This window comes from Trachemys scripta, chromosome 2 (assembly GCF_013100865.1).
Source record: "Trachemys scripta elegans isolate TJP31775 chromosome 2, CAS_Tse_1.0, whole genome shotgun sequence".
Lineage (NCBI taxonomy): Eukaryota > Metazoa > Chordata > Testudines > Emydidae > Trachemys > Trachemys scripta.
In genome coordinates, this window is record NC_048299.1 from 162,853,949 (window position 1) to 162,926,037 (window position 72,089).

General features: G+C 41.9%; 1 protein-coding gene across 1 annotated transcript; it reads right to left on the reverse strand.

Annotated features, from left to right (window-relative positions):
- Positions 1-5,470: 5,470 nt before the first annotated feature.
- Positions 5,471-49,225, reverse strand: VPS4B (vacuolar protein sorting 4 homolog B). The gene is made up of 11 exons (XM_034762105.1): positions 49,048-49,225; positions 43,338-43,449; positions 39,379-39,529; positions 37,101-37,168; positions 31,571-31,690; positions 30,847-31,003; positions 28,817-28,965; positions 28,545-28,626; positions 25,659-25,878; positions 16,201-16,341; positions 5,471-6,952 (listed from the first exon to the last, which is right to left on the reverse strand). Exons 1-11 carry the CDS (start codon positions 49,069-49,071, stop codon positions 6,851-6,853), a joined length of 1,326 nt encoding a protein of 441 aa, XP_034617996.1. The 5' UTR covers positions 49,072-49,225; the 3' UTR covers positions 5,471-6,850.
- Positions 49,226-72,089: the final 22,864 nt, after the last annotated feature.

The window sequence follows — 72,089 nt, forward strand, 5'->3', positions numbered from 1 at the left end:
TATTAGGAAAAACTTCCTAGCTATAAGGGTGCTTAAGCTCTGGAATAATCTGTTAATGGAGGTTGAGGAATCCCCACCATTGGAGGCTTTTAAGAATAGGTTGGACACCTGTCAGGGATGGTCTACTTTTACTTTATCCTGCCTCAGTGCAGGGGGCTGGACTAGATGACCACTTGAGGTCCCTTCCATTCTTACACTGCTATGATTCCATGAAGCTGCCATGACTCTGAGGGAGCAAGCTCTGATATTGGAAGATGGAGTTACGCTTTTTGATTTGTTTACTTTTGAGATCCAATATCTCAGCTACCTGGAAATGGAGTATTTCAAAACCTTGTTTCCCTTTGATGCTGGATAATAAAGCACAAACAAAGCATTTGTTCTTGTGATCTGTGTTAATTATATACTTTGAGTGCATTGCAGCCATCCAAAACATGCCACAATTTCTCTCTGGAGTTTGATGGAGCTGGACAGAAGGATGGAAAACACATTTCCTGTGCTCTTTGGAGCCTGGAGTTATTCTTTAGTATGAATAGAGGATTGGTTCTAACTACCACATTAGCCTTAGGGAACATACAGTACTGAAGTTCCAGGAAAAGAGCTCCTAAGTCAAACACCCTGTGAACAGACATGATTGTCATTTAAAAAAAATAATGTTGAGCAATTAGAGAAAGATTTTCATTAATGGTTCAACTGGAGGGCCTGTAATGGCACATTGGCACTAAAAACTAAGGCCCATAAAGGAACTTCATGCATGTCAGGATAATGCAGAAGCAATGCTTCTCTTGTAAGAAAAACACTGGACATCTGGGTGAGACTAAATTCTCTATTTGTTTACTGCACAAAAGATGCTAGACAAAGCAGCAACTTGATCTTTGAGAGTCTGAACTGCCAGGTCATTTTGAAGAAATTTGAGAATCAGTGGTACCAATGCACATGGGGAGTGGAGGAGGAAGGTGAAACCCTTGTCCTGGTACCAATGGTTAAAACTTGATCAGGCCCTTGAGTATGCTTAGGACATTTATTTCTAGGAAGCTAAAATTGTGGATATTAGCTCCCTGAATAACCTCTTTGCTTAAGAGACTATTCAAGAACCAGGCAGCTAGGCTCAGACTGTCCGGATTTTGATGCATGACTGGCTTTTGTATTATCATTAGAGCTCTACCAAATTCACCGCCATGAAAAATGCATCACGGACCATGAAATCTGGTCTCCCCCTGTGAAATCTGGTCTTTTGTGTGCTTTACCCTATCCTATACAGATTTCCTGGGGAAGACCAGCGTTTCTCAAATTGAGGGGCCTGACCCAAAAGGGAGTTGCCGCGGGGGGATGGGGGGTGTGTGTGTCTCACACTATGGCCACCCTTACTTCTCCGTGGCCTTCCGATCTGGGCAGCGGGAGAACAATGGCTGTTAGCAAGGCACCCTGCTCTGAAGATGGAGCCAGCAGCAGCGCAGAAGTAAGGGTAGCAATACCATACTGACACATTGCATTCCATGTGATTTTATGAAAATATGCTAATGAGTGTGAATATAATGTAACTGGAATATGCTTCATGCAAAAGGTCTCTTGCAAGGTATCATTACAAAGCTTATAATCTACTGAGTGTGTTGATCCTATTTGTATGAATGTATCATTCTTGTATCTGAAACTAGGAATATAAAATATAACTCTGAGGTCCTATTGTAGTTATCCAAAATGTGGGCCATTATTGGTGGTTTAGAATCTTGATGGCTCCCATCAACTAGGACAACTGACTGTAGATGGCTCTATTTACTTGCAAGCCTTCCTGTGAGTCAGGCCAGGAAGAATGAAGGCTTGGGGGTCTCACTGGACATGTGACCATGTCATCTGGTACTGGAATCCATCTTAAACCTGGTGCTTTTCCATTTGGAAGGAGGAGTGGGGACCTCAAGAGACAAAAGATTCCCGCCTTATGCCAAAGGTATATAAGGAGGTGGAACAGAACAAAGGGGCTGCAGTCATGAGAAATCCCCTAGCTACCACCTGAGCTGGAACAAGGACTGTACCGGGTAAAGGATTGGGCCCACACTAGAAAGGAGTCTAGTCTGTGAAAGAAACCTACTGGAACATCTCTGAGGGTGATGTTTCATCTGTAATCAGTTTCTTACTGTATTAGGCTTAGACTTGTATGTTTTTGGTTTATTTTGCTTGGTAATTTACTTTGTTCTCTCTGTTATTACTTGGAACCACTTAAATCCTAATTTTTATATTTAATAAAATCATTTTTGCTTATAAATTAACCCAATGTAATTAATTCCTGGGGGAGCAAACAGCTGTGTATATCTATCAGTGTTAGAGAGGGCAGATAATTTATGAGTTTACCCCGTATAAGCTTTATACAGAGTAAAACGGATTTATTTGGGGCTTGGATCCCATTGGGAGCTGGGTGCTAGAGACAGAGCACTTCTTAAGCTGTTTTCAGTTAAATCTGCAGCTTTTGGGGGACGTGGTTCAGACCCTGGGTCTGTGTTTGCAGCAGGCTAGCGTGTCTGTCTCAACAAGACAGGGTACTGAAGTCCCAAGCTGGCAGGGAAAATGGGTTTAGAGGTAATCTCAGCACATCAGGTAGTAGTCCCAAGGGGTTTCTGTGACCCAACCCATCACATATACCATGCCACCCTTATTTCTGTGCTGCCACTTTCAGAGTTGGGTGGCTGGATAGTGGCAGCTGCTCAGGGTCCAGCTTGGCAGGCAACAGAAGTAAGGGTGGCAATACCATACCATACTTCTGCACTGCTGCTGGCAGCGGCTCTGCCTTCAGAGCTGGGGTCCCAGCCAGCAGCTGCCACTCTCTGGCCACCCTGCTGTTGCTAAACCAAAGGGCAAGGACCTGTATTGGAAATGTTTTGCTGCAAAATCAAAGCTTAGGAAATATCTGGGAGACTGTTGAATTGGTGTATGGAGATTGGCATCATTCACATCTACTGATGTCCTGCAGTCCCTTTGATTGATGGCAGCTAGTGTGGATTTTAGTGTTTCCAGCTTGAATTTTGATTTTTCTTTTCAATGGATCTGTTCATTTCCTTGATGTCAAGAAGCGCTCTGGAGCTTGGACTGTTTTTGGGGGTGGGGAATGGGAAAGGAGGAATAATATACAGCAAGGCCTGTTTTTCTTCTGAAGAGGTGGGACAGGTTCAGTTGCTCCCATTTATAGGAGATTTAGGAGGCTGTCTGCATGACCCGATTCCTCCTCAGGCAGAAGCGCTTAAGCTGTGCAGTTTAAAAAAAAAAAAAAAAAAAAATAGGTTGAGCAAGACCATACTTGCAATACTGTCCGCCCACCTTAGCACTGCTTGTGAAAGCATGTGGGGGCACTTAGGGTGTCAAATGCCAATTCTCTCTTATTTACTTATTCTTGCTGGCTTGATGCCCTCAACAGTTTTCATGCCCAAAGGAGGGGGCTGCGCTTATGCCTACCTGGAGTTGACTACCTCTGAAAGGCCTTTATAGAGAGGAGGCCACTCTTTCAGGTAAAAAAAAAAATATTTCTCAGTTAGAAATAAGTCCTTGACCAGTAGGGAAAAAGGCCTGTTTATCTTCAGTGGAGCCACCTGGATGAATTTTGATTGGTGCACACTAAGGAACCTTCTGGTCTCATAGAATGGGATAGAAGAAAGAAGTGGCAGGCTAAGAGGTCCATCAGTGCCTGCCAGTTCTTCCACGTCTGGACTGATGTCCGCCTTATTTCTCCATAGCTATCTGCTGTGGGAAGGATGTAGTAATGAAGCATGGCAACCTGCAACAGAAGCTAAGAGCAATAACCAGGACATTAGGGCCAAGTGACCCACAGCGAGAGCTGGGAATGACAGCCCATTACCACATGGCAACCTGCTGCAGCAACTGAGGACAACAGCCCACTGCTTTCCCAATCTTTAGGTGTGGCACAATGTCCCAACCCCACTATTACAGGGTACATTGGGGATTATCTGCCCTGTTACATTCTATGAAGGTAAGAGGAGTCTCCTGAATCAGACTCTTCAGAAGATGAATGGTGCTATGTTGGGGTGACTAGTGGGGTCTGAACATCTGTGAAACCTTTTTTATGCCTCATCTTGGTTCCTCCTCCTCAGGAGAAACATTTCAGACAGATGGTTCCCTGGAGGAAGGGGGATAGGGCCCTTGTGGTTTCTCTTTCCAGCAGCACTCTTTCCAGCATAAACCCCCTTTTTCTCAGGGCAAGGTCCCATGCTTTGTGTAAAGGAGATCCCTGGACGTGGCCTGGAGCGAGGCTGACGCCACCTCAGGGACACCAAGCTGAGCCACTGCAGGGCTGGGCAAGGGACCTGCTATGCAATGGAGGAAGAGGGTGGCCTGCTCTCTTTGCTCTTTTTCTAGATCCCCAGTAGTAACTCCCAGCCCATGAAGCCATGCGGCAACAGATCTGTGGTCAACAGACATGGCTATGGGCAAGAGCTACAGGGGCTGGGCAGGAAGTTTCCCTGACCCTTTGCTACTGTGCTTCAACCTACCCTCCCCCCTCACAATGGGCAGGGGAGAGGGAAAGGAGGGATCAATTGCTTGCTGGTCCCAGGAGGGTTGCTGTCGTCTGTGCCAGGCACAGGGGATTTTTCTTACAACAGACCTGCCAATTAAGCCATTTTCTCCCTTCTTTTTCTTTAAAATTTGCTTTGAAGTGGGTATGGGGGGGACTGGTCTGTCTTCCTGCAGCTGGAGAAACGGATGAAATTTGGCAATTTCTCAGAGATGGAGCCACACTTTCCCTGCCTCTGACTGACAAGTTTGGTCTGCCTCCAAGGCTACATAGAGCACGCTACCCAACGTCATGGATCTGTGGACCTCATTATAAATAAGAAATGCAATTTGATAACACTATAGCAAAAGTATTGGACACAGAACACTTCCCACAACTAAATGAAGTTATTGATTCACATTTGAAATATGTCCAGCAGAACACAATTAATGAAGAGATTACAGAAAGGTGAATTGATGGTAACCCACAGTATGCTTAACACAGGTCTCTGTACTTCCAAGATACATCTCTGAGAATCATAAGATTGCACTAAAGTCTCTAGTTTGAATTTTGTCAGGTTTGTAAATATTTGGAATTATTCACAGAGACTGCAATGTGAGACAAAGGCACAACTATTGCATTTACGTGAATGATGTAAAAAGGAATTTGGGTGTATACTATACAGTGAAAGATTACTGGAAAGGAAATGAAGTTTCAGTACTATGTGGATTATAAGAAATATCTGAAGATTGCTTCTGTGTAATAGTGCAAACTGTACCCATGAACTTCAGTAGAAAGTTTGTCCAGGACTCCCTTGAAAATACTGAAGGAATAAACTGAGTATAGTTGTTGTACTATGACATTTTACTTCATTTAAGTACAGCAAATTTCACCAGTGCTATGATTTATACAGTACACAAAATATGTACATAAAAGAAAACCAAACCCATCAAAAGGTGACCATATAATATATCTACGAAATGTGCAAATTTCTTTTTTAATGCAAGTTAGTTTAAACAAAGCATATGCAGGGATAGAATTTTACAGTAATAATGGAATGTACTGTATTCTAAATACCTCAATGATCTTTCATATCTACTGTACAGTGCAAACTTACAAGGCACAAACTCAATGCTGACACTATAGTGTTGTAAGTTACATTCAGGCACATCTTAGAACCCATACTCCTTTAGAAAAAAATCACAGGAAGTAACATGATACTACTATTGTATTTTGTTTAGAGAGGTATTTTCAAAATCTTTAAGCATTAAATTGATACATGCTATGCACTGTACTAAAGGAGGTACTTAGGACAATTTAGCCCATCATCTCAAAGTTGTAGCCTTTTACTATTTCCTCCCTAAATTTCCCAGGTTCTGAAAATAAGATCACAAGTTAGTTCCAGAAGTACCTCACTCACAATATTCAAAGACTGGTTATACCTTGCAGGCCTTCAATTCTGTAATCTTATGCAAGTACTCTAAAACATTCTATATGTTTGGTCAAAATTCCTGCTGAAAGTAAATCTGGATTAAAAAAAACAAACAAACAAAAAAACCCAAACCAATCAGTGAAGAACTTTCTTCCAAGATTCTTAAATTTAGTGAGTCTTTGCTAGATTGCACAGTGACAGATGTCTATCAGCTAACAGAATTAAAAAACAAAAGTTTGCTGTTTAAGGCAATAATTAAACACAGCATACCAGAAAAAGAGCCAAGTACCAGTTCAATATCCATATTTCTCATAAGTACTGGCCATTACATAAGTTCAAAATATTAGCCTCCATCACAGTGTTCTTTGCTTACCTATTTTACAGGACATATACATCTACAAAATCTGATTTATTAGCAAATTTTTATGTATTTATCTAACTGAAAAGAAAGCAATTAATGTGCAGGCTAACTGACTGACATTCAGAACACTTGACAGATACACACGTCCTCTCCCACCCCCAAAAAGGTCATTTATTGTTGGGCTCAATGGGACTTCATAAATAATTTATAGCCAGGCCTACTAGATATAGCCTAAAATTTAACATTTAGTAAAACTTAACTAATCTTTTAAGAGATTTCTAATATTTAAATACAAATTTACCACATCACTTTTGCTTTGCCATATGATCCTAAAATTATACTCTTAGTATTACCTCTCAGTAGAAGACATTTAATAGACATTTGAGGAAAACAATACAATACAAAAGCTCAAAGGGTCTTTGCAAAGATATCTTCTATTCCATGTGCAAAGTAAGAAGGAAGTGATTTTTTTTCCATTGGCAATTATTTGAAATGCCATCAATAAGGAGGCAAAAATACCTATGAAAGAGAAAACAAGATGGAGTGTTCCATGACTGTCTTTGGTTTAGCCTTCCTGACCAAAGTCTTTTGTAAACTTCGTTAATTTTTCCAGATCCTGTTCATTTACTGTTGGTTTTGTGCTAGCTAGTGACCTTAGCATATCAGCCTGTCAGAGAAAAAAAATAGTACAGATGAATATATTAAGAACATCAGAAGTATTTTCATAAACAACATTAGCAACAGTATCACATCCAATAATCTTGCTGCCAATATGCACACTGGAAAAAAATCATCAACTGGATCAGCCATGAAACATGGAAGTAACAAGTTACATTTATAAAGTATAAATGACCAAAACATTTACGTGCATACTTTCCATAATATAAAATATATGTGGTCAATGAATATAGAGAGAGGTATATCAGTGACATTTCTAACAGTGAAACCTTGGCGATTAAAATTTTTAGGTTTAACCTGCTCCAGTAACCAGAACACAATTTGGTTCGTCATTGCTTAGTGGAAGTGAAGAATAAGAGCGACACTGTTGCTCACTATCATAAGTTTAAACTACAGTAATTTAATATAAGGGGGGGAAAAAAGCAGATGTTCTCAAATACATGCCATGGTACAATACAATAAAAGTTGAGTTGGTATATAAAGCTAATATTTTATAACTGATATTTAGCAAAGTTTAGCTATTCATGACTGACAGGCAAACCCTCTCCAATTACCAAAAATAGTTTTTACAAGTCTCAAAAGGCTAATATCCGTGTCATTTCAATTCAGCCAACCACCACTATAACTCACTAGCTTTCCTAAACTTTTGCCCGTTTTTAGCAGCCTATATCTATGAAGCCAGAACCCTAGAAATAAAAACTAACAACTAATATTCAGGACAAAAAATTGTAGTTTCAATCCTACGTAGTACTGAATGACTGGAGTAGGTACATTACAAAACCATACTATTAAAAAAAAACAAAAAACCTGCCAAACACATGAAACATGAACAGAGCTATTTTTTAGACAATGATCACAAATGAACTGACAACAGATACTACTCTTTAAAAGGAATCAACGCCTGATCTGATTAACAAGAGCTGATTTCTAACACTGAAAGACAGAAACATTGGATTGCTGCCAGTGAAGAACTTGGGTTCCTTAAATATGTCCAGCAATACCAGCTGTAACAATCTGGGTCCAGAAAGGCCAAGGGGAGAAGAGGAGGTTACTCATCCTGTGCAGTAACTGATAGCACAGTCGGATACACTCAGAAATCCAGTTTGAAAGTCTCTGGGTAGAAATAGGTGTCCCTTTGGAGCGCTCCGCAATGGAGACAGAGTCTAGAAGAGTTCTTGAAGGGCTTGGTTCTATCCAAATAGAAGGACAAAGCCCTGCGTACATCTAACGTATGCATTGTGGATTCAAAAGAGTTTGCATGTGGTTTAGGAAAGAAGGTTGGTAGGTGTTACGGCTCATTGATGTGGAATGATGAATGCACCTTTGGAAGAAATTTGGGGTGTAGTCGGAGGGTAACCTTGTCCTTAAAAAAGTGTATAAGGTGGGTCTGCCATGAGAGCCGCTATTTCTCCTGCCCGTCTGGCGGAGGTGATTGCCACTAAGAATGCTGTTTTCATAGAGAGGTGTAAGAGGGAGCAAGTGACTAGAGTCTCAAATGGTTGTTGAGTTAAGCAGGCTAATACTAAGTGAAGGTCCCACAGAGGGGTAGGAGGTTTAATGTCCGGGTATAGGGATTGGAGCCCTTTGAGAAAACGTTTGGTGATTGGATGAGCAAAAACTGAGGTATCGTCGATCTTTTCATGAAAAGTTGTAATAGCAGCTAAGTGGACTTTGATGGAGCTGAAAGAAAGGCCAGATTGCTTAAGATCTAATAAGTAGTCAAGTATGGGCGGAAGAGGTGCAGAAGTAGGAGAAAGTTGTTTAGTTGAGCACCATTGTGTAAATCGCTTCCACTTTTGGAGATATGTGGTGCGAGTAGATTGTGTTCTGCTATGTAGGAGCACCCTCTGAACCTGCTCAAAGCATGCTAGATGGTTTTGGGAGAACCATGTAGGAACCAAGCTTTGAGATAAAGCATGGACAGAGGCTGGGGTGAAGAAATCAGCCATGTTGCTGCGATACGAGGTTCAGAGTGAGGGGCAATGAAATCGGTGGGCGAACTGACATTCTGGTGAGGAATGGAAACCACAGTTGTCTGGGCCACAACGGGGCAATGAGAATTACCGTGGCACGATCTGTCCATATCTTTGTCAGAACTCTGTGGAGAACTGGTACTGGGGGGAAGCACACATTAAGTGTTGAGCCCATGAGATCAGGAATGCATCTCCTAGGGAATGGTTGCCCAATCCCGCTCTGGAGCAAAATTCAGGACATTTCTTGGTCTTCACAGTTGCGAAGAGGCCCAGGGTTGGATAGCCCCAAACGCGGAATATATTGTGTATGATCGTGTCGTTTATCTCCCATTCGTGATTCCAGGGAAAATATCTGCTTAGTTTGTCCGCGGTGGTATTCAGGGCCCCGGGAAGATAGGCAGCTGATATCCAGATGTTGTTCGTGAGGCACGCCAGAGCTTCATGGCTTCTGTGCAAAGTGAGTGAGATTGAGCCCCTCTCTGCCTGTTGACACAGAACATGCATGCGATGTTGTCTGTCATTATCTGAACATGTTAGTTCTGAATGAATGGGAAGAAGCGACAGCAGACATTGCATATGGCTCGCAGTTCTAGGACGTTTATGTGTAGGGAGGCTTCGGTGGAAGACTATAGCCCCTGGGCTGTATGGTGGGACATGTGTGCTCCCCATCCCATGAGGGATACATCAGTAGTCATTATGAGTGATAGGGAGTCCTGGAGAAAAGGGACTCCTGAGCAGAGGTTGGAGGGAACTGTCCACCATTGGAGGGAGTCTTTGACTCTGAAGGATATGGACAGAGGCTTGTTTAGAGCATGTACGTTCAGTCTGTAAACCGTGGCCAACCAAGCTTGGAAGGCACCTCATGTATAGGTGTGCATTTTTGACCATGAAAGTACATGAGGCCATGTGGCATAATAGTTTCAGGCAGTCTTGTGCAGTGATATGGGGACTGTTGCGAAGTTTTGTAACCAGGAGTTTTATGGTGTTGAAATGATCAAGCAGGAGAGTCACTATTCCAGTTCTGGAATCGAGATGCGCTCTTATGAACTCCAGTTGTTGGGTAGGAGAGAAGGTGGATTTGTTTTTATTTGTAGGCCAAGGGAAAGGAAGCCAGCGACTGTAAGCTGCGTGGATCGAAGAGCTTCATCAAGTGTTGAGGCTTTGAGGAGACAATCGTCGAGGTAAGGAAATATTATAACCCTGTTTCCTGTGGTGGGCAGTAACCATGGCTAGGAGTTTGGAGAAAACTCGGGGGGCGGTAGATAGGCCGAAGGGCAACACTCTGTATTGAAAATGTGTCAAACCAAGAGTAAAACGAAGAAAACGTCTGTGGGAATAGTCACATGAAAATAGGCGGCCTGTAGGTCGAGGCTGAAAACCAATCACCCTACTCCAGTGCTGGGATTATGGTGGTGAGGGTAACCATTTTGAACTTTTGCTTTTTGATAAATTTGTTTAGCCACCTGAGGTTGAGGATCGGTCGCCATCCCCTGGTTTTCTTTTCTGTTAAGAAGTAATGGGAGTAGAAAACTTTCCCTCTGTGTTGTTCGGGCACGATTTCCACTGCCCCCAGTTGAAGGAGATGTTGCTCTTGAGAAGAGTCCCTGAACAGGGACAGGGAGGGTGGGTGGGAGGGAGGCAGGAAGAGGAAAGGGATGGAATAGCCAATTGTGACGACCTCTAAAGCCCACTTGTCAGTGGTAATATTTCACCATTGACGGGAGAATTGGCGTAGGCAATGACCAAAAATAGGGACAGGCGATGTAAGCACTGAAGTGGAAATATTGTTTTCTATACCCTCAACCAAGGCTTCAAATTCGCTTAATTAGTTGGAGGGAGTTGAGATGCTGCTGAGGCGTTGGGACGGCGGCGTTGGTATCTGGGTCTCTGGTGTTGCTGTTGCTCATGAGATCTATGGAATTGCTGGGTGTATGTGAGATAGCATGGTCGCTGATAAGGCTGATATCTATATTATTGGCTTCTAGTCGTAGGGGTTTGAATTCCTAGAGACCGGAGAGTTGCCCTGGAGTCCTTCATGGAGTGGAGTACGTGATTTGTGGTGGAGGCGAACAGTTTGTCACTGTCAAAGGGGAGATCCTCAATGGTACGCTGGACCTCCTGGGGAAAGGGAGAGGACGAGAGCCATGCCCCTCGGCGCATCTTGACTGCTGTGGCTGTGGACTGTGCCGCAGTATTGGCCACATCAAGGGCAGCTTGGAGAGCAGTGCGGGAGATGATTTGTCCCTCGGAAACTATGGCTGTAAATTGTTTCTTTTCTTCTGGAATGTGCTGAATAAAGTCCATGAATTTATTGTAATTTTTGTGGTCGTACTTTGCTAGTACAGCTGTATAATTAGCAACGTGAAACTGCAAAGTGGAAGAAGCGTATACCTTACGTCCGAGCAGATCTACTCGCTTACTGTGTTTGTCAGAAGGGGTGAAGCGGGGAAATGGTGTTTGTTCTTTTGGTTAACTGCATCTACTACCAGCGAGTTTGGCGCTGGGTGATGTGAAAGTGAAATGAATTATATTAAAGAAATAGAATGAATTAAAGAATGCTGTATGTANAAACAGAGTGGTCTGACAAACTATGAGTCCTGAGTCTAACTTTGACAGTGAGTAAACAGGAATTCCGAGCCCTTGGAAGGAAAAAAGTACTTTCGGTCTGCTCTCTTACAGGTAGGCAGGCTTGCAGCCGGGGTTTGCCAAATTGTCTTGGCAGGATCTAAAAGAGATGCGTAATGCAATTCTAGAAGAAGAAAAGAGCTGCAGGATGTCAGTTAGTTCATGCTGCTGTGCAGGGACTTCCTCCAGGTTAATTCATAGCTCATTGGCAATTCTTTTAAACAGGTCTTGAAATTTTGAGAAGTCGTCCGAAGACATCGGGGGGGGGGGGAGGAATCAATGCTTCATCAGGCGGAACAACTGGTTCTACCAGGTTAGAGACAGACTGTGCTTGCTCTTGCAGTTGTGACAGGGCTGCCTGGTATCTGGAGTCAGTGGCAGGGTCGTCAGCTGGTGGTACCAAGCCGGTCTCATGCCTAACTACAGTGGTATAATGAGTGTGGTGGCGAGTATAAGGAGCCCATGGAGCCCAATACTGCCACTGTGGTGGGAAGGACATGGGTAGTGCCTCCAGGGGTTCACGCCCCATGGGGCAGGACCCTCAGAGTAGGATGAGGCAGCTTTTCTATGACCTCTCTTGATTGGGGTCTGTGGACGGGAGATCTGATAAGGTGAAAATTCTCCCTGCAGCCCAGATTCCTCATCACTGGAGGAAAGCTGTGAGGACCTTGTCCAAGTGTCCAGAGAGAAACAGGTGTTAAGCAGGGGTGACTGCAGGATAGGTGACACCAGCAGGTCCCTTGAGTGTGTGAATTGTGGTGCTGCAGCGCCTCTGCGAGTGGAGGGGTGTGCGAGAGGAATTTGTTGTGAGGAGGGATTCCTCTGCACCGGTGCCCTAAGTGTTCTGTCACTGCCGGCTAGCTCAAAGGCTGACGGTGCCGGGAGAGTGAGAGGAGCCTGTGAGGGGGGGTGAGGCAGGCTAATGTGCGTTGGCACTGCTTCCATTGCGGTGCCAAACGGTGCGTGTGAGAGGCAAGCAACTGAAAACCTGAAGCCTCGGCACCGGAGATTAGTACGACCGTAACCACCGCAGCCGGAGGAGCCCAGTGCATCAAAGGTACTCAGCCGGGGGAGCGTGGGGAGGAAAGCAGTACCCGGAGAAGGCTTATCCCTGCCAATACCCTTTGTGGGTGAGAGAGACTGATGGTTTTTTTTTGAAGTTTTCTTTTGTCTCTTTGCTGTGGTGTACAGCAGAGTCAGAGCCCGGGTCTGAGGGATTTTTGCAGCAGGAGTAGTTTTAACCGCAGGTCCCTGTCTTTGCGTGCCTGGATTTCAACTTGCTGCACTGGGCACATTTTTCGGGGATGTGGGACTTCCCCAAACATTTAATACATTTAGAGTGGCCATCTGAAAGAGAGATGGCATCATTACAGTTAGAGCAGCGTTTAAAACCTGGAGAGCCAGGCATGTCGGAAGCAGCTGCAGTGACAGGAACAAAAAGGTTTTTTTTGTTTTGTTTTTTTAAGAGAAAAGACGGGAAAAGGATACCTAACTAATACTGGTAAGCTAAACTAAGAAGGAAAAAAGTTGAACAAGGGAGAGAAGAAATTCTCTAATGAGTCTGCTGAGCTCCATCTCAGGCCGGGGACGGTAGAGAAGGAACTGAGGAGACCGATCGCGCAGGCATACTATTTAGGAACACTCAGAGCAGGGCGGGGGCAGGCTCTGCGCGTGCGTGACTGGTACAAGTACTGCTGTAAAAATCTCTGAGCGAAGGCGCAGGGACGCACCAACACCTGAAGTGGAGCACCCACAGGGACATCTCTCAAAGAAGAACAAAAGGTTTGAACCCTCAAAATAAGTAGTTAAATCAACTGATTGCATACAAATGTTACAGTACTATAAAAATATATCAAGGTCTTATGAAATCTTGTAATGTTCTAAACTAAATCATTAGGAGATACATACACATTTTCATGTATTTGTATATATAGAACACTGTGCTGCAACTTCAGCCACACTTTACAGTAGGGTGGTGAGCACTCAGGCATGGAGGGGCACCTCCCAAAACAGTTGTTTACACGAACCCGGCTTCAGGCTTCAAGTAACTATCCGTTGTCCATCCCAGGAAAGGACAACAGTGGACCATTACAGTTAATGGAAAGTCTCTGAAATAACTCGAAGTTGGAAAAAAAAACACAGAGGCTCCCCAACATCAAATCAGGAAGAAATTTCACAACTGTGATTAACCATGAATCATCACGGACTGAGAGAAAAAAACAGAGAGAAAAGGAAAACCCTTTTAAAAAGGGACTTGGAACGGAGCTGAATCCAGAAGGGGACAGTCTCAAGGCAGGAGGCTGTTTGTGAATGCTGGATCCCTCCTATAGTTAGGGGGTATGCTGGGGAACTGTATTAAGACAATAGGTAACTTGTATTAGAAAAGGGACTTTATCTGACATAGAAGTGTAAAGGCTGAGGTTATGTCGTCATGTTTATTTTCTGTGAGAGTCAGATGTTTGCTTTCCCTTACTATTTTATCTTTGATCTGTGGATTTTCTATTAAATACAACTTTGTGTCCATTTTTGTCTCAAACAGGTCTCTGTTGGGCAAATTGTGTGGCATATGCGCGCCATGGTGACCTGAGAGCTGCGGAGCTGGTTTCACACCTTTGGGGGCAATGAACCACAGGGGAAAAGTTTAAGTGCCTGGGAGGACATATTTGGGGAGATGCAGGACTAGAAGGGTTGTTGGTGTCACTTTGCAAAAGAGTAAGTAGGCTAGTGAGAGCCAGGGTGACTCTCACTAGCTTGTGGGCTGACTACTGGTATCAGGGATCTGAATCATAGCTGCACAGTACAGAGGTCCCCCCAAGTACTAAGGCAGGCGTGACAGAACCCTTTACAGGTCTGGGTAGTCTCCAAAGTGTCACACCAGCTCTACATAGTACCCAAAAGGTAGACAAAAATCCTGTTAGACTATCAGATAGAGATGCAGGGCTAGACTTGCAAAATTGGGTGTGCACACACACATCTGTGTATGACTAACTTATGCAAATACCCTGAAGGGGCACAGATACAATATGGCTAGTGTTAATTTTTAGTTTTTGTTTGTTTTTGGAAAGGAGATGGAGAAACACTGAAACCTAAGTAAAGAGCTAGTTTCTAAAAAAAGTTAATTCCAACTATAGAGGCTTTCAACACTAAAGAATTGTATCAGAATGGATGGCAAAATTAGACTGGTCAGTTTCACATAGAAGTTCTGATACAGACAGTAAAATGCAAGAAGTCAGACATCCATGGTGAAAAATAGTATAGAATATTTAAAAACAAACTAAGAGAGCAGGGTCAAACACACACCCAGAACCATATAAAGTTCTCTGTAAGTGCAGCAAATAGACTCATGCTACGACTGGCTACTGCTTTCAGAACTCCCTAGTCATGCCAGAGATGCCATCTCAAAGGTGTCTGTCATTCAACTGACAGCTTATAAATGCTTTATTTATTTATTTATTTTCTATTTTTGAGATGAATGGGTAATCATAAGAACTTGAGGTGGCGTCCTGCCCAGTAGGCAACTAGTGCCTTGGGGCTAAATCCTATTTACTCTGAGATAAACCTACTACAAATTAAAAGCCCCCAATGCAGATTACTTTTACTCTGAGTAAAAGTTTTAGCTAAGATACCCCAGTTAGTGCTTTTAAATTTCATGAGTATTGATGATCTGATAAAATCTCTCTTTCACTACTTGAATAGGTACAACATGGACAGTGGCAGCTAAAATCTCTTCCCAACTCTCCCTCCAGCCAAATATACCTATATCCTCTATTTTGTATAGATCTGGTCTTGCAATTCTTGGAAAAATATGGCAGCAATAAGTGTCCTGTAACAGATTTTGCTATATTGATTGAACTGAAATCGAGTGAGGCAAAGATTATGATCTGTTTTAGAAACAGGAGAGAATTGTTTCTCTACACATGATAAATGTATTCTATGCTCCAGACTAAAAAATTAATTATTTTAAAGAGACTAGTATTGGGGGGCAGGGGAGAAGAGGAGAGGGGACCCTCACACATCTTTATGCAAAATCCACTGAAACTACCATTATATACATATATAATCACTTGTCACAAAATTGTATTTGGTAATAGGAGTTTTCAGCATTATTTTCAAACTGTAAACACCAGCCTGCAGTATAACAATTGACCATATTCTCTCAATACAGCAATACAATCCTGAGATTCAGGGATGACAGTGATGGAAAAAATCAGTGATAACAGAGGGGAGGAAACTGAGGGGTGTTTGGGTGGTAGGGACCACAGAAAAGCAGGGATGCACAGTGGAGGAGCCACCTGGTAGGCTACCACACAATTAACAGCTGATAAGAGAAAGGTTCTAGCTGCATGTCAGCTGATGGGCAGGATGTATACAGGGAAGCTGTAAGTCAGGGTGGGGAGAGTTGGCTCTGTATAGCAAAAAGGGCTTACAATTGTTGAACAAACTGTACCAGACTCATGACTAAAATAGCATGCTGGGATTAACTGAGTGCTGATGGGTGTGCTCAGCCCTTCTGAAACCAGGCCACTAATTTAGGCACCTAACTTCAAGCACCCACGTGTGGAAAACTTTGCTTTAAGATTATGATAAAGTTCTATGAAGCATGAAGCAACACATTTCGTAATAAAAACAAAATTCTGACCATGGAAACAACAGGCTCCAACAGCTTATCCCCTGGGACATCCATCCAGGTCATTTCAATGGCATTAGGATCACCTGGGGAGCACGGAGTAAGCATGTCTTCTACCAAAATATTTGGGTCAGTCAGCGATGGTGCTCTTACCTTGAAATAATAAAAAAAAAAAATCATACAAGTGAAGCATTCTAGAAAAAAAAAAAAAACCTTATAGACCACAGACAGAAGATAAAAAAACCCCAAATGCCAATCAATACATTATTTGCTGCAGAAAGTAATTAATGTTGAGAGAACTTTTCACTATTTACTATGCAAGGAGTGGGAGAGGGGGAAGTTATTTTATTCTCACCTCCCAAAAGGTTCTCTATTGGTAAACCACCTGTTAGATCTTATGTCTTCAAAAAGTGTTAATATTTACTAACTACAGTTGACCCATATGAGATTCTTGACAATTAAAATAAATTTTGGCCTTATTTAAAAAGAGGGCACTCTTTTTAGTCTGACTTCCCTCCCACTAGTAGGCTCCACTTTCTTGCTGAAGTCCTGTGAAACAGAAGCCAGATCTTTTTTGACCATGAGGGTGGTGGCAGTAACAGCTGAACATACAGGTCACTTCACAGAAATCTTATCTGTCGCTTCTTTGGGGATTAAGGTCTAAGTTCTTGTAGACAACTATCAGTGCCAAAGAAGTTGCTTGAAGCGCTTCTGAGAAGCAACTATACGAACCTATAAACTGGATTAGGGAAATGCTAAGAGTGCCAAGGGTTACAGCTAACACCCTTTCCACTTTCTGCTAATAGTAGGGGCAGATCGCCCAGCACTATCAGCCTTCCCGTAACATTTGGATAGTCATCTTAGAGTGCATAGCAGATAGGAAATCCCCACAGGTCCCTTGTAAACATTCAGCTACTGCTCCACAGAGTCTTCGGAGCCACTTTCCAGCTCCTGCATTACAGAACTTGAGATGGAAAGTGGGGCCATCTAGTGGGAGAAAAAAAACCAATCTTTAGAGGGAACACTGATCGACAGCCCTAGTATAATTTTTCCCACCCTTGTGCGGAATGAATTTTGTTGTTATGTGCACCATACAGGTGCACATAACAAAATTCATGTGGCGGGGTGGGGCCAAGGGGTTCGGAGTGTGTGAGGGGGTTCAGGGCTGGGGAAGAAGGCTGGTGTGTGTATGGGGATGAGGGACTCAGGGCTGGAGCAGAGGGTTGGGATGCGAGGGGGTGAGGGCGCTGGGTGGGGTGCAGGCTGCCCTGCCCCGGGGCTACAGCGGGGGTGGGGGGGAGGGGAGAGAGAGAGAGAGAGCGCGCGCGCATTCCCCCCCAGCAGCACCTGGGCTGGGGGGGAGAGGTGCCTCTGCTCACCGCAGCAGCTCCAGCGGGGCTGGGCTAGGGTAAGGGCTCCTCTCCCTGGCCAAGGCAGCACTGGCAGGCCTGGGCTGGGGCACCTCTCCCCAACCACGGCAGTTCCAGTGGGCCTGGGGAGGGGCTCCTCTCCCGGGCAACTCTGGAGGGGCTGGGGGATCTGCGTGGTCCTAAATAGCCTGCTGCGCAGCTATGCAGCTTACAGGGCAACCAGCTGTCGATTACTCGCAGTTAACTCATGATTAACTCAAATTAATCGCAATTTTAAGCGCACTATTGAACAATAGAATACCAATTGATATTTATTAACTATTTTGGATGTTTTTCTACATTTTCAAATATATTGATTTCAATTACAACACAGAATACAAAGTATACACTGCTCACTTTATATTTTTCATTACAACTATGTGCACTGTAAAAATGATAAACAGAACGCAGTATTTCAATTTACTTCATACAAGTACTATAGTGCAATCTCTTTATCGTGAAAGTGCAACTTACAAATGTAAATTTTTTGTTGTTACATAACTGCACTCAAAAACAAAACAATGTAAACTTTTATAGCCTACAAGTCCACTCAGTCCTACTTCTTGTTCAGCTAATTGCTCAAACAAGTTTGTTTACATTTATGGGAGATAATGCTGCCCACTTCTTATTTCCAATATCACCAGAAAGTGAGAACAGGTATTTGTATGGCACTTTTGTGCCAGCATTGCAAGGTATTTACATGCCAGATATGCTAAACATTTGTATACCTCTTCATGGTTTGGCCACAATTCCAGAGGACATGCTTCCATGCTGATGACGCTCGTTAAAAACAAACAAACAAACACGTGTTAATTAAATTTGTGACTGAACTCCTTGGGGGAGAATTGTATGTCTCCGGCTCTATTTTACCCGCATTCGGCCATGTATTTCATGTTATAGGAGTCTCGGATGATGACTCAGCACATGTTCATTTTAACAACGCTTTTGCTTCAGATTTGACAAAATGCAAAGAAGGTACTAATGTGAGATTTCTACAGCACTCGACCCAAGGTTTAAGAATTTGAAGTGCCTTCCAAAATCTGAGAGGGACAAGCTGTGGAGCATGCTTTCAGTAGTCTTAAAAGAGCAACAATCCACTGCGGAAACTACTGAACCCGAACCACCAAAAAAAGAAAATCAACCTTCTGCTGGCGGCATCTGACTCAGATAATGAGAATGAACATTCGTCCGTCTGAACTAGTCATCAGCATAGACACGTCCTCTAGAATGGTGGTTGAAGCATGAAGGGACATATGAATCTTCAGAGTATCTGGCCTGTAAATATTTTGCAACGCCAGCTACAACAGTGCCATGAGACCAGCTGGTCTCACTTCCAGGTGACATTGTGAACAAGAAGCAGGTAGCATTATCTCCTGCAAATGTAAACAAACTTGTTTGAGTGATTGGCTGAACAAGAAATAGGACTGAGTGGACTTATAAGCTCTAAAGTTTTACATTGTTTTATTTTTTAATACAGTTTCTTTTTGTACATAATTTGACATTTGTAAGTTCAACTTTCATGACAAAGTTTGCACTACAGTACTTGTATTAGGTGAATTGAAAAATACTATTTCTTTTGCTTTTTACAGTGCAAATATTTGTAATAAAAAATAAATACAAAGTGAGCACTGTACACTTTGTATTGTGTTATAACTGAAACCAATATATTTGAAAATGTAGAAAACATCCAAAAATATTTAAATAAATGGTATTATTATTGTTTAACAGTGTGATTGATCACAATTAAATTTTTAAATCGCTTGACAGCCCTAGTTTATACATTATTTCCACAGTCATATATCCAAAATATATATGACCAAATGTTAACTTACTAGGTTTTTTAGTAGTGTAACTAGTGCTGACAATGCTATTTTACATTGTCGTTTGTTATATTATACATCCTCAGTAATTCAGAATACATGCAAACTGCTTTTAAAGTACAGGGATTTAGGGGGAATGTAACTAATGAGTCTATACTTTTGACATATTTACCAAACAAAATATTCGTCTGCCTATACGTCTAAATAGACTGTACAATTTTCAGAGCAAGGAATGGTTTACTCTGCATTGGTACAGCACTTAGAACGTATAAGCCTTGATCAGAATCAGGGCCACAATGAGCTAATAGAATACGAATAATTAAAAAGGGTAAGCTTTTGATACCCATGATTAAGGTAACTGTATCCCAGAAGGCACAACAGAGCAGATAGGCTAAGCTTTTCCTGAAGCAGGACTCCAGAACACAGGTAAAACATTTGGATAGAAACAAGACTACAGGTCCTGATCATCTGTCCTGGTGCTGCTCTATAAACTGCAACAGTACTGTATTATTCGATGGCTCTCTGGTACCCAAGTTAGAACAAAGTTGTAAATCTCTGACCACCTCAAGAAATCTTATTCTTTGTAGCTTGATGCTAACAAGATAAAAATGCTAAAGAGGGTCAAGTTTTAGTGCCTTTTTCTATGATATGATTGGATTGAAAATTTATCCAAGATGTCATTTAAACACAAGTTAAGGTATATTTTAAAGTGTTCAGCAGATAATTTCAGACATCCCCACCAGACAAAAACCACTTGGGAGATTCTCAGATGGAAGGTGACTTTATGTAAAGTATAATACAGGGATTTTATGCTGCACCAGATAAGAGACTTGTTTTCTAAGGCCTGGTCTACACTAACTCCCCAATTCGAACTAAGGTACGAAACTTCAGCTACGTGAGTAACGTAGCTGAAGTCGACGTACCTTAGTTCGAACTTACCGCGGTCCAGAAGTGGCAGGCAGGCTCCCCCGTCGACTCCGTGTACTCCTCTCGCCGAGCAGGATTACTGGAGTCGACGGCGAGCACTTCCGGGTTTGATTTATCGCGTCCAGACAAGACACGATAAATCGAACCCAGAAGTTTGATTGCCTGCCGCCGAACCAGCGCGTAAGTATAGACATACCCTAAGAAACACAACTGTGGGATTGCTTTTATTGCTGCTTGACATCGAATTTCTAAATCTAGAAATTTAAGCTGAAACTACCAAGCCATCAACTAAGCTTCCTTTACCAGTATAAGAACTGTGAATAGTAAATAGTATACTCTAGACAGTTATTACCTAATTCCCTTCAAGGCTGTAGAATTTTTTTTTAAATCTCATACTGACTCAACCTGTTCAAGATTTGGAATAAATTATCCTCAGTATTCCCTTGTGCAGCTTCCTCGAGATGCCAATGTAATTGATAGTTGGTCTACTGGATTTCTCTCTAGATCAAGGCATTTTGTGAATTAGGACCCCACAGGTTTTTTTTTTAAACCAGAGGTTACAATCAAACAAGGAGCAGTAGTAAAAATCCAGCAGAAAGACATTAGGCTTGCTGACAGATTATTAATATTTCCCTTCAGGAAGGCAATATACCAGTCAGTCTTAAAATAGATGCTTGATAAGTCCCTGCTTAAGAAATCTTTCCTGACACTGACAATATCACTAGTTATTCCCTCATTTCTACTCTTTTTAGGGAAGGCTATGGAGAACACCGGGATAAAGCAGAGTAGATCGGTAATTTGAATCACTGATTTAAATCACCAATTTTAATTATGATTTAAATCAGCAAGCAGGAAACCTTGATTTAAATAATGTTAGAAGTCTTATTTTGCATTTGTACTTTTTATTTTCCTAAGGAGAAGTTGATTCTCATTGGCTAGTGACCATTAAAACAAGTTGATTTACAACTAAATAGAGTATTTACACAACATTTTCTTTTTTTGCTAACCAGGATATACTATATACTATACTCTCTCTCTCTCTCTCTCTCTCTCTCTCTCTCTCTATATATATACACACACACACACACACTCACTCTGAAGGAACTATATAGCTTTACTTATATTTTATTCAGATTCTTAACTTTGTACTTTATTAGGTTAGAAAATGGTGACATGCATTTCTCATTTATTAGATTAATTTTTATTTTGTGTCAAGCTATATTTAGAAGTTGGATTTCAATTAAAAATGAATTCCGTATTTAAATTTTAATAGTTAAATAAAACTACCTTAAATGTGCTTGATACAATTATTAAAACTTGTTTTGCATTTGAAACTAACATTCTGATTCCAGGTGCTTAACCAGTAACTTTCATCAGTTTTACTTTAAGCAGTACCTGCTGGAATCTTAATTTAAATAAATAAATAAATAAATTAGAGTGACAGCTTAGTTCTTAACATACGTCATCATAATTTCATATTTAAAATAGTTTTATTTTAAAAAGGTAAATGCACTTATGTAATTTATTTTAAAAATATCAATGTTTATCCACCATCAAAATAAGGCATTTCCCGTTAAAGCTGGAGTACAGCAGTCAGGCTGTATCACATGAAAAAAAGCGATTGATCCCTTAGGTTAGCAGTCTATTCATGGTGATGGAATCTAAATAGGTTCTCCTGCTCATTATCAGATCTGTTAGCAGCCTTTGGTACTACTGACCACTTAGCTGCTACCATTCCTGAAAGCACTAAATGTGGTTCTATTCAGGGTTTAAGGCTACTATAATGGTCACTGTTAGGTATGAACAAATAAGAGGTCAGGGATGAAGTGTGGTCTTTATTAGAGAAGGAATGGGAGTGGAGACCAGGGTTCTATTCCTATCTCTGCCTTAAACTTCCTTTGTGACCTTGGGAAAATAATTTTGGGTCTATTTACAATCCATTGTGTTACCTAGTTACAGCAAAATTAAATGTTTAGTTTATACATTATTTCCACAGTCATATATCCAAAATATATATGACCAAAGTTAACTTACTAGGTTTTTAAGTAGTGTAACTAGTGCTGACAATGCTATTTTACATTGTCGTTCGTTATCAGTCTAAAATCATGTCTGAGGCCAGTGCATCTTACAAATTTTAACTAATTAGGTGAGGGACAACTGTGTCTTCAATACAATTTTTGTAGTGTACATAGAGCCTTAACAGCAGTGCTTCAATTTCTTCATCTGTAAAAACAGGAATATCTCTCTCCTTGCCATAGGTGTTGTGAGGCTGAATCTGTTACTTTGAATCTGTTACTTACTGATATAGGAGGAGAACCCTAGCGTCAACCAAAAATAATTGTAGGAGTTCAGTTTAATTTAGGCTCTACTAAGAAAACTCATCATGTGTGAATTAATTTCCATCTAATACACCTCTACCGCAATATAACGCGACCCGATATAAGGCGGGTTCGCATACAACATGGTAAAGCTCTGACACGCTGTTCTGAGCAACGTGTTAAGGGTGCCGGGCCAGTCCGGGACAGAGGGGTTGGATAAGGGGCAGAGGTTCTCGGGGGTGGTCAGGGGCTTCCCCCCCCTCCCCAGGATCTGGGGGGCAGGAGCTGTGGGAGGGCACTTTTGAGGGTCCCACAGTCCCAGTGTGGCCCAGGGGGGGGATTAGCGGGGGACCGGGAGCAACCCCCTCTGCTTCCCTCGCCCCGGCCCCAACCGTGTCGCTCGGGGGAGGAGGCTTGGGGGAAGGGATCAGTTGCAATGGGGGTGATTAGGGATGGGGGTCTCTGGAGGGGGCAGTCAGGGAACAAGGAACAGGGGGTGGGTGGGGGGTGGCCAAAGCAAGTTTGATATAAACACGGTCTCACCTACAACACGGTGAAATTTTTTTGTCTCCCGAGGACCGTGTTATATCGGGGTAGAAGTGTAAAAGTTTTTCTAATTTGAACAAAAGACATTACCCTCTAGGGTGATCATATTTCCCTATGCTGAATATGGGACACCTGGTAAAATTTCTCATATTCAAGCAAGTCCAAACATCAATCAATCAGAACTATGCGGTACAAACATTCAAATTAACATCAAGTTAACAGAGCCCCTGTTAAAAAGAAATCCTGTGTACTTGGATTCTTTCTATTTAGCTTCTTATCTTTAAGGCTTTAGGGTTCACATGGGGAGAGGTGACAAACACCCCCAACCCCCCACAGGGAGAGGTGACACACACATTCCTGTACAGGGGAGAGAAAGAGAGCGAGCGCGTGTCCGAACCAACCCTCCCTGCCCGGCACTCTCCATTCTCCATGCCTAGCTGGGACGGACCTACCTCTCCTGGTACCTGGTGCAGTGTCTCTCCGAGGTAACATGTGGAGGGGACATGCAAGGTCACATGCCCCCCTCACCAGATTTCTGCCAGGATTCACCCCAGAATGTGACCAGCAGCAGCCTTTTTGCACTGTGTAGGAGGGAAGGGAGCGGAGCTGCTTCCAGCCGCAGGGGAGAAGGAGAGTGGGAAGGGATGACCTGGCCCGCGTCCTTGCAGAGCTCATCTCATCTACCCCCCTCCCCTGTGGCTGGAAGCAGCTTGTCCTTTCCTGCCTGCACAGTGTCGAAAGGCAGCTAACACTTCCAGGCTGCTGTGGGCCACCAACATAACCTAGCCACCTCCTGTCCACCAGCTACAGTGCGGGGAGGAAGGGGTTAAGCCCTAAGGACACATTGTGGAACCTGACTGCTGGCGCTTCAGTGAACCCAGTCAGAGAAGTGGCTCAGCAGGGGAGGATGCCTAGAAGATAAAGCAGCCCTGTCCTCCCTGGGGGCAGGACCTAGAGCAGGTAAAGAGGGTACTAAGCCCCTGCGCTCGGGGGGTGGGGGGGAGATGCTGTGGAGCCTATAGGATCGGGGCGTGAACAGGCTGAAAATCACTTCGCTCCTCAACTAACTCTGGAGTGGTGGAGGGGAGAGGCTTCCCTGTGCCAGCGCTGTGCAGGACTTTGGCACATGCAGGGCTCGGCTCCTCCTGGCCAGCGCCCTAGGCCGGAAGGTCTTGGGCTTTCCCAGGGTGCCAGCCCAACCAGGGGCAGTGGGGGAAGGAAGGAGCCTGCCGGCCAGGCTGTTGGTAAGCTGAGCACTCCGATCAGGGGGTTTCCGCGCAGCACTGGGAGCGGGACCCGCCCTGCCGCGGGCGGATAGGGAGGAGCAACGGGGTTGGAGCAGAGGGTGAAGAGGCAAAGCAGGGAGAGGACAGCGAGAGGGGGGGGGCACGTAAAGGGCCAATGGGTGGTCATCAGAGGTGACGCAATCGGCCATTGCCTGCCTGCACTCACCAGCCACCGCAGTGCACAGCCAGTGTCGGACAGAAACAGGATTGGGGGGATGAGGGGGTGGAGAGACCCTGCTGTCAGAGAGCTGGCATGCAGTGGGGGCTGCACTGACAGACCAGCAGGGGGAGCAGCCGGCCTTGCATGCTGCAGCTTTGTTCCACCACCAACCTTGCACACTCACCCCCCATCATTGGCCACTGGACCCTCCCACTCACCTCTGGTGTATTTGACATAGAAATCCTTGCAAGACAATGCACATGGAATCCCATTGCAGTTTTAAAAGTTCTTTCATTGTACCGCTGCGTATTAAGTGCTAAGACAGTAATCCACAAGATGTTAGGTGTTGTCCAAATAGTGAGATACAGACCCTGCTCAGAGCTCAGGTGACGCCATCAACTTAAAAAAAAGTCACTCAAAATATTTTTACCCATTATTGTCCCAACTAACCCCTAAGATTGTTAGAGTTTAAAGATGGAGAAAAGCCTTTATTTTTTCCTGTTTATTTCCTTTGCAGATTTTTCAGCGCTCATGTATAAAAATTGCCATCTGTATGGGTTTTTCTTATAGCAACAAGGAAGAGAAATACAATAGGAAAGTGCAAATATAAAAGCCTCTGCCAATTCTCATGGAGCTCAGGAAAGACATTAACACCTGAAGTTAGCTACTTTTAACGTGGTTTTAAGTGGATGATTTCAAAGTTGATGGTGTCCCTTTAAGCAGCAGTCAGGAAATTTGTCAGAGCCAGGAATACAAGTTACAGATTCCTGGATCCCTGTGCCATGCTCAGACCAGTTCTCTGAAACAGAGCTAAGAGAAAAGAATTTTGTCCTAGCATGTACATTCTTTTCGTAGATTAAAAGCATTGAAAAATCACATACAAGTAACATTAATCAACCACAAGTTAAAAGCTCAATTGCCAGAAATCTCAAAATAAAAAGGAGATTTGAACTCCAGAAACTAAGAGTTGGAAATTCTGCAACTTACTTTTTTTACATACTTACTTTCTTAAAGTGAGTGGCTGATTGCACTTTCCTAACAGGCTGCATCAGTGCATCGCGGACAATGATGCTTATGTCAGCACCAGAATAGCCATCAGTTCTCTTTCCAAGCTCTTGATAGTCTGATTCTGTCAGGCTGTTTGGGGTATTCCCAAGGTGAAGCTTAAACATAGCAGTCCTACCGTGGTCCTCAGGCAAAGGAATATGAATACGCTTCTCAAACCTTAATTTAAAAAAGCCACAAACACTGACTCTTGCAAGTACTTGATGGAAAGCAGTTCATGCAAATCAACAAATGATCTACCAGAACTAGAAAGAATAAGGAAGCAATCTGAGCATTATAGCTCTAAGAATGTCTGTGCGTGTGAAGTGAGAGTGTGGAACATTAGCACTGTTTATTTTATAAGTCTGCTAAAAGAAGTACTGTAATATCCATAGTAGCAAACACTAATTAAAATTACATTCAGAATATTATAACCTCATTTCTTCATTTTCATGACTGAGAAATCTTCCCTTGGGTTTAAAATTATCCCATGTTTGCGGCATGCCAACATGGAGACTTAGTGCATGTCAAGTAGGGGTGTCAATCTATAGTGCACTAGCTTGCCACACACTAACTGGTTACACGGACCCTGCTACCATGCAGTAGAAGTTCCATAGTGTGCTTTATGTTTGAAACAGCAGTACATCAAAGCATATTATGTAACTTTTAGGCTCCAGCTACACGGCACAGATGTGATTCCCCTGCTCATGTACGCATATTTGCACTAGCTCTCATCAAGCTAGCATGATTATAAACAGCAGCGTAGCCATGGTAGCACGGGTAGCGGCAGTGGATAGCTTAGCCATGCAGCATATGTACCCCACCAGAAACTGTAGGGTGAGTCCTCAGCACAGCTAAGCTGTGCCTCTGCTGCTCCTACCCATGCTACCATGGCTATCCTGCTGTTTATACTCGCACCAGCTTGGTGAGAACGTGTACACAAGCAGGAGAATCACACCCCTTGTCTGTAGAGCAGATGTGCCCATAATGCACGGTAGTAGGGTCCACACTGCCAGTTAGTAAGCTGTAGATTTACACCCTGGTTTGTTGCACACTAAATCTCCATGTAGACAAATCCTTAGTCACAGATGACAGATTTTGTTTCTAGAAGGAACTCAAGGGACAAAAATCCCTTCAATATTTTTGAAGTATGGAGTGTTAAAACAGCTTTTTTGCTCAATTAACCGAAGTATGGCTGAACAACTTGACTCCCCTCTATTCATAAATGTCTCTTTAGTTTACAAAGCTATTTTAAAAAAAGTTAATCAACTGAAATGTAACTTCAGGGCATGTTCAGTGAGACTCTGCTACAAATTTTAGTACCTTAATCAAGCCTTCTTCCTGATATGGTATTACTAGGAAGCTTTTAGAACTGCAGTTCTCCCTGACAAGCACAGTGACTATTGTTCTTAGACTGCTGGGATTATTTCCCCAAAATGCATGCATGCAAAGCACAAGGTATTCTCATTTTTCAATGCTGGAAAAGTTGCCACAAAATATTAGCTAGTGCAGTGGTTTTAAACTCTCTTTCTGGCGACCCAGCTGAAGAAAACTGTTGATGCCCATGACCCAACGGAGCTGGGGATGAGGGGTTTGGGGTGTGGGAGGGGCTCAAGGCTGGGATCGAGAGTTGGAGTGCGGGGGTGAAGGGTGTGGGGTGGGCCCAGGGCGGGGTGCAAGCTCTGGTGTGGGGATGAGGGGTTTGGGTTGCAGGAGAGGCAGGACTCTGGGCTGGGGGTGCAGGCTCTAGTGTGGGTCTGGGGATGAGGGGTTTGGAGTGCAGGGAGGGGCTCTGGGTTTGGGGGGGCTCAGGGCTGGGGCAGGGGATTGGGGCGTGAGGTTACCTCAGGTGGCTCCCGGTTAGCGGCGCACCGGGGATGCTAAGGCAGGCTTCTTCCCTGTCCTGGCATTGTGGACTGCACTGCACTGCACCCCCCCTGAAGCGGCCAGCAGCAGGTCCGGCTCCTAGGTGGAGGTGTGCAAGCAGCTCTGCCTGGCTCTCGCTCACAGGTACCGCTTCCCCCTCCCCCCCGCTCCCATTGGCCAGGAACCGGCCAATGGGAGTGCAGAGCTGGTGCTCGGGGCAGGGGCAGTGCACAGAGCCCCATGGCTCATCATCTCCCCCTCCCCCCACATACCTAGGAGCTGGACCTGCTGCTGGCTGCTTCCGGGGTGCAGCGCAGTGTCAGAATAGGTAGAGACTAGCCTGCCTTAGCCAGGCAGCACCGCCAATGGAACTTTTAACAGCCCAGTTGGCAGTGCTGACCAGAGCAACCATGATCCAGTGCCTTACATTCTGTGACCCACTACTGGGTCGTGACTCGCAGTTTGAAAACCACTGAGCTAGGGGGTAGGTGGTGCAACAAGTTCATGCACCAGCTCTTTACCAAAGTTACAGAGACCAGAAAATTAGCTTCTCTATTGAATCCACTTCAGCCTAATTGCCATTCTTTGCTCAAGAAAACCTCAGGTCTAGACTAAGTAGGTGTTTTCAACTGAGGTAAATCAGATCTCTGTGTATTTGAGAAGAGGGAGATAAAGGGGCAGAGACCTACATGGCACCAGCACATATTGCATGCAACCAAACACTGGCCTGACTGGTATTATTTAAGGTGACCACAGGACCCCCTGCCCACAGATTCAGGATCTACTGTAAAGGAATTGGAGAGTTTTCCAGTGTACAGATATTCAGGTCTCCCATACAAGGTAGTTAAAGCAGGATTCCGAACATTCACAGATTAAGCCACCACCTAATCACTAGTGAATTGAAAAAAAGCTAACACTCTGTGCTTCATGGTGTGAAGTTGCATATTTTATAGGACAATACACGTTTTGTTATAAGTTACCTTCTCCTGATAGCAGAATCCAGAACCCAGGGTATGTTTGTAGCTCCCAAAACCAAGATTCCTTCATTGTCTACACCAACCCCTACACCAGAACAGGTAATATTTAATAATGTAAACATTATTTACATTATTTATTATTTATAAAAGCATTTTAAAACATCTTGAAAAAACTACAAATTATCTTCAGTAATCTTATCCAAACTGTGTATCAAACAAGCCAAAATTGATATTAATTGCTTTAATTAACTGTTCCTTAAAGCCATTAATCTTACCTTGCATCTGAACTAGGAATTCTGTTTTAATTCGTCTGGCAGCCTCACTTTCATTCTCACTTCTTGATCCACACAGAGAATCTATCTCATCAATGAAGATAATAGAAGGTTTGTTTTCTCTGGCAAGCTGGAATAAGTTTTTCACTAATCTAGAAAAAAATTAAGTTATCTTCCATGAGAAGACAGCAAGATGATATTATTGTACTGCATCATATCAAGCTTACCACAGGATAAGGAATCAAGGTTCATAATCATGATTTTAAGTAAGCAGTTGAGGATCTTCAAGAGGCAAAGTTCTTTAGCTCTGTAAATGATGCTTCACTCTAATCAAAGTCATCTGGCAATGCTGGAGGGAAATGAGGACTATAAAGTATAGTGCTTCAGACATGTTCTAGCTAGTGAAAGATCTGTTTATGTTTGCTTTTGGTCCTTTACAAGCTGGGCAGAACACATGAAGAAACAAATTTATTGTTTTGTTACATATTAAATGTAATCTAACCAACTCAAGAGACTTTGAAAGAGTAAAACTGAATAATGACTTCTGTGTCTGGTAGCACAATAATTCTCTTTAGGTGAAGGAAGTAGCCACAAGGGTTGATATGCCTGAGATATTACACATTTTCATATTTATTTGTTCAGGAAAAAAACTGATTAATATAAAAGTTGATGCCAATAATTTAAAACGGAGAAGTCTTAGGTAAAGCTCTGAAAAGTGACTAAAAATGGTGTCAAATACCAGGTCTGTGTCTCAAATTTGTTCCGTTTACAAGTGAAAAAATGGTGTTTTCTAATTGCCAAATAAAAGTCAACCTGAGGTTTTTATATCTTTCCTGCTTTTCCATCGCCACCAGTAACCCTGACTTAACGGATATGAATAACAGGAATATTTAAAGTGCACCCCCCCGAAGTGGCTACAGCAGGTCCAGCTCCAGTGTGGGGGTGGGGATGAAAGGTTTGGAGTGCAGGAGGGGGCTCAGGGTTTGGGGTAGGGGGTTGAGGTGCAGGACAGGGTCAGGGCTCTGGGCTGGGGGTGTACACCTTTAAGAAGCAAAAATAGTTGGCCAATATTTACCATTTTTCTCCTTTGAAGGTCACTTTTAATAAAATGCCCAAGTTTTGTTACAAGACAGGAGGGAGAAAAATGATCCTCATAATAAAGGATCCATACCAAGGACCACATATAGTGAAGACCCTCTTTTCATGCACAGCTGTAGAAGAGAGAGTCAAGGTTGATGTGGGGAAGAAACTAAGTTTCCTGTCCTTTTTCGGTTTATTTTAATGAGACATATATAATACAGCCTGCCAGAAATTTTCCAAGGAAAGTGCTGGTTTGTGAACCTGAGATGTTTCAGGAAAAGTTTGGGTTTTTACAAAACTTTCATCAAATGACTAACAAGAACCTGACTGGCAGACTGCTGGGTTTGAGTCTGCTGCCCCATCATGTGGGCTGTGCCCCCGCCTGGGGACCCCTGGCTCTAATTAGGGCTCAGCCCTGTAGCACGGAGCCTGGAAGCCATGGCTCGAGCCAGTGCTCTCAGGGCTACCAGGTTCCCTGCCGCTGAGCCTGGAAGACTCTTGGGGCATCTGGCTCCCCAGGCTGTGAAGTCAGGCTGCCCAGGAGCTGCTGATCCCTTAATCCCCAACAGCTCCAGAGTGAACTGGACAAGAATGATGTCTGTTCACCCAGGAGCTGCCAGTGATCTCTGGGAAAAAATATTTCATTACAAAAACACTACGTTTTGACATTTCCAAAGCAAAATTTTTTTTTAATTCCCCATTCATGGGAAATTTCAAAACTCTGAAATTTTTCAAAAACCTGAAATTATGAGTTTTGGGCCAGCTCTAGTATACAAACTATCTCAAAATTTACCTACTTTTGAAAGCATCATGAAATTGTGCAATTATTTGCAAAAAGAAAATAGTAGTGATTACATTCTTGAACCTCGGCTGACAGTAGATTGCAGTGTTTCAGAATCAAATAAAACCATTTAGTATTAAAAAAAAAAAAAAAAATCAACTGAGCTACTTACTTTTCACTCTCTCCTAACCATTTTGAGACAAGGTCAGAGGAGGATATTGAGAAGAATGTAGAGTTGTTGGCTTCCGTTGCCACAGCTTTTGCCAAGTAAGATTTTCCTGTTCCTGGTGGCCCAAACAGAAGAATTCCTCTCCAAGGTGTTCTCTTTCCTAAGAGAGTTATATATATATATATATATATATATATATATATATAAATATATATAAAAGAAAAGAAAAAGAAAAGGACTTGCCTGAAGAATTTTGATACAAGGATCAGTTTGGTATAGAACTTGGTAGAAAATTAACCCTCATCCAAGCTTGCGAAATTCTTTATATATTTATTCACTTTTGCAGTTGAAAGAAGTTAGTATCTGTTGTATTTAAATAATTTAGATTCATATATAACTTGTCGCTTTATTAATAAAGGATACCAATCATCAGTTTTCCAATGTTAGCAAATGTGTAATAGAAATGCAGCTTATAATATCACCGTATTTAAAGTTATCCTGTGAGATGAGTTGTTCTTGAACCAACCTCTCCCAATACAATTTCCCCAACTGCTCCCACCATCTCAGCATACACAACCCACCGGACTATGGAACAGAAGCTCTTAGAGGACAGCTAGGCATAGATCACCACGATGACAGTGTAAAACACTTCTCACACCTCCCCAGCCACACCTCTCCCCCAAACTGCAACCATTAGGACCAAGAATATATATTTAATTTATTTCACCTGTGAATAGATGAGGAAATTTAATGGGCAATATCACTGCCTCTTTAAGTGCTTCTTTGGCTCCTTCAAGACCAGCAACATCACTCCACTTTATATTTGGTCGCTCCATAACAATGGCACCTATAAAATAAGAGATCAGATAAACTAGGAAGGTACATTCCTTTCCAAAGAGCCTCTGCTGTCATAAACAAGAATTAAAATCTTGGACCCTGTTCACATATGAACTGCTGCTCGTCAATTCCAGCATGGCTTCCATGAACAGACTGCAGCATGTACAGATTTCAGCAATGTTTAACCACAGTAAGCAGGGTTCAAGTTCTGTTGTAGCTAACTAGAGTTAGACCAGGATTTGGCCAGCAAGTGCCAGTTTCCTAGGGACAGAACACTGCTCTTTAACATCATTTGGTTGTGTGTAAAGAGGCATTGCCTGCCATAGTCCTCTAAATCAGCCCAGGTAGTTTCCGCAGAATTTAAGCTTCTATTTAAAATAGAATGGCTAGCCCTTATGTAAAGCAGTATGGCCCAGGGAACAGAGCACTTAACTGAGATGACTCAGACATGGGTTTTATTCCTGGCTGTGCCATTGGTCTACTGGGTGACTGTGGGCAAGTTACTTCACCTCTCTGGGCCTCAGCGTTCTCATCTGTAAGATGCGAATAAAGCCTCCTTTGTAAAGCACTTTGAGGTCTATGTATGTAAGAGCATATTGGGGCCTTGCCTAGACTATAAAAAAGATGATTTTTTCCTCCCTCTCTTGAAGGATTAAATGGACAGGATTGATCAGGAAACAGAGAGTCCCAACGGCCTCTAAGTGGGGCTTTCCACTTAAGTGACCTAAAGACAGAAATTCACTGCTACCAGCCAGTCTGTATATTGATGACAATGCCCAGATTTGCTAAATCATATTGCTATTACATCTTGGATCATGGTAAATATCCACAGGATTAGGGAAATTCCAAAGGCCAACATTAACTAACATAGATAGGAGGACTGGACTCGATGACCTCTCGAGGTCCCTTCCAGTCCTAGAATCTATGAATCTATGAAAAGAGAGCAAAGTTAACAGGAAATGCCTGTGGCAACACTCGTCGGTGGTGAACATGAAGATTAGCAATTTGAAGGATACCCAACAGTCAAAGATAAGAGTTTAGAGAAATGGCCTACACAATGGTGTGAACTAACTGGGTTCTTTTGTTAGTTTGGTGAAAACCATAAAATCTGAAATAGGTCTCAAGTCCACAGATTTTTGGAGCAACAAAACAATTGAAAAGAATTCTCAAAAAAAGAGACTGTGTTGACTCCCACAAAACAACAGGTGAGTCAACACAGAAGTGTCTGTTTGAGATATCCAGTTTCTTGAAATAATTACATTCATGTGGGCTGGAACTAGGGTGACCAGATGTCCCGATTTTACAGGGACAGTCCCGATTTTGGGGACTTTTTCTTATATAGGCTCCTATTCCCCCCCACCCTCTGTCCCGATTTTTCACATTTGCTGTCTGGTCACCCTAGCTGGAACTGAAACTCCATCATCAGTGGGCAAGGGTATAAAATACTAATAAACCCCAGGCAGCAATCTCAAGCATCCTGCAGTCATTTCCTCTCAAAATTTTAAGATAGAAATAAAACCTCTGTTCCATAATGAGATTATAAATGGGATTGGATCTGTATGTAAAAGGTATTAAAAGGGCATGATACTTGGTTGTAAATTGGGTAAAGTAGCTCTTGAAACTATGCAGCTGAAAAATCTTTTAGGTGAGAGGATTTGACGTTTAAGCTCAAAAAGCAAACAGAAAAACCACGAAAGATAAAGTCTTCTTAGATTCATAAACATCTTTATGTAGGGCAGCTCCAAATAATTGTGCATCATTGAAGAGTAATCTAACAACACTGGATTTGGAAGTTATATTAGTTTTCCTATTTTTTCCCATTAATAACTGACATCTCTGGCAAAGAGGCTCAACTTATGCAGAGCAGGGTCACAAGATAGGCAAAATATTTTGCCTAAGGAGAACTCCTGGGGAATATATTTCAAAAGGTTCCCGAGATCCTTCTAAAAAGAATTTTTACCAAGAAGACAGAGTAAATGGAAGTATGAAGGACCTGATAGCTGTCGTAAAGAGTCTCAAACAGCCACTTCAGTTTTCCAATCTGCAGGTTCAATAGGAAAAATAAACCCTGCAGCTGAAAGGGTAGCTTTATGGAACAAAAAGGATATAGAGGATTCCACCTTGTGAGAGATGGCAGAGGGATACACCTTTTCCACAAAAGGTGTTAGAGATTTGGAAGCATCAAACATATGAAATTCTCATCAATGAAAGACAAAGCTATTCAGAGCAGTTGCTGTAGCAGACACTTTTGGGGATCAGTTTGATCTGGAAGAATATCCAGACTTTCTGTGAAAGAGATTGTGCAAAAACAGTCAAGGACAAACAGCCATAAGAGAACAGTAAAAAGACAGCTGCAGAAAACTCCCAAGGTAAACAATTGTCCACTGCTGCTGAAAACCTTACATGAAATAAAGCTAGGGATCAGAGCTTCCCATTTGTCTGATCCTGCTTTCATTAAAGGTAATAGTAAAATTACTTTTGAGTTGGAATAGGATTAAGAATTGTAGGTGTCTTTGCAGTAAGCTTACAATATTTTCCTGAACAGTATTTCTAATATTCTGTTCTTTGTACTGAGAATGGAATATTTTTCAGATAATTTGTTACGTTTAAGAGAATTCCCTTTATCACAATTAGTGTATATCACAGTAGGTCCTGAAAAGCGTGCTATGAGCTGTCCAAATGTATGTACAAACAAGTGGAGGAAAAGAATATGATATACAAGCAAGATGATCAAGGTAGTGATTAGCACATATTTTACTGAAGCCATGAATTTGCAGGTTTTCTAACACCGTGAAATAATCCTTTCCACTTGTTCATTTGATAAGCAAAAGAGTATTTAAACATTTTTCTTAATAAAATCCAAAACACCTATGTGAAAACATCTGCTTTTCCTCTGACAGATGTATCTTCAGTATGCAAGTATAGTAATGTTCTAGTCCCTGTTGACTCCAGCAAAAAAAAAGGTATCAGAGATGGCTGCCGGATTTCAAACAAGCAAAATGGGATTCTGAGACTTTAATTAGGAGTAAAGAATTCAGTTGGGGATTGGTCCTGCTTTGAGCAGGGGGGTTGGACTAGATGACCTCCTGAGGTCCCTTCCAACCCTGATATTCTATGATTCTATGATTTGCAGGAAAGTAAGATATCCTACTATAAGAAAAAGAGGTGCAAGCAAATAAAGCTATTTCAAAAAGGAAAAAAAAAGGTCTCCCAAAACACCATACAGCAGTGCCAAGCCTCTCAGAGTTCAAGCATTTCCACAGGAAAGAGGGGCAGTTCAAGCTCTTCATGTCTACGTGCTCTACAAGGGCACAATCTGGAAGCTCTTGCAAGAATCCCTGGTGGCAGTACTCCCACCTCTAGATCACAACTTAAGGGCAGACAAATCTAGAGTTCCCACAGAACAAAAGACTGCTCAGAAGAGCTTCTTCTAGTTTTTCTAACCAAGCTCAGGAATTTCACAGACCTGACTTGCCTTGAAACTCTATGGGTCCTTCTTACATGTTTGGGACCCTCGAAATCTCTTAGCTTTCACCTGCCTCAGAGTATAAATTCTTCCACAGCATAAGAACTATACAGGAGAAGAAGAAGAAACAAATACTGCGTAAATGGACCAAGAGGCCAACTGCCAGGAATTAAAATGAAGTCTGTGCTAGACTATTCCATTGTGAACTGAGTGCTTAAAGTGTTTTAAACACTGTTGTGGGGGAAAAAAACAGGGCGGGGGGGGAAGAGAGATCAGAGGGGTCTAGCACCACAATGGATGAGATTATATTAAATCTACTCAGCACATTTAAAAGAGTTGCGCTGCTAAAAGGTAAAATAGGCCTGGGGTATATGGAAAGATTAATAAGTAATCATGGATCATAGTTTTACAAGATTCACTAAGCCATTTAGAAACAAATCTCTCTGATTTGGTCACAATGATAGTACCACACAGTGGATTACAGTCTTGAATGACCAAAATGGATTAAACCCTTCAAAGAGAATCACTACTCATGTCAGTATGGAAAAATATAATCTTAAACTCTGAAACAATCATTATTCACATGTATTTTTTTCCATATTCAAAATGCCCTGGGTGCTCTTCATGCACCCAGGGCATTCTCACAAGGCACACCCTGGGCCAAAGAAATATCAAACAGCATACTGAATGTTCTACTTCAGATTATTAGAAGTGCCTTGAATCACAACAGACTACCAGTGGTTATATAACTCAGACAGAGATTTAGTAGTACGTATGAATGGAAAGCCTATAATCAATATACAAAGATCCTTTGGGGCAGACTACATTATTAAATCTGACCAACAGCTATACTACACAACGATAAAAACCCTGAAGAATGCTATAGTCAGCTGATAACACGTTGATTACAGGAAATCTGAATGCTGAAGTGAAAGTGATGATCAGAACATGACAAAATATGTGGATTAGGGAAGATCAGTGTCAAGGTCATTGGTTCTTTAACATTAAAATTTCTCTGCCAATGAATTTCTTCAATAATACAAAATTCAGCTGGAATTCTCTAAATCAGCTATGCAGAAAAGCCAAATCATTTTTCCACTGTGTACAAAGCTACTGTTTTCTGCTACATTGAATCACTGACCTCAAGCTCGATTTCAAAACATAGAAGACTCATCTCAGCCAATCAAGAATGATGTGCTGAGAGAAGAGGAGAAACCCCAAATCACTATCCCCTCCCTTCCCAGATGGGCAGTGGGCAGAGCATGCCAAGAGAAAGGGAGAGAAGAGTGTCAACAATGGGACTATTAGCTGAACAAACCCTAAGAAATACATTGGTAAAACACTGTCCTTTACATAAAAGTTTGAGAAGCAAGGGAAACTCGAACAGGAAGGAAAAGAGAAGTAGAGGATATATTCTGGCCAAACATCAAATCATCTCCCCTTGTGGTGGGGAGCATGGACTAAGTGGCTGGGGGAAAACTATTAGCGATCAGAAAGATCAAGGATCAGTAAATTAAGTCTTTCAGCTATCCTTTATCTTTATCTACTTAGATTATAAACTTGTTGGGGCAGGGACTGTCTCATACTAAGTGCTTGTGCGAGGTCTACCATGACCTGAGTCTCTAGGTACTAATGATAAAACTATAAATATTCATTTGGCCTCAAGGAGCTTTCCCCCTTTGGATCAGTGTTCTCTCTGGGTGCATGCAGTAATTCCGTCGCATGTTAGAATGGGGATCGACGTAGACAGGGATTATGATACACAATTTAATAAAATCCAGACTATCCCAAAGATTAGTTTATAGTGCACAGAGGAATTTCTATGTATTTAAATACTCTGTGGCAAGTCAATCCACAGCTCTTTTGTAGACCAAAAAAAAAAGGCAATTTTGGTCTGTTGGTTAACAAGTCACTTGATACAATGATTTCTTTAAAAAAAAAGTTTCAGAACTACCTTGAAGTTGATTCTGCAGTTTCTTTTTTTCAGGATTATCAGACTCTCCTTCCCCATCACTGTCAGTCCTAATTCAGACACAAGTAATAAGATGTTCAACTACAAAGAAAGCCACCTGTCTTACACAACAAGACTAACAATTTTGTAAATGGAAACTATAGTCTACCTCACACCTTCCATCATTTTGGTAGAGATATTCAGGGAAATGTGTTTTTTTACGTTTTATAACAGAATTCTGTCGATTCTTTGAGGGCCCAACAGCCCTGTTGAATGAGGTCATTTTATTTTTAAAAATCACATGACAAAAATATAAAGCCAAGAAGTGTCATTCTAAGCTTCATATAAAATATGATTTCTTCTTTAAAATATTTTTGACAATTGTAATGAAGTATGTTTTAATAAGTTTTCCTATGGAGTTTTTAATGGTTCCATGATTTTTAGAAAATATTTATGGCCTAAATTCCACTTTTACTGTTTTGAATTAGATTTATTACAGGTACAATTGTCCTTTTTTCAGTGCAGGCAGATCTAAGCAATCCTCTATATGTTTGGAGCAGCAACTGGAGTTAGTGGTCAGATCCAGCTAGAGCTATGTCCCTCTTTGTGCTGCTCTGGCAGAAGAATTAAGAGAAGACGTAAGGGAAATCCATGGTTTGTGAAAATGTAGCATAGAGGCCATGCCATATGCACAACCTTACAGCCATCCTAATAAGCATGTGGAACATGGTGCAGCTCTGAGCTTTTACAAAATAAAAAAAATCCCAAACAACTGGTGCTCAGCTGACCAGTACTATAGCTTGAAACGGTTCTGGCATGTGTGTATTCAGAGTTTCAGGGACAAGCTACATTCACTGAAAAAGGAAACTAGAATGCTTGGCAAATAAACTGTATGCAGTATAGTTGTAGCGAACGAAGCAATCACTAGGTCTAACCTATCAGTCCTCATTCTCAAAGAAAACCTGCACATTTTCAAAAGACGAGCCTGGGAGCTTAAATTCATAACACTGCTAGACCCCAAAAATCATGGACAGAACAGAGACACTGGATTTATGGCTAATTACAACAATCTGTAACCCACTAATCCCTCTTTTTGTCCTATGACTGTGAGATGTTAATGGGCTACTCTACCTAAAATGGTCCCTTAGAACATGTGCTAACTATTTATGCTAAACAATCTGTTCCACCTTGCATTTAGCTGTGATGCCCAAACCTGAAAAAGAGCTCTGTGTGCCTGGAAGGCTTGTCTCTCTCTTTCAAGAAGTTGGTCCAATAAAAGATATTACCTCACCTACCTTGTCTCTCTTGCAAACAGTTTAATAACTGAACATGGTATCAGTCCATTTAGAAAACTTAAAAAATAACACTGAAAATAAGATTAGTTCTTCCTCCTTACCACCATCAGAGTTCAGGAGACTTTTTTTTCCCTGCAAGTATTGAAAACATTAGGCATCTGAAGCAGAGCACTACACTGTCTGCTGCATTAGGGTCCCCTGAGGCCATCAACTTCTGCAGAAATAATAAGGATCCCTGGATTCTGATATGGGAGAAGTGACAGTACCCAATTGTCACGTGATATACTGCAATGTGCAAACTGAATTTAGTTACCAATCTGAGTCAAGTACAACTTTAAACCCTCTCTACAGATCGATTACAAGCCTCAAACAAGGACAGTTTTTCCTGCAAATCACTTAAATTTTACTGCAGTTTTAAGTTTCAACGAAGAAATAAAATATTAGGTATAAATGTAATTATGTAGATATCCAACAAATACTGTTGCCAATAACAAGAATTGGGCGAATAGAAATATGTCTAGATGGTACAATGGATTGGGAATGTGATATAGAGCTTCGACCTCTTGAGCACATGTTCAAAACTGGCCCAAGTTATCAGTGGTTTAAATCTAGTCACTGGTGCTCTGAAGATCTAGATTTTAAGTAGGTAGGTGTTCATGTCATAGGCCACCACAGTTGTCATCCAGCAGAAAGGCTAATGACCTGCTAGACATGAGTTAATTTACTTGCATGAGAGTTACTGCAAGTGGATCTTCCATGGTAGGGCTAAGGCATATTGGTAAAGAAACATAGGAAAGCTTGTAGTATTAGTATATATGCTGTCCATATTGTTTGGTTAGTTATTGTACTTCAGTATTGCTCATCTGATACATTTTACACGCATTAAACTTACTTAAAATGTTCTTTCAAATATTTAACTTTCGTTTCAGCTGAGTTTGGAACATGAAAAATATTGCATTTTGCTTTACCGTCTCCAAAGAACATACCCTTTTTCATCAGATGGGCCAGACTCTTTCACTGGCTTTGCTGGAGCTTTCTCTTTCTTTTTCAGATACTCCTTCAGTTTTTCTGCTCTGTCCAGATATTCTGTACACTTCGTTCTGATACTTTGTTTTGCTTTATCACCCTGTGCTTCATCTACAAAAATTGAAAAAATGGTATGCTTTACTGGAAGCCAAAATACCACAAAAATCAAAACAGAAAAGGGTAATAATTCTGTCCCAATTTTAATACTAAATGTAATAGAATAAGAAAGAAAATAGTGTGTAGTAGTTTCTCCAGTCTCAATAAAGAAAAAGTAAACTGAAAACCTCCGACCTGCAAGAATCCATTATGTACTTAGTGAATGCTTCAAGAGGCATTTAGATGCTTATATTGCCAATATCCACCATATTATCTGAGCAACAGCCAACTATTTCAAGACAGTTATTTCCTTCTCCTATAGGAAAGAAAACTTAAGCAAAAACCTGTTAGCTTAATCAAGATCCACTTTGAACTGGACTCTCTATTGAATGGGAAGCCAATGCAAAGAGCAGAGCTCCATGGTGATATGTTCATTGTATTTGTGTTGCTAAGCAGATGGGCTACTGTGGTTTGTATCAGGTGGAGCTTTTTCAAAGCGTGTGGCTTCACTCCTAGTTATGAGCTGCAGTAATCAAGACTGCAGATCACAAGTGTGGCGGTCACTATGACCAGGTTTGTACTGATAGGATGGAGTGCAACTTTAGGGCCAGTTGTGGGTGTTTTGGATCCCATAAGTATATGATTATCCAACAGCACTGAGATTAAAGGACAGGGTTATAGACAAAACAGAGGGAAAATGCATCTGATAATGGAGAAGTGTTAGGAGGCGGCAAGTTCTTCAAAGCTCTTCCTTCTTCCTACCAAAATCACCTCAGTTTTACCTGGGTTCAACTGTAGCAAGATGCTTTCATTCAGGTGCTGATTTCACCCAGGTATTGAAGTTGATGGTACTCTTAACAGCAAAAGTACACGAGACGTTGTACTGTGCATTGTCTAATGTTAACCTACCAGCTCTCCCAAAAGCTTCAGACAGATGTTGAATAATATAGTGAAAAGTGACTGAGCCTTGTGGGATTCCACAGGTGCGGGTTTTAGAAGTACAGGATCAGCTGACTATGACAACATTATGGATTTGGTGTGAAAGGATCCAAGCTATTTCAGGGTAGTTCTGTTCATCTCAAAGCTTCTTGTAAGCAAGCTAGGAGTACTTGGTGATCAACGGTATCAGAAGGCCATCAAGATTAAGATGGATGCCTCTGGCTTGGCTATCAGCAGGAGGCAGCCATCTCTGCATCATTACTTGACCTAAACCCTGATTGATTGAGAAGGATCAAGGATACTGGTAGATAGATAGCTTCTTGATTAGCTTGCTTAAAAAACGGATGTTACTGGGCAGTAGTTTAAGAGATCACTAGTGTTAAGCAGTGGTTTTTGTTTATTTACATTGTATGTTCTCAGCCCCCTTCTGCAATCTTCCAGTTTCTTAAAAAAACGTTGTTGTTCACATTGAAAGGGAGATAGGCATAAAATCTGACCAATCTTTGCTCTGTATAAGCTCGAAAGCTTGTCTCTCACCAACAGAAGCTGGCCAAGTAAAAGATATTACAGTAACTCCTCACTTAACATTGTAATTATGTTCCTGAAAAATGCGACTTTATGCGAAATGATGTTAAGCGAATCCAATTTCCCCATAAGAATTAATGTACATGAGGGGGTTAGGTTCCAGGGAAATTTTTTTAGATAGATAGATACACACACTATAAGTTTTAAACAATTTAATACTGGTACACAATGATGATGATTGTGAAATTTGGTTGAAGCAGAAGAGACAGAGGGTGGGATATTTCCCTTACTGCTAAATGATGAACTAGCAATTGGCTGAGCCCTCAAGCGTTAACTCTCTCTCTACACAAGGCAGCAGGAATGGAGAGAGATATGCACATTTCCCTTAAGTACACTGCCTTGTTAATTAGATCAGCTTGCTGATAGGCAGCTGCTGCAGCTCCCTCCCTCCTGGTCTGTCCCCCCATCTCTATGGAAGATGGGGTAAGAGGGGTGCAGGAGCAGGGGAGAGGGGGACACCCTGACATTAGTCCCCTCTCTTCCTTCCCTCCCCCCCGCACGGCAAGCAGGAGTCTCGGGGAGCAGCTCCAAGGCAGAGGGCAGGAGCGGTACATGGCAGTGGGGGGAGGGACACAGCTGAACTGCAGGCAGCTACTGCACAGGGAACTTAGGGCAGTGGGGAGCTGATAGGGGGCTGTTAGTCCACCCTGGTTCCAAGCCTCCACCAGCTAGCTGCAACGGGCTGCTCTTCCTGCAAGCAGTAGACAAAGCAGGTGGCTGCCAAACAACATTAGAAGGGAGCATTACACAACTTTAAACGAGCATGTTCCCTAATTGATCAGCAACTAACCACGAAACAACATTAATCAGGATGACTTTAAGTGAAGAGTTACTGTACCTCACCTACCCTGTCAACCTTAGATGGCACATTAATAGTTATTATTGTCCTCCTGGTCTCTAATCTATTAAAAAGCATTTCAGGCTACACAACAAGAGGCATGCACACTTTACTCTATATATTAATTCCCAAAAGCGTGCCCAGCATTGCAGAAGATACATTCTCTTGCCCCACAGAGCATAATTTATAGACAGACACCAAAGAAACAAAACCCACACACAAACTGCCCTGAATGATCAAAGGGAAATTATTTTAGATTTTAAAATTATTGTATATATAATAGTACATTTAACGTGAGTTAGTTTGCATTGGTAGACTTGGCAGAAAACAACACATTTTAAGGTGGAATTTAACTTAAGAAAGGCATTTCCTTGCACATCAAAGACAAAGGCAAGAATTCAGGCATAAGAAGCAACAGAGAAGGAAGCATGAAGACAACAGTGAAGGAAGGATGTAAAGAGAACTGTAGACAAGGTATTAGTAGAAGAAAAATGAGAGCATAAATATCGGCCTAAACTACACATCAGGGGTCGGCAACCTTTCAGAAGTTGTGTGCCGAGTCTTCATTTATTCACTCTAATTTAAGGTTTCGCGTGCCAGTAATACATTTTAATGTTTTTAGAAGGTCTCTTTCTGTAAGTCTATAATATATAACTAAACTATTGTTGTATGTAAAGTAAATAAGGTTTTTAAAATGTATAAGAAGCTTCATTTCTTCATTGGTCCTGCTTTGAGCAGGGGGTTGGACTAGATGACCCCTGAGGTCCCTTCCAACCCCGATATTCTATGATTCTATGATTTAAAATTAAATTAAAATGCAGAGCTCCCCGGACCGGTGGCCAGGACCCGGGCAGTGTGAGTGCCACTGAAAATCAGCTCGCGTGCCGCCTTCGGCATGCGTGCCATAGGTTGCCTACCCCTGCTACACATGTTCATTTGTGCAGAACTTTAAGATAAGCATAAGCAGCTTGAATTTGATAGAGAAATTGTTTCACCAGCAAGAAGAGACAGTAACTTCTGTGCGGTTACTACACAAAGATTGGCTTTCCAGATACCACCTGACTTTCCCTACATAAAAAAGGAAATACTTAACCCTTCCGTCCCTCCACTGGTCCCCCCTACACTGCAGCCATCTTGGAACTTTCTGAAGAAATCTTGCATTTGTAGCAGGATTCCTTTCTAAATAGCAACAAAGTGAACTATTTACAAGATTGGAGCAATTGGCGAGCATGTACATGGTGGAAGAGGAAGAGACACAATATGTGCCCTTAAATAAAAAGTATAGCTGGCAACTCTCATTTGACTGTTTGAGAGATTTAGTATCTTTAAACAAAATACTTATTGATGTTTAACATGGTGAATATTTTGCATTTTGGTTCTATCAGGTAGACTGCTATAATTTTATATAATTTAGCTTTTAAAAAATTGCAGCAAATAGCTAGCTAATATACCAAGTCTTACATTTAACTACATGGAGAAAATACTGCACAGCATGTTGGTACAAGCGGAGTGCTTCCTCATAGTTTCCTGCTTTGTCTTCTTGCGCTGCCTTGCTAGCAAGATCTATTGCTTTCTGTAAAGCAAAAAAAAAAAAAAGTGATGTGATTAAAATGACAACTATTATGCAAGAGTACTGCAACATCAGAGTGATAATTTAAGCTGTTGCACTGAAAGTTGATGCCTCACCTTTACAATACTATGCAAACAAGTTGAAGATAATTGATTATAAATTCATTGGGACTGTCCTTGTACAGTCCTGAATATAGAATAATTAAAAATTGCTAAAATATTATTAAATTGTGAATATTATGTAACTAATCTGCCAGGAAACAGGATCTCTTTTCATTTTGTGGTAATGAGACCTATTTCTAGAAGTATTGAAATAAAACTCACTGAATACATATGACCACCTGATAGTCACATTCAGCAAAGGAACTCATGCTCATCTTCACTGATAATATGCAACCAATCTTCTTGTAAACCCCAGAAAAAGTAACTAACCCAAAATAATATCAGAGGTACAATTATTAGTAGAAATGTTAAATTTATATATAATACCAAAAAACAGTTCTACTGCAGATTGAATAAAACTATCGTGCATTGAATTGAGTGTACTCTTCCATTACCAAATGAAAGAAAATATACTAAGGAGAAAAAAAAAATCAAGGCTCCTGGCAGCAGCTGGGTGATACAGGTCTTACCAAGATTTTTATTTTGCTTAACTATATCATGTGACTAACTAGAATTATGCTTTCTGTAATGGTAAGTCTAAATGAGTTTTAGCTGATATTTATTGTTTTATTCTGTGCTGTTTTCTTTTGTATGCCAAACAAATGTTCGCATTTAAAATACAAATTGTAGTAACTTAGGCCATGCTCATGTAATAAGTTCCACATAGGACTCCTCCATGCACTTATTGCTCACTTTAGAACCAGGGCCTTAAGTTGGAGCAACTGCTGTTGGGCATCTCAGGGAGAAGGACTGAATTCAGAGTGGACTTGGAAAATATCAAGGACACAAAGCTTTGTGTGAGAGCTGGCTGAGATCAGTGGGGACACAGAGCCAAGTGACCCGAGTTCCCAAGTCTGGGTATATTACAAAAGTGATTAAAAAAATACCCCCCCCCACACACACACACAAAATGAAACCACCAAATGAAACAAAACGTTATGCCAATTTATTTAAATAATATATTCTAGGTGGAACAGTAGTGACACAGAGTTAAAGGCACTGAAGCATTTCTACTCTAAATCAGTTTTCAACTGCCTGCTGCTTGAGGAAGTTTGATCTAAGAACCTGATATTAAGATCTGATTGGAGTACATTCCTATTTTTTTAGTCTGAGCTAAAACAATTCACTTGTCTCAAAACATGAAAATCATTTCCTTTTATTAAGAATGAATGCAACCTTTTAAAATGCTCTAGGGCTGACATAGCTGGGGTAGAAAGAAGAAATCTGACAAGAATAGTTCTTACTATAAGAACTTTTCAGTGTTCTGCAAAGTCATACTTCACATGAACACAATTCAAGATTTTGCAGTTAAACACTTTAAAAGCAACATTAGAAGCAATAGTAAGCCGGCACGTGCTGAGATTGTGACAAAGCTCTTCTCTTAAGCTATTAAGGGTGTACCAAGCCATTCATCAATTTAATGTACACTTTGCAGAGTTTGCACTGTATGTGACAGTGACACACTAAAAAGGAAAGAGTGCAACTCCTGAGGATCCAGGAGAAGGACTCTCCTGTGAACTTTTTAAGGTGCATGAGTTAGGAGGCATTCTAGTGGGGTCTAGATCTTTTCCTGTTTAAAGAGCAAAAATCAATTAAAAAGTCTATATTAAATTAATGTTATAGTTACACAGGTAAGCTCTTAAGTAATGAAATGCCAAAGCTGAAGTTGCATGCGCTACCATAACTCTGCTTCCCTTGTGCATGTGTTGTAAGACAGTTTATTACATATTCACAGTATTGTCTACAGCTAAGTAAAATGCCTCTTGCTAGGTGAGCAGTCAATGATGGAGGACTCCACCCATCTCACTTCCTCGTGGATCTTTCACAGAAATGCACTCCATGAGTCATTTATATAAGATGCCATACATACATACTTAAAATTATAAAATATAATTTGAGAAATACTGTGTGCATATGATAGTATGATCATAAGGAGCAGAATCAAGGTTGCACATACAACCTTACCAAAGAAATGTCAAAGTTAAGGAGGGCTGGATTCTACAAACATGCATGAGTAAACTTTATTCATACAAGTCATCCCATTAATATCAATGTCACTACCTGCTTGAATAAAAACTAACTCACATTTAAGCGTTTGGAGAATTTGGCTGTAAGAGCTTACTGGTGCAACTTGTAGGCCCTTTTCCTGCAAAGACTTATGTGCTTATCTATATGTACGGTGAGTAGTCCCTATTAAAGTTAACTGGACTATTCACAGTAGCAAAGGTAAGAATGTGCATAAGTCTTTTCAGGATCAGGATGTTATTTTCTTTTAATGTAGTTTGGCAGAATACAGAAGGAGTTTAAAATCTATTCTACTAAGGTGCCCTAGTACAAGACGTCCTAATTCTTTCCAACATATTAAAATACAAAAGTTGTGAAAATAAAAAAAGCACCTTATTTTTAAATCAGCTGAAAAAATAATCTAATAGAGAATTGTAGATACAGCAACAAACTGCAAATTCAGGTCTTCATCTGAACAGATATTAGCAGTCAAAAATATTTTTGCACTAGGCAACAATCCGTATCTGTCTACAGTACTTCTACAGCTAACTTGAAACCAACATGGCTACAACAACACTGCATACAACTTGAAATCAGTCAATTTAGAAGTATTTTTATTAGTCTTTATATTGCAGTAGCACCTAGAGGATAATTAGGTCAGAACCCCTTTGTGCTGAGTGTTGTACTCATATAGAGTAAGTCAACAGTGTACCTTTAATATATATATCTGTAGTACATAAACTAGAAGTGACAGGCAGAATCCAGCGCTTCCAAATTTTTATTAGAGATCTCTTATGTTAATTGAAAAGATGTATGGAGAATCCACACCATTCTCAAATTTAATTTTATCTTCATAGCTTAAAAATTTCTCAGGATACACTATCAAAGTCAACTGTTACTAAAAATCTTTAGTGAGGCTCCAACATGATTGAGCCACTGCAATACAAATAACTGATAAAATCTGCATTATGATTTGAGATTAGTTCTGGGGAAAAAAGATGTAATGTAGCAGTGCCAAATATTTATAACCAGAAGTTTAGAGTTCAAGTAAACATAACTCTTTAGTAGAAACAATTCTGTATTTCAAGGATTCTGAATGTGGTTCTCACCTCTTATAAAAAGGTTATGTGAAGTGGGAAAGAAGTATGGCTTTGTGCCATTCTTTATGCATGAAAAACTTTTCAGGCACTTTTTACTTTTCTTCCCTATTTGTGTTTTTTACTTCAGAAACAAAAGGGGGAGATTTGCTTTTGAATATCTCCCCCAGTAAGAAATTTGCTGGAAGTCTATCTTGGAGGACTCAGTTGTAGACTGGAAGCTCTTTCAGTACAAAAACCTCAAAAAGTTGTAAACAGTCTGAATGACAGTAATTACGCCTCAATTAATCCAGTTTCATATCCTTAGTATCTCAAGAGTGTCTTCCAGGAAAAAAGGGCAAACAAGGACTGAATTCCTAACAAACAAGGAGGAAGTGGCCTTCAAACATTAGAAAGTTGTATAAAAGGGCATTTTTTTTGTCCTTTCCAGATTACCTAACAGCTATCATTATATTTGTGCATGAAGAAGGGGAACAGATTATTGGATGATTTTACATTTCTAACTAAGTATTTAGAATTTGATTTTATTTGGCTCACATCAATATAAAAATTGACCTTAACCGCTAACAATTTACTTAGAGTAACTATACACCTATATAGTAAATGTTACTATATTCAGTTCTCTCATACACAGTTATTTCTTCTGCTAACTGTACTAACAATGTGATCACACTGATCATGGAAACTCAGCAACAAGGCTGTTTCTAGCAGTTTCAAATACAGTATGCACTTGTCCTTGGTCTCTTGTGAATACATCCATGTCAGGATTTGGGCTCTCTCTAACATATCAGACAAAACAAAGCGGATACACAGCAGCAGCACCAGTAGGGATCAGAAGAGAAGTAGCACAGTATCTTTATTGTTTGGCTTGGTTTTGACTCAATGGCACTGGAGCAAAGGACCTTTTGGTTTCAGGTAGATTAAACTAGAAGGAGCTTGTTTCAAAAGGGAGACCTTTTAAATGGTGAGCCACCAGGTGTGAGAAATTTTGAATCTTTGTCTCATTAAAACGATGAGCAAAATTTTCCATTCTGGGAGGGTATGTGAAAAGACCATCTGTTAAAACAGATCCCCAGCCAGAGAGGAGGTTGTGTTACGCTCCTGTCCTGCTCCTACCAAGCAAACAAAAATCTACACACTTCACTAGCCACTTCTGAAACCCACTTAAATTAGCCTGAAACTCTGACAAGAGGCCTATGCCTCCCCTTTTATAAACATATAGGAAAATAATACAGAAACATCATGTTAGACTGCTAGAGAGTCCAGAACATCAATTTCATTGTGGCAAGGAAGGCTTCTACAAAATATTCTCTTAAGTGCTATGATAATACAAATAATAGTGAATCAGGAAAAAAAAAAGGGTGTGGAGGTTGGGGAGGGAAGAACCTAGGGCCTGATTTGCAGCCAGTTTTGTCACAGTGTAACTATTTCAGTTACAGGTGTGATTTTTTTTAAACCAAAACCACCTTTATAACTGATCTAGCATGAAAGCAGTTATGAGTGTGTTTGTTACCACTTTAACAACACCAGTACTACTTTTGTGAGAAGACAAGGAGAAAGGAAGCATAGTGCAAAAATAAATAAAATAAAAGAAAGTGACTGTGCAGCCAACAGAGCAGAGGGGATATTAACAATTACAGATCTCTCCTACTCCAACCTCAAATATATGGTAGCATATGGGATATATGCTTCTACAAGTTATGAGAAACAACTTAAGACTTAATTGAAAAGTGAGGAGGTAAATAAACCCATGTGCTACCCTGGGAGTATGGTAAGAGATTACAGTGAACATCAGTGTACGTAGCCACTGAACCAGGACACTAATGGAAAATGGACAGAGGGATAAACCCCCAACCAGAGCAGACATATTATAACTGCTTTTGACAATTTGTTTAAACTCTGACAGAGGGTGCATTTTAAAAACAAATAAACCAAGGTATTTTAAAGTCTTAATGTAGACAGGACAAGAGATGCTTTAACATATGTTGGCTGGATGAAGATCGCCCTGGCCACCTACCAAGTGTAAATTGCCCCTTCTAACTAAGGGACTGACGAGAGGTTGGGGAAAGCGGGTGAAGCGACACGGTTTAAAGTAAACCCCACGCTTTTCATCCGACTCGAAACAAACCTCAACATACACGACAGACGCCCCGGGCATTTGAGGGACGCACTATGGAAGCTCCAGCACCCAGGGGCCGGACCCCCCCGACAGCCACCCCCTCTCCCCCACCCCAGACCCCGCCCCCCGCTCCCCCCCCCCCCCCCTCAGACCCCCCCCCCCCCCCCCCCCCCCCGCAGCAGGACGCTCTGGGCGGGGCCCCGGCTCCGCCTGTCTCCACCTGCAGGTTGGATGTCGCGGCCATGGTGGGGGACGCCGCTATCGCGCTGTGCCCGGTCTCTGGAGCTGGTCCCCGCTGCGGAACCCACTGCCCGGACCCCGCGCTACTTCCGTGTCCAAAACGCCGCCGGGACCCCGCTCCGCTTCCGCTTCCGTCCAGCGCCCGCGTGACTGCGCGTGACGTCACGCAGCCTCTCCCTGGGCGGAGGCTGGCAAGGCGCTGGGAAGGGCCGGGGGGACCTTGTGCGCAGGAGCAGCCCCTCCCCCAGCCCGTTCCGCGAGCCGCGAGCCGCTCCCCGCTCCCCGCCGGCAGTGGGAGCGCCGAGGTGCGGCGGGACGGAGCCGGCTGCCTGCCTGTCAGTCAGGGCCGTGGGCCGGCCGCCTCCCGGTCCCCGCTTAAGGGGCCTAATAATGGCCCCTCCCTATATGTCACCTGCCCCCTGGGTCCTGGGCTGCCTTCTGCTTGCGCGCACAGCGCCGTGCACAGCCGTGGCTGGGGCCCTGGGAGTGTCCCGCTCTTTCGACCCTTTTGTGACCCCGCCCCCAGTCACCCGATGTTTAAAACTGGACTGTAAACCACTCCCAAGCTGGCCACAGGGTTTTCTGTTTGGACGTACAGCGCGTAACACAGTGGTGGGTGCTATGAAATCTTAGTGCTTAAATGGGGCTTTTGTGTAGGCTCATGGATCAGTAATCAAACTGACCCATCTGGCACCTAAATTTCCTGCTAAACTGAGAGAGGCTAGGGTTGCCAATTTTCCTTGGAGGTATTCTTGGAGGTTTCATAACATGACATAATCTTCAATTAAAGATTAATATTCGATTCCAGGACATGCCTAGAAGGCTGGAAATCCTAAGGGAGGCTCACATCCCCACAGGTATTTGGGTGCCCAACTCCCATTGAAATCAGTGGGTGCCTGAATACCTTTGAGGATCTGGGCTATGGAGACCAGGCTAGACCCCTGCCTCTCTGAACTCCTAGTCTCAGTAGCCCATAAAGAAACAAGCTTTCTCTATATATGACAGAGGAATTGTGGCTTAGTGACAGTACTTCCGTAGTACACTGTCAGCTGTGAATTTTTATGCAGTGTAGCTCCCAGCATATTGCAAAGACAAGGTAATGAGGTAATGAATGAGGTAATGTCTTTTATGGTCCAATAAAATATATTATCTCACACACCTGATCTCTGTGTTTCCTTGGTCCAACATGGCTACACTACTACTGCATACAAAAATGGAGATAATGAACCTTATAATCTACCATGGAAATGCCGCAACATGAAGAAGAAAGAAGCAAAACTTAACTGACATCTACTTCCTGAGCAAATGCAAGAAACAAAACATCCTCAGTGGTCTCACCATCTGTAGCCCTCTGATCTTTACATACAACCAGAAGCTAGTCCAATAAATAATATTACCTCATCCACCTTGTCTATCTGTGAATTTGGGCAGAAATTGTCAGTATCAAAGGGTGTGAAAAATGAAGCATGTAGTCAGTATAATACTAATACTATTTGAAAACCTGAGGTTGAATCCTCAAACTTTTACTCAGGCAGAACTCATTCAATTCAGTGGGATTTGTATCCACATGAGAAGATAGTACAAACATAAGGGTTTCACAGCTGATTTTTAAATTATTTGAACTTATACAAATTTTAAATTATGATTGCCAGACTCTTGCCATAGAATCCCATGTTTATCAGCTAGTGCACTATTAGTTTTGAAGGAAACTCCTTCCTTTCCCCCCCAAAAAGCTTTAATTTTTTTTGGAAGGATTGCCTCTGGCTTTCACATCATCTGATTTGTATGTACCATGAGTGATTAATGCTGTTTATTTACAAAACCAGTTCTTGTTGAATTCTGTTTTGGTTGGGAGCAGTCAGTTCCCTGAGCTGTACTAATGAAATAGAAGCTAATATGGTATTCTTCATATTAGAGGAAATGACTCATAGCAAGTTTCAAATTATAAACCAGTTTTGAAACGTCAACCTACTAGTGCTAAATTAGTGTCATATTTTATCTTTCCTGATATTAGTATAATTGCATTCATTAATGTCACAATGAGTATTTCAAGAACTGTTCAATTAATTCATAGCTCCCCTCTCCCCACCTCATAGGAATTTAAACAAAATTATTAGGTGATTTTCTAAAGTTTGAGAATACCAAATGTATACTTTTACAACAAGCAATTTTTCTGTCTTCAAATAGTATCCCAATTATTGAGATATTTATTTAACTGCTACCTTTATGATAGCAATGCCAAAATCTATTGCTGTTAGTATTTATTTATAGAGTGCTTGATGTGTACATAGAACTTTACAAGTATGAAAAAAAACATGGTTCTCTGGGCCAATGGTATCTAATTGAGATAATTACAAATAAAAAAGGTAAATGCAAAAGTGGGAAGAGAGAGGAGACAGCACTGGCAGGCTAAGATAAAGAAGTGGGTTTTAAAGACATATTTGAAAGAGGGGAGAGGTCATTTGACACCTAGGAAAACATAAGTGGTGGTACAAATAATGAATATTATATTGACTGAGCAAAGGAGGCAAAGTGTCTGCTTAGAGGAGCGTTTGAGCAGACAGCAGGGTTGGAAGGATGGGGGAAGTATAGTTGTTAAGGGTATATTAACACTTCAGTAACAAAAATGACTGAAACACCTCTGACCAAATGAATAGCTGCACTGACCACCTGCAAAGGAATCCACTGTCTAGTTTTTAAACCAGCAGCATGATAACTTTGAAGGTGTGAAGTGTAAAGGTGTGAGATGTGATGGGGCTGAGAAGAGATTTGATGGAGAAAAAAATCCTGTGGTTTAATTTATATTGCCCATATTCAGCTCATTCCTGAAACCACACAGTCATTTTTACTTTATGTCCTCTCCACCAGGAAATACCTCAAGGCTATGTTTTTGGCCCTCTTCTCTTCACATATCTTTTTCATTCAGAATAGTTCATTCAGTTCGGACCTTGCTTCTATGTAGATGATACACATCCTATCATATCCCTCATCTCTCACTCTTCGCCCCTCCCCCATCCCTGTATCTCCTGTTTGTATGGCTCTGACTGTCAGATACTACTTAGATCATTACTACTTCCAGTGGAATGTTTCTGTCACTAAAGCCCCCAGTTGTTTCATCTGTACCTATGTATTTGTAACATTCTAATTAGCTATTAGGTATTTCACTCAATCATAGGTCTAAAACATTTGGGGAAGTCATGACACACACAGGCATGTAAGTGATAATTGTCTCTCCAGTCATAGCAGACATTCATGTGCAGCCCTGGAAAGACAATCAGCTTCCACAGATTTGAACCACAGCATACACAAACACCTCCAGAAAGACCAGTAAGCCTCTTAAAGATCTTCCTCATCTTCCCTTTTCCCAACTAGCTGGGGTTGGGTCACTGGATCAGTCTTTTCCTGGCTGACAGTCTAATACTCATTCCATATTCACTCTGTCCTCCTTTACACAGTCTATCACCATTTTCTTGGCCATCCTCTTGTTTTCCATCCGTAAACTCTAGTCTCAAATGCCTTCCTAATAAGATTTCCTTCATCTGTCCATACCATCTGAGCCTCCTCTCTTGTACCATCTAAAGGATACTGCAAACCTTGGTCTCACTCCTGATGACATCATTCTACATGGTCCAGTACAGTCACTCCCTCACTGCTCTCAAACATCTAATTTCAATGGCTTCTGGTTGTCTCAAGGGCCTCTTTGGTTGACCATGTTGTTGATCCATACAGAAGAGCTGGTCATATCATGGTTTTGTATAGTTGTCCCTTAAGTAGTCTGGGCATCAGTTTATCTTCCATCACTCTACTTACCTTGCACCAGACTTCCCCTGTGCTCAGCAGCCTTACTTGCAGTTGTTTGTCAATTTCTGCTTTTGCAGCTAGCAAGCCCCCAAGGTACTTAAACTCAGAAACCTGATTTAGGTGCTGGCCTTTGATGTTGATATTAATCTGTCTTGGTTTTGCACTAGTCTCCCATATGACTTTAGTTTTCTTTTTGAGGCCATAGTTTATTAGTTCCCTGTTCGAGACATCAGTCGCCTGGACCAAATCTTCCTCACTATCAGCCCTAGTGCACAGATCAACTTCATACCACCTTTCATTAGGATTTGCTTACTTATGAAGTCCAGCACAATTATGAATAATAATGGACTAAGCGCTGATCCCTGGTGGACCCCAACCTTTACCTTGAAACCCTCCATTTCACCATAGGTCATCCCCACTTTTATCATGGAACCATCATCAAACCATCTGGACAAGGTCCTCCAGTACCTCATAGAATTGTAACAGAGGCACTAGCAGTTACCTAAGTACCTTGTAAAATGTCAATTCTCCAAATTGAGGAAAGCTTGACATTTCACTCCAGCTTCTTTTTTTCCATCTGTCTAGCAATGAACGTACTGTCGGTTGTCCTTTTCTAAATCCAAACAGCTCCTTTCCTAAAATAGGTTCCACTATTTGGTGAATTCAATTATCTATGAGTCTCATTAACAGTTTCATGGAATGGGACAGCAGCTTAATTCCTCAATACTTCAAAAAATCATGTATTTTCTCCATTCTCCATTCTCTTGGGATTTCCTTCTCTTTCCAGTCTTCACACTTGACTCAGATGAGCCAGCATACACCAACCTCTCTCTAGGCTTTGATAATTTCCTCTGTGACTTTATCCGGACCTGCTGCTTTTCCAGGAGCCATCTTCAGCAGCACTGCCTTGACGTCTACCTCTGACAGATCATCAATATCTTAATTATTGGTTCACATGATGGTAGTGTAGCATATAAACGGCCTAATTAAATAGACCCTCATAGCATTTTCACCATTAGTTTCATACCATGTCTCCTGTTACAAGCAGTCTGCCCCTGCATCATTTACAAATGGTAGCTTCGTGCCATCTTCTTTCCTTTTGTTTTTTGGATGTAAAATTGCATATATTTTCATTTTGGAAAGTTGAGGGCAGTTGTTCAACTCATATACAGCTCATCTAAAGCAAGATTTCTTTTAAAGATAATGGGCCAAATGTAGATCTTCCTTGCTGGGTCTGATGATTGACCAGGGACTGGCTGGTGGAGAACTTCGGTTTTGCTGGTGTTCAGTGTTCGCCCTAGGCTTCTGTAAGCTTCAGAGAAGCAATTAAGGGATGTTTGTAGATCCTCCTTTGAGTGTGCAACTACAGCATAATCATTTGCATACTGGAGTTCGGTTATTGTTGCCGATATTACTTTAGTTCTGGCATGGAAAATGTAGAATACTTTGCCTATCTTGGCAGTCATCTCTCACAGAGGGCAGACATAGATGTCGAGATTCAGTACAGAATCCACTGCGCCAGCCTTGCCTTTGGCAGACTGTCTCACCAGGTGTTCAACAATCACAACATCAGAACACATATTAGACTTTTAGTTTATAAAGTGGTGGTAATCCCAACTCTCCTCTACGGCTGTGAGACTTGGGTGACCTATAGAAAACACCTGAAAAACCTTGAACACCAGCACCAGCACTTTCTTCGGAAGATCCTCTATATAAAATGGGAGGATCATCGCACTAATGTCAGTATGGGCCAGATGAATGGACTATAAGGTGGATAGAAAGCTGGCTAGATCATCAGGCTTAACGGGTAGTGATCAATGGCTCCATGTCTAGCTGGCAGCCGGTATCAAGCGGAGTGCCCCAGGGGTTGATCCTGGGGCCGGTTTTGTTGAATATCTTCATGAATGATCTGGAGGATGGCGTGGACTGCACTCTCAGCAAGTCTGTAGATGACACCAAATGGGAGGAGTGGTAGATATGCTGGTGGGTAGGGATAAGATACAGAGGAACCTAGACAAATTAGAGGATTGGGCCAAAAGAAACCTGATGAGGTTCAGCAAGGACAAGTGCAGAGTCCTGCATTTAGGACGGAAGAATCCCATGCACTACTACAGACTAGGGACCGAATGGGTAGGCAGCAGTTCTGCAGAAAAGGACCTAGAGGTTACAGTGGACGAGAAGCCGGATATGAGTCGACAGTGTGCCCTTGTAGCCAAGAAGGCTAATGGCATTTTGGCATTAAGTAGGGGCATTGCCAGCAGATCGAGGGATGTGATCATTTCCCTCTATACAACATTGGTGAGGCCTCATCTGGAATACTGTGTCCAGTTTTGGGCCCCACACTACAAGAAGGATGTGGAAAAATTGGAAAGAGTCCAGCGGAGGGCAACAAAAATGATTAGTGGGCTGGAGCACATGACTTATGAGGAGAGGCTGAAGGAACTGGGGTTGTTTAGTCTGCAGAAGAGAAGAATGAGGGTGGATTTGATAGCTGCTTTCATGTCCTGAAAGGGGGTTCCAAAGAGGATGGATCTAGACTGATCTCAGCATTACCAGATGACAGAACAAGGAGTAATGGTCTCAAGTTGCAGTGGGGGAGGTTTAGGTTGGATATTAGGAAAAACTTTTTTACTAGGAGGGTGTTGAAGCACTGGAATGGGTTACCTAGGGAGGTGGTGGAATCTCCTTCCTTAGAGGTTTTTAAGGTCAGGCTTGACAAAGCCCTGGCTGGGATGATTTAGTTGGGAATTGGTCATGCTTTGAGCAGGGGGTTGGACTAGATGACCTCCTGAAGGCCCTTCCAATCCTGATATTTTATGATTCAGTGTCCTCACAGAGGCCAACATCTTCAGTGTTGATGCCCTGATTATCCAGCACCAGCTGAGGTGGAGTGGGTACTGTGTGCGCATGCCTGATAGATGCTTACCAAAACAACTGGTGTACGTCCAACTCACCAAGGAGAAAGGAAACTTGGAGGCCAAAAGAAACACTTTAAAGACACCCTCAAGATAACATCAAGAGATGTGGCATCGACAGCACACACTGGGAGACAGCAGCCCAGGATAGAGATGATTGGCAAAGACTTGTGAGAGAGGAAACGTCCACTTTTGAGAAAAATCTCCTTGCCCTGGTCGCAGAAAAAGGCCAGAGAAGAAAGAGAAGATAAGTCACGCAGTGATCGCGGCCCAACCCTGTCTTCCAACACCAGCTGCAATGTCTGCCAATGAGCCTATGGCTCAAGGATCGGACTCCTCAGTCACCAAAGAACCCATGAAAAATAAAACCCGTGAAAGAGATCATCCTCAACCTCGAGGGATCGCCGATGATGAATGGGCCAAATCCGGAAGTCCTTAGCCAGTTATTACGCATTGAAAACTCTCATTGAAGTCATGAGTTGGTTTGCCTGAGTAAAGACTGAGGGAAAACTGGATTTGGGTCACCAATTCCAGGGAGCTTAGAGCATCTGATTCAGCATATATCAAAAGACAAAGGTGCTCATTTGGCGTGAGACATAAGTACAATACATTGTTATTGAGCAGATCCCATTATTCAAGTTCACATGTTATCACACTCTTCTCAGAGTCCATATTAATATAGTTAATATTTAAAATTAATTGTATGTTTATTATTATTTATTGGGGTATTACCATAACAACTAGTGGTGTCAGCTGAGACCATGGCCTCATTGTGTTAGGCACTATACAAACACATTGTTGAGGCTGGTGTTACAAGGTGGCACTGTTACATGTAGACTTCCAAGTTTCTTAGTGTGTAAGTAAATGATCAGTCTATTTAGTTGTTAATTTTTATTATGCAAGGTTCTGTGCAGAGGCAGTGGCCCTTGGAGAGGGATAGGAGTTGTGAGAGCAGCAGGGAGTTGGCTCTCTGTCTTGATCTCTGATTGGAATCAATCCTTGAGGCAGAATTGCTGTCTGGGAACCAGGCATTAGTGTTGAGCTGAGTTTCAGGAAACAAGGGACTGCCTGCATGCTGTTTGACCACCTTTGTTCCTGGACTGATGTATATGTATAAATAAAACAAGTGACACTTACAACATACCCAGTCTCTGTGTCACTGATTTTTCCTCCACTGTGAAGCTGACCTGCAAGGGCCCAGACACCTGCTGCCAGCTAGAGGGAGATGGTGTGAGAATGGGACACTGGTGTCATATGAAGGGGCAACAACACAGTAAGAGATAATTCTTGCCCTGACTAACTTGCATTATAAATTGGCATGACGGAAAGAACATGGGAAAAAGAAACAATGTTCTCCATTTTATAGATGATGAACTGAGGCACAGAAAGTCACACAGGAAATCAGTGGCAAAATTACCATACCTTAATCACCAGACCTCCCTTCCTTCCCCTCTAACTTAAATTGTGGTTCACTGGAGGAGGGATGTTGACTCCTCACTGGTCTGTAATCACCACCCATGTCCTTGGAGATAAATAATAATAAAGCAGTAGTTGGAGTAGATTGTGCCTGATAGCAGGGGTGAAAGTAATATTAAATTCTTACCGGTATAGGGGCATGACTCTGGGCCCCCAGAAGGGGCAGGGGCCTCGGGCGAAAGGGGCGGGGTGTTGGGCAGAAGAGGTGGGGATGGGGGTCAGCCTCCCCCAGCCAACCCATCCGCGCTGCCTGGCCTGTTCTGGACGGGGCTCCAGTGGCGATTTTAAAGGGCCAGGGGCTCTAGCCACTGCTGCGGTAGCGGCGGCGTCCGGGAGCCCCGGGCCCTTTTAAATTGCTGGCCCTGGGGCAGCTGCCCCTTTTACTCCCCCCCTGTTGGCGGCTGGGGATGGGGGGGGGCAAAAGGGGCAAAGATGTTAAAGCACTGCCGCGGCAGCGCTTTAACGTCCCTGCCCCTTTTGCCCCTCCCCCTTGGTCGGCGGCCGTGCCAGTAGGGTCCCTACTGGCAGGGCCGCCAACAGGGGCAGCACTTTAAAGTCGGCTGCATATGGGCCGGTACTGGCTTGTTACCGGTATGCCGTACAGGCCCACTTTCACCCCTGCCTGACCAACATTTGTGGTGAGGTGGAGCCTGAGAGGCACAATCCCACCCACAGCTCCCTGTACAGAAGGAGCGTGTGCTTGCTGCACCATCCCTGCTCTTCTACCTGCCTTCTTAGGACATTTTCAGTGTTATTAACTCTTGCAATTTTATCACAATTATTAATTATTATTTATTTTAAACAGCTTATCATGGTCTCCAGATGTCTGACAGCATTCTTGCAAACTTTTGCCCTTTGTCAAAACAGGTTCTATCTCCCATTACTTTCTAAAGCCGCAAGCCACCCTCAGCAAACACGTGCAGAATCAAAACCAAATCTGGCCCAAAACAATGTTGAGTTGCTTCTATAGGAGCACTAGGGGCCTAAGGACCCTTTGAAGACACTATTAAAGCATGGAAGGGCCACTTTCCCAAGAGCCGTCTGATCCTGTAGGCACATCTCCTGCCATATGGGTGGCAGAAATGCCAACTTTGCTCTGAGATTTTTAGGGATGTTTATGAAAAAGCTTAGGAAGGAATTAGAGGTTGCCAGGTTCTCTCTCTCACCCCCTCACCTCCTCATCCCTCCATTCTCCCCACACAAATTGAGACGTCTCCCTCCTCCCCTCCCCTCTCTGTCTATGGCCAAAGGCAGGAGAACTGGGCCCCCTGGGCTCTCCTCTCATTGCACTTATGATCCTCTCACACCCACCCCCAAACAGGGAAAAAGGGAGGATTGGCTCTAGGAAAGGTGCCCTTCTATGCTGCATAGGGCCCTTATTTGTCTTGGCCAGTCCAGCAGGGTCCACATGGGGCAGTTAGAGCATAACACCCAGCCTGTGGTTTGGGCAGCACCCCAACCCATTCAAAATCACAGCAGCTTTCCTCCTATCAGATCCTCACTGTACAGTCTGCATGTGTGCCACGGGCCAGTGGAGAAAAATGCCTCCTCAGCCACAGTGCTATTTGCTGTGTTCGTTGGACCCAAGTGATGGTGAGTGACCAAATCATATATATGTGATACGTGTGTGCTTTCAAAATTAATAGATTTAAGCCTGAATTGGTAATTTCATAATTATGTGGAAAATTGGCTTAATTATGGATAATTAAGGAAGGTTGGCATCTCAGGGATGGGGAGGTTCCCCAGTGACTGTGAGCTTCATGATGGGGCTCCGGAAGCTCTGATTTCTTGTGGATCAGCCAGTAGATTCCTCATCCAAAGGGTGTTCAGATGTCCTGTTGCATCCCAGCTCTGGCCTGCTCATGCCACTTTCAAAGGCTTGTTTCTAGGGTATTAATGCCAAGTAATACCTGGTACAATTGGGGGGATATGATCCTGATCTCAATAGTGTCCTTTGTCTTTGAGTCCCCTTCCTGGGCAGCAAAAAGCAAACTAGGGAGCTGTTTTAAAACAAAGAAAATATATAAAAACCTCGACCCACGGTTTGACTAGTACTCATTCCCGGACAATAGGAGCTGGGGCAGGGGCAGGGGGGGGAGGAGAGGCAGTGCCTGCAGGTGAGAGCCACGCGGAGCCGCTTGTGCGCCTCCACCTAGGAGCTGGACCTGCTGCTGGCTACTTTGGGGGGGTGCAGCACGGTCCGTGGTGCCAGGACAGGCAGGAAGCCTGCCTCTGCACCCCAGCTGCGCCGCTGACCGGGAGTCACCCAAGGTAAGCCCATACCCCAACCCCGCACCCCAGTCCCCTGCCCCAACCCTGAGACCCCCCAAACCCCTCATTCCCAGCTCCATTGGGTCTCGGGCATCAACTGGGTCACCAGAAAAAAAGTTTGAAAACCACTGCTCTAGGGAGTGAGGTTTGGCAGGTGGGGACTGGAGAATTTCTAATACAAAAGCTACAGACTTTCATTCCAGGCTAAAGAAACTATGCTCATAACAGAGAGTGAGATGTTGATTTTAGGCAGTGAAAACAGGGACCGTTTAACACTTAGGGCAACATTTTCAAAGGACCTAAACTGATCTCTAAGTTATACACAATCACTGGTGCATGCCAGTGATCGACTCTGCAGCTACAAATGGCGTTGGCCTTTCATTTGCACACATATATCCTGTTTTTAGATATGGAGTCTATCATTTGCACATAGCAATGACTCTGCCTGCAGAATCATTCATGCAAAATTAGAGGGCTTGTTTTGAAAATGTGGTTGTCGGTGTGCATTTTCCCTGTGCATTTTAAAAAATAATTTCCTACACATCCGTGTATTAACGTATTTCAGAGCCTTAAAAATTCAGTAATGAATACACATTTAAAATAATTTTGCATTTAAATAGTTTTAGAGTATTTATTTCATCCACAAACATCAGGTTTTGTTTTATTCACTCCGCTGCAGTATTTCTGTAAATGTGCCTATGGATCATTACTCCTTATTCCTTTGCCATTGTGGAGCCAAATCCTCATATCCTTATTTTTTACTCAGTCCTTATTTAGGCAACCTCCCATTGACCCAATCAGTACTGAGTAAAAATAAAGTAAGGACCTCAGGATATGGCTGGTTGCTTCAGATAGATCAAGTCTTATTATCATATAGTGTTTTTTAAAGCAATCAAATATCTTTCCCTCTATGACTCTTGTATTGTAACGATGCCATCTTGTGGTCAAACACCATCATATTTTGCTGTTCATTTTATATTCGTATATATCACACAGTGGGCCAGGATCATCGATATTTTGATTTTTAAAAAGCCGTTTGATCACCTTCTACTTTTGTACCTTAAGATCATGAAGAATCTTTAAAATAAATTCTGTCAAGCCCTAAATCTATTGTGCAAAAAAGAAAAAAGTGAGACAGCAAGAGGAGGCTGCAACATGTCACGCATCTTTTGTGACGGTTGTTTTTTTCACTGGACAATGCTGATTTGTTAATCTATTCATGGGAAAAGATTGGTTTCAACGAATCTTCCACTATACATTTAAAAAAAAAAAAAAAAAAAAAAGTTTAGAAACGGTTGAAACAAGGCCAACAGTTTCAAAATGAAAAGTTTGTTTTCCAGTTCAAAATGAAATTTTTGTTTAAAATTTTAGTTAATGTATACTAAAGAAAAGGTTAATTTTTTTAAAAAAGGTCAAAATCAAAACAAATTGAAATAAACTGTTTTGATTCATCCAATCTGATTTTTTTTTTTTTTCAGATTCTTGGTTTGCAAAAATTTTTGAGATTTCAACTTGTCGTCCCAGTTCAGGACAGGAAAAGATTTCAAAATCTTGTAAACTCTCATGGGACGGGAACACTATTTCCCACCCAGCTCTAACAGTTACACATCTGGTTCTATCACATCCAGCTGAACTTCAGAAAATCAACAGCCATTCGCCTGCAATTATGCCTTCCCACTGTGTGAAGCTGGAGTGACACCTACTGAGCAAGCAGCTCTCTGCCTTTTCTCTGGCTGCTCCCACAGCTGGATCACAGCCAGGAGAAGATGGAGGTGAAGTAGGTAGGAATGGCAGTGGCAACACCAGAATCTGCACCATCAGAGGAATGGCCCAGTACTGATCTTGGTCTCTCTCATCCCTCCTGTCAGCCCCCATCAAGCACCCTCCCATGTGCCTAGGTGTCCCATATGCTGCAGTCCTCATCCACCCACCAGCAGTCCCAGGCACACAGCAAACATACTTAATAAAGTTCCCACCATTCCTTGCTACTCAAGCACCCTTCTAGCCAAACTTTCCTGCACCCAGAACCCTCCAGTACCCCTCCAGACCCTCTTATCTCCCCTACCCACAGGGGTCAAGTTTTGTCCTATTTTTGTCAATATAAGCTGACGGTTATGGTTATATGAACATTATCCCATTAAATGTTTTGCATGTAATGTACAGGGGGAGCTGCCCAAAGCCTGGCAGCTGTTGTGGCCATTTGGAATTTGTTAAGAGCCACTTGGTGGTGATCATACACCTGCGTGCAAGCAAGTGAGCTAACTGAACTTCATCTGTGCCCCAATTTGAAAGTCAGATGATACCACGACAATTTACAGTGGTCACCGGTGTCTAACACAGTGTAGCATTTCCCTATTCTTAAAATATAAAATAACTGTTATCTTAGATACCGCAGTATACTTGAGGCTGAAAGTCAATCAGAAACTCCTGAGTTCTAACTTCAGCTCTGACACTGACTTGCTCTAAGGTCTTGGGCAAGACCTGCAGCTAACAACATGCTGTTACCCAACTATATATCACGTTCTCCAGCGATGCAACCACTGCCACTAAAAAGATGCCAGAATAGCTGAATCTAAAAGTCTGTCTTTAGAAGATACTAAAAAAACCTTCCTCTTTGGCAAAACTTTTACACCATAACAAGAACGATGCTCACATTAATACCTCTTCTACCTGCCCGCAACAACGCCGCATTTAATCCCTGCCAAACCAACCCACCACCAACCTTATTCCAAACCTTATACCTTAAAAAGAGAGTACAGACAAAGATTCCATGAAGTCTGTTAGAGACTTTGCTGCAGTGCTGCTAATCCATGTTACTTGGGCTATGGCTACACTACAGAGCTTCCAGTGGCGCAGTTGCACGTCTGTGGTGCTGCTAGTGCAGATGATCTAAGCCAATGGGAGAGAACTCTACCACTGACTTAATTATTTCATCCCCTGCAAGCGATGGTAGCTATGTTGGCGGGAAAAACTCTCCTGCCGACATAGTGCTGTCCACCCCGGCTCTTAGGTCGGTGTAACTTGCGTAGGTGGGTGGCTTATTCACCCCCCCGAGAGACATAATTTATACCAACGTAAGCTGTAGTGTGTACATAGCCTTGGAAAGCACTCAATACTGTGGTGATAGGTGGCAGTATAAAACCTTAAAATAGCCATACAGATGTCTTCCACTACTATTATAATAGGCCCCATAGTGTCTATACAATGAAGGTGTTATTTCCTACATTTTGGTGTGAATTGTGCATTTCTTTGGCTTTGTCACTGCCTTATCAGTGTTTAGACGAGTTGTGTTTGTATTTTGAATGTACTAATATTTGAACTTTTTTTTGTTTGTAATAGAGCTAGGTGACATTTTTTGGCAAATATTTTATTAATTGAAAAATGCAGTTTTGGGTCAACTGAAACTGTTCATGAGTTCAGGTAGAATTCAGTAAGAAGTTCGGACAAAAAAAATGGATTTTTTTTCTGGGAAATTTTCTAAATGAAACATTTTGACTTTTCATTTTGAAACGACTTTTTTTGGTGGTTTCACTGGAAGTGAAATGTTTCATCTGACCTGCAACAATTTTTATTTTTTTTCCCCTTTAGGTGAGTAAAAAGAGAAAAAGTGCCATTTTGGGTTGACAGCACACACATTTTTTCTGGACTTTTGGGTTCAGCTACTGCTCTAGCATATAAACACGGGGAGGCCAAAATATTAAAATGTTTCAGCAAATGGGTGTGATGAGAAACTGCCCTTGTAATACTATACCTTTGACTCGAAAATACAAGATTTGGCAGCTATTGTAGGATAACAGTACCACTGTATGTCAATATAACTTGAAAAAAGCATAGTAAATCTTTGTAGGCAGTAAATCAATGTTACCTGAGGGTGAGAAAGAAAAAAGAATCAAAGATACAAACAAGTGAAATTAACCCCTTTCTTTAGTAAGTTTAAACAAGTGTCAGTGGGTCAAATTCATCCCTGATATAACACCAGTGAAATTATACCTGTATAAATTCTGAGTATCTCCACTACAGTTAATGGAGTTTTACACAGATGTAATTAAGAACTGAATTTAGTCCAGAACATCAGTAAAAGAGGTTGAATAGATAAATACAAAGCAGGAGTTAAGGAATGTTGTGCAGATGTTCACATGATCTTTTGACAGAATGCACCCACAAAAAGGTTAGCTCTTTTGGTTTAGCTTGTAAACTCCATAGGCCAGGACTTTCCTGCACGTTTGTACAGTGCCTAGTGCAATAGGGGCCTGAATCTGACTGGAGCCTTTTTTATTTTTTTACACTATGCTACTTGAATACAAATAAAATAAAATCACTGTTAAGAATTTAAATAAAATTTACTACCTGATAGTTGTTTGGCCTATATGAAGTGAGTTTGGTGATATGTAACCAATTCCTCATCACAAATTTGTCTCACAGTTGGCACTAATTGGCGCCCTTATTGGCAGTGCCAGTACTAGCCCATTGGGGCCCTAATCAGGAATATTTTTGGGCCCCCTCCCACACAACACATAATAAAAAGCGAATAGCCGTCTCCCCCAAGTGGCTTGTGGCACTGGCAATTGCATAGCGCTGGCTCTGCTCAGAGGCAATCTTTATAGAGAGGCCAAGAACAAAACTGGGATAGAGACTGAACTTTCTGGTTGCCCTGATGGGTAGTTCCTCTAGAAATGTGAGGAGGCACATTGTTTGGAGAGGATCATGTTTTCTGGAGTTCCATTCTTTCTTTCTGCAGTTCTCACTAGAGTCACTTCAAAAAATTAATCCAAGCCTCCTTTTCATACTGCTTCATACAAATAATCTAACCATCTCAGTACAATTGAGTTGAATAGTAGGATTCTTATATTTTTGTGGTGACACCGCTGATGCATACTTGAGTAAGCAAACATGACTGGAGGTCTGAGTTGATTCACTGTTGCTCATTTGGGATATTCAGTTAGAAAGATTTTGTCAACCACAGCTGCTGACTCCTCCACCATGTGGATTCTGTAGTGTACTTGTTCAGTTAAGTGCAGTAGTCTGTTTTTCTTCTTGTCTCTTTTTCTTTTAAAATGTCTTTACTAGCATCTCTTATTCAGTTGGGAGCACTTCACAGAGGCTAAAAGTCAGTCTTCAGTTTCTACAAAAAGCATTTTTTCTGTTTTAAAATGCATATTTATAAAACCTGTTTCATATTACCCTCATTTAATATTTTGATGACCTGTAGAACCATTGGAAACACTTATCTACGACATGGTGGATTCTCCGTCACTTGCAGTCAAGACTTTATATCTTTCTAAAAGCTCAAACAGAAATTCTGGGCTTGATGCAGAAATTACTGGGTAAGATTCTGTGACCGGTGTTATGCAGGAGGTCAGATTAGATGATAATAATGACATTTTCTGGCCTTAAAATCTACGAATCTACAAATCTAGCAAAATCTTATTTGTGGGGTTCTGCCTTCCAGCACAAACCAGGGTCCACATTCTTATCATAATATCACGACCTTAAGATGTACAGGAATACAGCTGCAAACAGAAAGACAGTCATGTCCACTTAGTCTTTCCATAAATAGGTAACCAAATCCCTTCAGACAAATTATGGAAGAAAAATGGTACCATTGAAGCATGCAGTGGAATAACTACCTAAGCTGTTTCAGAACAAACATTGAGCTGGTAGGAGGTGGCACACTGTCTTAATACTGCTCTGCTACCTCATCAGTTTCTGCAGAATTTAAATTTTAATTAAAAAACCCCAAAACATTTCTAACCTTTCTGACTGCAAAGGAAACCCTTTGGAATGACTGAGTTGGGAATAAATGGAAAAAGAAACGAACCAGATGCTTGGCTCTATTATGAACCCTTTGAACCATTGTTCTTTCAAACTAGTACATACTGTGTTGATTCCTTTGTGAAAGTAAAATGAATTATATTAAAGAAATAGAATGAATTAAAGAATGCTGTATGTACCTTTAAGTAGAAATGAGAAATGCTGCAAGCCAGGGGGCAGGAAAGCAGACATTAACTGCTTAATGAATTGCCCCACTTACGGGCAATTGGTGAAGCATTAGCAACCACACATCACTGAACAAAAACACTGACCCAGGAACCTATCCTTGTAACAAAGCCCGATGCCAACTCTGTCCACATATCTATTCAAGTGACATCATCATAGGACCTAATCACATCAGCCATACCATCAGGGGCTCGTTCACCTGCACATCTACCAATGTGATATATGCCATCATGTGCCAGCAATGCCCCTCTGCCATGTACATTGGCCAAACCGGACAGTCTCTACACAAAAGAATTAATGGACACAAATCTGACATCAGGAATCATAATACTCAAAAACCAGTGGGAGAACACTTTAACCTGTCTGGCCATTCAATGACAGACCTGCGGGTGGCTATCTTACAACAGAAAAACTTCAAAAACAGACTCCAAGGAGAGACTGCTGAGCTGGAATTGATATGCAAACTAGATACAATCAACTCAGGATTGAATAAGGACTGGGAATGGCTGAGCCATTACAAACATTGAATCTATCTACCCTTGTAAGTATTCTCACACTTCTGATCAAACTGTCTTTACTGGGCTATCTTGATTATCACTTCAAAAGTTTTTTTCTCGTACTTAATTGGCCTCTCAGAGTTGGTAAGACAACTCCCACCTGTTCATGCTCTCTGTATGTGTGTATATATATCTCCTCAATATATGTTTCACTCTATATGCATCCAAAGAAGTGGGCTGTAGTCTATGAAAGCTTATGCTCTAATAAATTTGTTAGTCTCTAAGGTGCCACAAGTACTCCTGTTCTTTTTGCGGATACAGACTAACACGGCTGCTACTCTGAAGCCTTAGATCAATAAGAGTTAATAAGGAAGCAGGATATGCATATTGTGCCCCATGCAAATTTTACAATTTTGCTCTCTCTGTCCCTTTGTTTAGTTCGCACCCTTTTATCTGTATAAATAAGACTGTTTGAATCTTGCATGGGGTCTCACATTATCTGAATGTATTAGCAGAGCGCTGTGCTAATAAAACAGAGTGGTCTGACAAACTATGAGTCCTGAGTCTAACTTTGACACCTTGGATCAGATATCTTAAGGAATAAGGGCCTAAATCTGCCCTCCGCTCTATGCGTGCAAAAGGCCCTAAGTACAGTTTGGGTATCTGTGGGGAAGTGTGTAAACATGGAGAGGCCATGAGGGTCTCTGCAAGCCAATGCAGTGCTTCTCTCCACAGTACTGGAGTAGTAGGGGTGTATCATCATGAGTAGAGCCCTACCAAATTCAGGGTCCATTTTGGTCAATTTCACAGTCATGGGATTTTTAAAATAATAAATTTCATGATTTCAGCTATTAAAAATCTGAATTTCACGGTGTTGTAATTGTAGGGTTCTTGACCCAAAAAGGAGTTGTGCAGTTGTCACAAGGGTATTGTAGGGAGGGTTGCAGTACTGCTACCCTTACTTCTGCATTGCTGCTGGCGGCGGCACAGCCTTCAGAGCTGGCCAGTAGCTGCTGGCCAGGAGCCCAACTCTGAAGGCAGAGCCGCCATCAGCAGCAGCGCAGGCGTAAGGATGGCATGGTATGGTATGGTATTGCCACCCTTACTTCTGCACTGCTGCCAGCAGAGCTGGGCCCTCAGTCAGCAGCTGCCCAGCAATGAAGGTAGCAGCACAGAAGTAAGGGTGGCATGGCATGGTATTGCCACCCTTATTTCTGTGCTGCTGCTCGTGGGGCGCTGCCTTCAGAGCTGGGCACCCAGCCAACAGTCGCCGCTCTCTGGCCACCCAGCTCTGAAGGTAGCGCAGAAGTAAGGGTGTCAATACTGCAACCCCGCACCCCAAAATAACCTTGAAATCCCCTTACAATACCCTTTTGGGTCAAGAACCCCAATTTGAGAAACACTGGTCTCCCCCTGTGAAATCTGTATAGTATAAGGTAAAAGCACACAAAAGACCAGATTTCACGGGGGAAGACCAAATTTCATGGTCTGTGAGGTGTTTTTCATGGCCATGAATTTGGTAGGGCTGACTGAGTAGGTAAGTGGTGAGCAAGTTGCTACTCCAGCTACCACTTTGCAGATCCATGTGCCAAACCCCCTCTAGGCGGCACACAGAGGCCCCATTTCTGTAGTAAGATTATTAGTATCTACTCAACCAAACACTTGCGTAGGAGCAGGATTTTATAATGTCCCATAAAAATTAATGTACGATTTGATTTCATCCTGTCAGCCACCCTTTTTGAATAGCAGAACAATGACAGACCAGAACAATCCTTATGACTGATTATGGTCACCTTTTTGTTTTAGGATAAGTTATAATGTCTACTATGGTTTCCTATATGTATTACAAATTAGGCACTCTAGTTAAATATACATTTCTTTGTTTTAAGGTTTTAGTAAGTAAGAGACAGGATCTTGTATTGTGTCTATGTTAAGGAGATTAGAGGAATGTTGAGGGCCTGAAGCCCCAGTGTGAATCGTTTTAGTTATAAGATTTAGCAAGGCTTGATTTACAATGTATTCTGCTAAATATACAATACTGCTGTCTGTATACCTTTGAAGGTTTTTGTAAGAGATTGTTTGTGTGAATGAGAAATGCATGCATCAGGAAAAGATAAGGTGTGAAAGCCATCACAAATGTCCAGATGGTCAAGAAGAAGTGAGAAACTTGGAAAGACCAGGAGACAATCAGAAAACATCCATTGTATCCGATGCTAAACATGTTAGCAGCATTGACGACCTCAGAGGTGAGGCAGGCACCCCGAAGGCAAGACAACAAATAGGAGATAATGATGGGAAGCTCGACAATAACCATCAAATGATAACACCACTTAAGGACTAAAGATTACAGGATGACATTGCAAAATGCATGGACTCAAATGGGAATTTACAACTATAAAGCTGGGGTGTTTTGCCTTGGAACTCTGGGTTCAGTCCTGCAAAGCCTCGGAGCATTGGATCGTGACCGACAAGAGCCCAGCTCCACACTTGTGCTCAATCTAACTGGCCATTAGATTGACTTGAGCTACAACAGACTGGTAACTGTAAACATCACTGGCAGGACTCTGTGTGTGCAGGGCCGGCTCCAGGGTTTTGGCCGCCCCAAGCAGCCATAAAAAAAAAAAAAAGCCATGATTGCGATCTGCGGTGCCAATTCGGCGGAAGGTCCTTCGCTCCTAGCGGGAGTGAGGGACCGTCTGCCGAATTGCCGCCGAATAGCTGGACCTGCTGCCCCTGTCCGGAGTGGCCGCCCCAAGCACCAGCTTGCCAAGCTGGTGCCTGGAGCCGGCCCTGTGTGTGTGTGTGTGTGTGTGTATGACTGAAAAGCATATGCTAACTGTTGTATTTTCCATAAATGCTGCGTATTTGCCTTCCTGTATAAAGTTCCCGTGTGCTTTGTATGAGCATAACACTTGGTCTGGAAAAGGGAAGATTTCTTCTTCCCTCCTAATCCCTCTTTGATCCTCTGCTCAAAGCCCTTTTAATTGAGCTTTACATGGGGACTGGGAGGTGCCTGAATTTGGGACTAGTAGTCCTTTTCTCTCTCTCATTAGTCAGAACATTCTTAGGAAAAAAATCTTCATCTAAAGCAGGAGAACTTTTAAATGAGGTTCAGTAACACTTTCCATGTCATTTTAGCAATTTTATAATCCAAATACAGGTACGCCACAACCTCTTCCTCATTCAATATACTTCTCACTGGCAGTAGGTAGGCAACACATCCCTGCTCATTATTTCATCTCCTTGCACGCAGAGTCACAAATCACTAGCAGCCTGATCCAAAGGCCTTTAAAGCCAATAGGAATCTTTCTATTTTACATTGAATTAAAAATCGACTTCTCTCATGAGTTCTTGTAGGCCCAATCTCAGACTTCCTAGCTCCTCTTTTCAAGGTATCACTTTTTAAATGTTACTGTAAAATATGTTAATTCACTGTGCAGCACCTTAAATGTCTTCAGAAGGTTTCCCAAAAAACAGTAACAGGGCTTGTTGCAATGCAGAAGAAATGAAGACAGACCTGTATCAATAGTTTATCCACCTACTGAGTAAATGCTATTGGGGGTGGGGAAAAAACCCTGTCCAGAAAACATTTGTTATCTAGATCCACCACCAATTCCTTGTGCTGTCTTTTATAAAATTATGGAATGGCAATGTCCTATAATGGCTAATATAATACTCTTTCAAGTATATTTTGTGGTGGAAATTTAGAGATGCTGGGATGATTGGGTAAGATCCTCAGCTGGTATAAATTGGTATAGCTCCATTGACTTCAAGGGAGCTACACCAATTTACATCAGCTGAGGATTTGGTCCCTTATTTATAAATCTTATAAATCTGGGAATCAAGAATAGGTTCCATGCATAACTTTAAAATCTGCTGAGTATCTGATTACATAGAGGTGAATCCATAGGGTGTGTTCCTTAAAGTAAAACTTCAAAGGACAGAGTGTGATTTTTGTTGCCCTTAACAGACTTGTCAAGTACCAACTGCAGAAGCAAGAAACAACATGCACACACCTAGCCCTGCTTGCATTCCTAAAATGCAAATTCAAATGAGAAGTTATTTGATTTTTGTAGTTGGTACCTTTTGTAGAGAAAAATTACAAGTTTATTTTCCATTTAATTGACAGAGGAAAGCCTTAGGACTAGAAATGAAATCTAAGCAGATTTTGATGTTATAGTATGTGACTATCAATTGTTTCTTGTATAAGAATTTATGCAAAGCAATTGTGATAATCAATCCAGTAACATCATCTGAAAAATCAGATACTGTAAGATCTTTGAATAAAATAAAATACTGTACCATTTTTTGTGAAATGTAGACATAGCCTTAAATTGGAGTGTGGGCTCCAAATAATGCCTGCCCTTCCAAATATACACACTCAGCAAGAGAAAACTGAACTCCAGATTCAGACCAGAACTTTGTGATTCAGGCCCATTTTTAGTGAAACATTTAATAAATATTGATGCTAAAAAGTTGTTTTTTTTAAATTACAGATATTCTGGAAACAAAATTATACCAGAATTTGTTGATTCTCCCCCACACACACCCAAAAAAAAAAAAAAAAAAAAAAAAACCCAACAACAAACAACAACTACTTGGGAAGGTGTATTTCTACATCTAGGTTAATCACTCAGACATACTGTAACTGCCTGGATTTTGGACTAAACTGACTCATAAGTCCATAGCTTTGCTGACGAGGTGAAGAAGAGAGGGGGGAAAAAAACCCAAACCCAGAGAATACTAAAGAGAGAAGTGAGTGAATTTGGATGTTAACTCCTGTGGACTGTCTTCTAATACATCTATCAACTCATCTTACCTCAGACTATTTAGTAACTTATTCTGAAAATGGGTCAGCGATGCCTCACTGGTATGCATGTGTTCAATTCATGGCTTGAATAATAAATATTTAACAAGGGGTGGGGCAGATGAGACTTTTCTTTCCCTTCTGTCCTTGCTTCTACATATTGTATATTAAATTAGTTTCTACAGTTCAGGTTTAGTTCCCACTAGTTTCCCTGTTTACTAGTTCAGAATGGTATTGTTGTTAAGGCACAAGATTGGGACTCAGGAAATAAGGTTCACTTCCTAGCTCTGCCATAGACTTTCTCAAAAAGAACAGGAGTACTTGTGGCACCTTAGAGACTAACAAATTTATTAGAGCATAAGCTTTCATGGACTACAGCCCACTTCTTTGGATCTGTGTCACTTTAGACACGACATTTATGGCCTAATTTACAAAAGAGCTCAGCTCCCATTTAGACACCAAAATGCAGTAGCTAGATTTCCAAAAGTGTTCAGCATGCAGTAACTCCCATTGTTCTCAAATGAAGCTGCTTGGTCTTCGCTCTGGAGAATCTAGCCTCAATTGTGGGTATTGAGCACAGTTGAACATCTGTCCCCTAATTTCTCTGTGCCTCCGTTAGCCACCAATAAACTGGGGAAAACACTACCTCCTCTCTCTCACCTTTTGTCCTTCTTATCTGCTTAGAGTGCATGATCTTCAAGACAGGGACTATCTCCTCTCTTACTGTGTGTATGGACAGTGCCTAGCACAATGAGGCCAAGATGTTAGGGCTTGTGGATGCTACTATGGTACAATAATAATAATAATCAGCTATTAATATTTATAAAGTGGCATGTGCCGGTTGCCTGAGCCTCAAGGCACTTACAAAAATTAAGAACACAATCCTATATTTATTCTCATATTTACCACCACCACCAACACAGTAAAATGCATACACCCAGAGATAACACACTGAAGAATAATGTGGCCACTCTTAACCATAGAACCTTCCCTACCAGCCTGTCTCAGGCAAAGTCCTGAATGAATAGAAAAGCTTTTCACGACATTCATGATCTTCAAGACAGCCCCTCACAGAGTGCATTGCTTTAGTCCTATGTCATAACAGCATGGATAACAAGCCAAGGTCCACATCAGAAAGCAGAGACTGCAGTCACCAAGGTAAAAAAAGCATAGATGGATCAAAATACTCATGGCACTGAAACCATACATGAGTCCAAGGCAAAGAAAGAACCTAAAGTAACAAAATTTAATACCTCCT

What these genes read in the sequence shown, in the direction of transcription:
- VPS4B (XM_034762105.1), bottom strand. Translation starts at nt 49,071, where the DNA reads ATGGCCGCGACATCCAACCTGCAG. An exon ending in GGCCCATCTGATGAAAAAGG is followed by an intron (nt 37,169 to 39,378) that starts GTATGTTCTTTG and finishes TGTCTGAATTAG; the next exon opens with GACTGACAGTGATGGGGAAG. An exon ending in ATTTCCTCATCTATTCACAG is followed by an intron (nt 31,004 to 31,570) that starts GTGAAATAAATT and finishes TAACTCTCTTAG; the next exon opens with GAAAGAGAACACCTTGGAGA.